Source organism: Mesocricetus auratus, unplaced genomic scaffold, assembly GCF_017639785.1.
Source record: "Mesocricetus auratus isolate SY011 unplaced genomic scaffold, BCM_Maur_2.0 Super-Scaffold_4256, whole genome shotgun sequence".
Classification (NCBI taxonomy): Eukaryota; Metazoa; Chordata; class Mammalia; order Rodentia; family Cricetidae; genus Mesocricetus; species Mesocricetus auratus.
Window position 1 is genome coordinate 19,377,497 of NW_024429182.1, and position 69,710 is coordinate 19,447,206.

Below are 69,710 nucleotides of genomic sequence, written 5' to 3' on the forward strand. Positions count from 1 at the left end.
TCTGTTTTAATTGCTGAATTTTTTTGTGCTCTGTTAAGTTTGCAACCCAGAAGATTTCTTCATTCATCTCAATTTTGATTACATTTTATTGATTATTTTTGAACTGGGAATGTATGTGTGCACATCTCCATGCCAGTGTCAAGGATGTGTATGAAGGTCAGAGGACAACTTGCAGGAGTGAGTTTTCTCCTTTCGTCATGTTGGTTCTGGGAGTCAAACTGGAGCTCTCAAGACTGGCGGCAAGGGTCTTTACCCACTGAGCCGTCTCACCAGCCCGTTCCTACCATCTTAATCTGGGCCCGGGATGAAGCCAAGTCTTTGCCTGAATGGCACCAGGGGCACTCCTCAGTGCCAACCTCCTCTCAGCAGGACCCACAAAGCGATGGTGTGGTGGCTACATCTGTAATCCCAGCCAGCACCCGGGAGGCTGAAGCAAGAGAATCTGGAATTTGAGGCCTGAGTGAACTACAAAAAGAGACCACGACTGGAAACAAACAAAGAGACAGGGCCCTTTTATGTTGTAGTTACCATTTCCTGCACCATTCTGTGAGTCCCCGTTTCTGGTGACGTTTCTCATGGCCCACATGACAGGGGAGTGCCCTGTCTTCTCATCAGAAATACTGAATCACAAATCTGCGGTGATGGGAACGGTTCCACTTTGAGGCGAGCACCCGTACATGCCTGCAAAACTGGAGACAGCTGACGTTCTCCACCCAGCCTTAGTCACATCTGACCCGGAAGCCACAAGTTCCCGATTCCTGCAGTGTGTACCCATCTGAGCTGGTGGCATCAGAATTCCCAGGTCCTTTAACCATGGATATGCTGAGAGTCTGCCTTTCCTAGAGCTTAAGACTGGATGAAAGGAGTCCTTCATCCCAAGGCCTGCCTTCTGGTTCAAGAGCCTGCAGTGCCCTCCTCAGCCACACAGCTGGCTGAGACTCCGAAGCAACACTTTGAGTGGAATGAACATTGCTGATTTCCTTTGTGTGATCTTACTCTCTATCTCTTTTATCTATCTCTCTTCATTTACCCAGGACTTCAAGAAAAGCAGAGAAGCCACCCTTAAAAACAACCTTTTGTTGCTTTAGTGCAGAGGGACGAAGAGGAGCTATTGTCCTGGGATGAGGAAGCAGAGAAACAAGCTCCCTTTTCCTTATAAAAAGGATCCCACAAATCCCAGCTAGAGCTTCCCTCTTGAGAGGACATTTTTTCAAGGTTGTTTTGTTCGTCTTTAGTGCAGGAGTGTTTTTGCTTGGGTGTCTGTGTACCAGGTTTACACCAGGTTTGTGCTTGGTACCCTCAGAGTCACAGAAGGGCACCAGATCCTCTGGAACTGGAGTAGCAGATGGTTGTGAGAGGCCATTGTGAGTGCTGGGACTTGAACCCTGGTCCTCTGCAAAAGCAGCCAGAGCTCTTAACCACTGAGCCATATCTCCAGCCTCCTTCAACTCCTCCCCACCTAAAACTTTTACAGAAGAGAAATTTAACTTAGAACGTCGGCTTTAAAGTGAGAAAAGTCAGGACATCTAGGGATGCTACCTAGACATCCCTCCTGACATTTCTGGACAAGAACACAAACAACCCCTCAATGAAGGGGTTTCTCCAAGGCCTAATGGAGGGAACTGGGCCTGGTGGTACAAGCCCTTTGACCCAGCGCTAAATGGCTGAGTCAGGAGGACGGAAGTTCAAGGTCAGCCTGACTACCGAGTAAAACCCTATCTTGAAACAACAAACAGATGGACAAATAAGAGCTGGGCACATAGTAGTGGGGAGGTAGAGCGCTTGCTTAGCATGCTTGTGGGCCAGATGTCCAGCAGTGCAGAGGGGAAAAAATGGCCTCGTGGATCCCTGCAATCATTTCTGCCCTTTCCAACCCAACTCCCAAGATGCAACTGGTGAGACCTTCTAAAAATGCAAATTTAACACCAGGAGGAAATGAGTGAACACTGACTGAATTACAGGCACTCTGTAAGTGCCACAGAAATCCTACTCATAAGTACAAATCATGCTATCTCCCTCCAAGGGGCAAATGAAAGCTTCAATGCCCGCCTCACCTTCTGCTTCCCACAGTGGCTACCTTACTATTTATTTGTTGGGTTGGTTTGGTTTTTTTCGAGACAAGAGTTTCTCTGTGTAGAATCGGCTGTCCTGGAACTCATGCGGTAGACCAGGTTGACCTCCAACTCACAGACATCTTCCTGCTTCTGTCTCCAGAGTGTGGGGATTAAAGGTGTAGGCTACCACTGCCTGGCTTCCTCGATCTTTATAGCGAATCTCCAGGCCTCACTTCATCTTTCTGAAGAAAAGTTTTATCTTGGCTACAGCAAACTTCCTTCCTTCTACCTTTATTCTTCCCAGATCCGTTCTTTTTTTTTTTAATATTTATATATTATGTACACAGTGTCCTGCCTGCATGTACGCCTGCATGACAGAAGAGGGCACCAGATCTCATTATAGATGGTTGTGAGCCACCATGTATGTCGTTGCTGGGGATTGAACTCAGGACCTCTGGAAGACCACCCAGCGCTCCGAGTTCTAAAAACTTCAGTGCTTTCCTTTCACCTGTTATGTTCCTTCTCGCAAACACGCCTCTGTACTCTGTTCCAACTTCACGTGATCATGATTGTAGTCCCGTTCTAAGTGGTGGTTCGGTGTTAGCCTCCATTGCTAGGCTATTAGCTACTCCAAGGCAAGGGTTGCAGTTCTGTTACTGCCCATCAGGGAAACCGAACTGGGAAGAACTGGGAAGGGTCTCAGTGACAGATATCAAAGAGTAGGGGACTTTAAAGTACTTCCTCCTTTAGGTAACAGACCCACACATGCACAGTCGCTACAAGATTTGAAAATCATTCGGATCTCAGGCCCAGGTGGGCTGGGAGGTGAGGTGAGTTTTAGGAGCAGCAGATTATGAGGATCTTAACAGCAAAAACTCCGTACCACGCGCGCAGAAGTTGGCCCAGAAAAAAAAAAAAGGGTGGGTGACATCTGTCACGTGTACCAAGCAGGGCCAGCAGCCTCCGCCGCACCCGGTGGCAGGAATGTGACCTGGCCCCGCCTGCGTGCGTGCGGGCAAAACCGAGCCAACCCCCGGGACTGACGTCAATCAAGGGGGCGCCTCCGGGCGTGGGGAGGGCAGGGGTTTGCTGGTGGAGGCGGGGAGGGCGGAGGAGGACCTGCCCCTCACCGATACTCTGTGGTTGATTGGATTCAAAGAATCTTCGTTCTCGATTTGGAGGCTGGCACGGGAGAGGGGCGGGACTAGGCACGCCCTTCCCCCTCTGCAGCGGCTGATTGGCCAGCGGAGTCTCCGCGTTCGATTTGGGAAGGTTGGCTCAGCTGCTCGCTGCAAGGCTGTGGCCAAGGATTGGTTGTTGAGGGCCTCAGAGCACTTTCTCCGGGGAACTGTGGCTGCGATCCAGGTGGCTCGGACCGGATCCCGGCTGCGTTCTGCCCGCCTCGGGCAGCCAAGGCAACCAGGTAGGTAGGCCATGGTCCGGGTCAACTCTGCGCGGGAGCGCACGGGAATACGGTCGTAGCTAGGAATCCGCCAGGTCGCACATCCTAGATCTATTTAAGGGCCTCTTGTTCTGCTAGCGGCCACTTCTGATCCCTGGGGCCGACTGTGCTGGGGATGGCGCCCTGTACCCTCTGCCAAGAGACCCTCTCCCAAGCTCTTGGCCTGCCAGTCACCTCCTCTTGGCCCATACGATCACCTTCAGGGCAGGAAGCCCAGAGCTGCGTCTGCCCTTCCGAAAAGCCGGAGAGAGGTTGGAGTGGGCGTCTTAACTGCCGGATCCCTATTTGGGGTCTGTTGGAACTGGCTATCTGTTGACGCTGATCTATCTCCCCATGGAATTCTGCTTTAGCTCCCCTCGCTCTGACTCCAGCGCAGAGGAGTGCTGGCGTGGGAATCCTGTCTGTGGATCGGTGGCGACCTCCCAAACCCCCAGATGCAGAAATGCAGGCTCTCAGAGGTGTCAGAACCTTCTGCCCCCTTGATTCTTTTGAACACCCCAGCCATCTGGAAGAATCAAAGTAACACTGGGTGAGAGCGTAGGCACCCGGATCAGACCACCTAGTTAATAGCCTGAGATCACCTGCCTGCCGTGGGTGTTGAGCAAGTTACTACTTCAGCTGTTTTCTCTGGAAAATGAACTTAACAATAGTGCCCACTAACAAGGGACATTAGGATGCCACCTCACATGAGGACCAAAAAGCCCTCTGAAAGTGCTGTTCTGTGCTTGACACAGCAAGAGGCTTTCTTCCATGAAGTTAGGGGTAGAGTTTGAATATGTCGGTGATGATGACCATGGTTCTATGTAGCTTTCCCCTGGCATCATTTTTCATTCAACCAGTATGCAGAGTAGAGAGTGTCTGTAGGATGCCAGGTACTAGGATGGGCACTCATATTTCATCTCTGTACTCAGTAAGGATTTTTTTCCCTCACCATTTTGGTGAACAAAATGAAGCCAAGGAAAAGAGACTTGTCCAACGTCACTCAGTGATCCAGGAACTCAGGGCTTTGAATTCTTTCAAAGGGAGTTATACCTCGATCTACTAGTTTATTTTCAGGTCATGCCTGAAAATGGATCTGGAATAACGACCTGGTTTTCTTCATCGCTTCTGGGGTATAGATTTGGAAAGCCAGCAGTATGTGGGACACAGGGTCATTTGAACATGGCTTCCCACTTGAGGAACAATAGATTTTGGCTGTCGTCCAGAGGGGCAGAGTAGCAGGCTAGGGCCAGTGTTAACTTGAGCTACACCTCTGGGTGTTTTAGAGAGAGTGTTGCCATCGCCAGGGTTATTCGAAGATAGCAACCTGAATAGGGAGCAGGGACTGCCACCCCGCCTAAGTGTGCTGTCTCCAGCGTTACCTATGCTTCCCAGCAAGGAGGTGGTGGCAGAATGGAGAAATTATGGGATAGCAGTGGAACTAATGTCACATGCTACAGAGAATGTCCCCACTGTAGGTTGGTGCCATCAGTGGGCTCACCAGTGAGGCATGAAGCATGTGTAAGTCTTTGTTGAGAGCTGTACAGTTCTTCCTTTAATGCCTGACTCACAATAAGCTGAACTTTGTCATCCTCAGCATTCAGTATATCCTTTGGGGTTCATTCTTAACCCATGTGTCCAACCGAAGGGTTTTGTAATTAGTCCTTACTCGACTGCACTCAACCCCTTATCTTCTGTGGCGGCTCCAGAACAAAAGCTGCAGCTGTAATCTTTTAATAGCCCTGTGCTTTTGTTTTCCAGTTTTACAAAGTACCATTGTTCAAGTATACACTTGAACTTCCTGGGGTAAGGTTTTGTCTGGGAAACTCAGAGAGGAATGACAGAACACAGTGAATTGAGACAGGAAGTATTTTCTGACAGTGTTCTGACCCAACTTCAAAGTTGGTTTTCCTGCCGGCCAGTGGTGGTGCACACCTTTAATCCCAGCACTCGGGAGGCAGAGGCAGGTGGATCTCTGTAAGAGCAAGTGCCAGATAGAGTCCAAAGCTACAGAGAGAAACCCTGTCTCAATCAATCAACAAATAAATCAATAAAAATATAAAAAGTCAGTTTTCCTAATGTTTACCATCTCACCCTACTTGGAATCCTAGCTTCACTCTGCTGCCTGAATTCCTAGGGGGTGGCTGAGGTTGATCCCTGGACTGCCCGGGTTTCTTGTGTTGTAACTAACTCAGTTCACTGGAGGCTGACCAGTGAAAGCCTGCAGCCCTGTAGAGGGTGCTGGAACTAACATGGGCAGTCAGGCCCAGGCCATTGTCTCCTGCTGACAGCCGCTACCTGCTGATGCCACTGCTAATTCTGAAAGAGGGACATCACCCCTCTCTACCACCCCAGACTAGTCTACCTAGGGCTTAACCACTTGGCAGTGTTTGTAGACTTCTGCCAGATTCTGACACTTCCACTCACCGTAGGAAAACAGGGGTGGGGAGAATGCTAACTCCTAGTTGAGGCTCTGTCTAGAGCCTAATTAGTTAGACATGTCCACTCATGCAGCTCCCAGCCAACAAGGAGCAGGCAAGCACTTGCTACCCATCCTTGTCATGGCATCACTGACTCAACACTAGTGCAGACAGACCCTCTGAGGCCACCAGCCTCAACCTGCTCCCACAATGGCAGGCTGTCAGCCTGGAGGTGATGGGCATTCCTGAGGCCTATCAACTGGCGAATGGGAGAAGCAGGGGCAGAGCCCTGACTCCTCCGAGTTTCATGTCACTCTGTGCACTGGGCTCAGCTGTAGCCCTAGAGTTCTGTAAGGAAACTGGGAATTTTCTTCTGAGAACACCACTGGTTCAAGACTGAGGATAATGCTGTCACCTAATCATGTGACTGGACACAACTCCACCTTGTGGGATAAGGAGGGATGTCCTTCACTCCTCATGGAAATGGGAGGAAGCAGTCTGAGTTTAAACTGTGGGGCCGTATAGTCAAAGGATGGGGTCCAACTGGGCCCTGGCCCTTGCTTCTGCAGTGGGGTAGCAATAACAGTGTCCACCGTCTAGAGGTGTTTGGGGATTAATGCTGTCATGCAGTGCATCACCCAGTACACAGTACACACCCTCACTTGAAGCCTTTTCTTTCTCGTTAACCTGAAAGTGCCAGTTCCTGGGGGTTAATTACCACACAGGTTTTAACTGGGTTCTATAATAGTGCCTGAGAGACAAGTCTTCTTATTCCTATTTTCCAGGTAAAAATACAGCTTTTATGATTTTATCTGGATGTCTTCTGTGAATTTACCTTAGGTATTAAGTCTTGAAAAGAAAGTGGGATTCTTAGGATAGAAAGTAGGGCAGTGTGAGTGTGGTGAGATGGGCCAGGCCCAAGCAAGGGAGAGGGTGACAGTTCTGAAAGGGGTGGAGTGATGACTCAGACCCTTCCAGAGAGCAGAACATCAGGTGTGGGTGAGGGCTCCTGCTGTGAGCAAGTTGAGAGCAAACTGGAAATGCTTGTATTTATTGTCAATTTTTTTAAACATGGCACCATGTAGTCCATACTGTTCTCATACTCAATATATAGCTGAGGATGACTTTGTAGCTTTTCCTTTTTAAGATGTATTTGTGCTGGGCGTTGGTGGCGCACATCTTTAATCCCAACACTGGGGAGGCAGAAGCAGGTGGATCTCTATGAGTTTGAGGCCAGCCTGGTCTACAAAAGCTAGTTCCAGGACAGCCTCCAAAACAATACAGAGAAACCCTGTGTCGAACCCCCCCCCCAAAAAAGATGTATTTGTATGAGTGTTTGACTGCATGTACAACATGTTCCATGTATGTGCTTGGTGTGCAGAGGCCAGAGTTTCTCTGGCTGTGAGCAGCCATGTGGGTACCATGAACTGAACTTGGTCCTCTCCAAGAGCAGCCACCTCTCCAGTCCTGACTTTGAACTTTTGATCCTCCTGCCTCCATCTCCCAAATGCTAGATTACAGACATGCACTACCATACCTAGTTTATGTGGTGCTGGAGCTCAAACCCAGTGTTTCATGCATGCTACAAAAGCACTCTATCAAATGAGATATATTCCTAGCCCCCATTCCACTCTGCCTGTTATAGCAAATGTGTACCTACCTTTCTGTGAATACATTTTAATTTTCCCTTGCCCAATTTGTGGCCAGCTCCTGGCTGACAGCACCTCATCTGTTGATGGCTACAGGAGTGCTTATGTCTCTACCTTCTATCCTCAGAGCAACGGTGATGGGGACCCCAGCCTCTGTGGTGAGCGAGCCACCCCTGTGGCAGGTCTCAACTGAGGCCCGGGGGCGAAAGCAGGCCTCTGCTAACATCTTCCAGGATGCGGAGCTGGTGCAGATCCAGGGCCTGTTCCAGCGCAGTGGGGACCAGCTGGCTGAAGAGCGGGCCCAGATCATCTGGGAATGTGCGGGGGATCACCGTGTGGCTGAGGCCCTAAGAAGACTGCGCAGGAAAAGGCCCCCAAGGCAGAACCACTGTAGTCGGCTGAGGTAGGGGCCTGGGACTGGAGGTCTGAGGGAAAAGATAGAAGGGATGCCAGCCCACTGCTCTGGCTCTGTGACCTTGAACCGGTGACTAGGCCTTACTGTGAGGTACCTACGGCTCATGCTATATTGCTGTGGCACCTAAGACTGTTGTTATGTTGGAGTCACATCTGTGATCCTCATGGAAAAGAAAGCCCAGTTGAAGCAGAACTACCAAATTCTGTAACTCCTGCAAGCCAGCAGAAGAGAGTATTGTTGGAAAGACAAAAAATTCCCAGCAGACTGGGTTACATTCCAAGGCAAGCCTGGTTAAAGCCTGCTGAGGGACTACAGAGAAGAGATCTCAGCAGGTATTATGGAGATCTTATGGGGACAAGCAATAGTTTCTCTGGCCATGTCACTGCCAGCCCAGGAGAAATGGGCCCCAGGGAACCTAGGTAAAACAAACCATCAGTGCAAGTTTCCCCGCTAGGATCATCCCCTCAGTCTGAACAGCAGGGACTGAATAGGTCCTCGGGTCTAAGATGGCAAGCTAGTCTTTATTGCTTGCATTAACTGATGTCATTTATGCCTGATTTATGATGCCATGAATGATAGAAAAAGGTCAGGAGACTTGCTGAGTGTCACATTCCCTGGCCTTAACATACAGAGTTGCAAAGAATTGCTTCACCCGACATACAGTTCTTGGTACTCTTTATTCTAAGCAGCATTTTATAGTGATAAAACTTGTAAGGCTCTCCGTGTTGATGCTGGCTTATAACACTCTTGTTCCCAACAGAGCGCCAGAGCCTGGTTCTACAGTGGTCGACCCACAGGACAGCACCACCGACATGGCTTCCGGCGAGCAGTTTGGGAACTCCCGGAGGACAAGTGCCAGAGTCCACCGAAGCTGGAATAAGCCGGGTCCCACAGGTTACCTCCACCAGATCAGACACTGACCCAGTGAAGGGGTGGGGAGGTCCTCCCCAGATGTTGCAGGGACTTTGCCAAAGGGCTTATGGAGTAGCAAGGAGGGGCATGAGCAGGGCCGTGTCTAAGTGATGACAGCGGTAATGGGACTGTTGTCCTCGATTCAGATCAGAACCAGAACCAGCATTCACTGAACTCTGCACTATGTAGAACTTTTTTTTTTTTTACTTTAGTTTTTTGAAAGCGGGTTTCTCTGTAGCTTTGAAGCCTGTACTAGCACTCACTCTGTAGACCAGGCTGGCCTCGAACTCAGAGATCTGCCTGTCTCTGCCTCCCAAGTGCTGGGATCAAAGACGTGCGCCACCACCGCCTGGCCCGGAACAAGGCCCAGGGATAACAAGGCTGCTCATGCCTCAGACCTAACAGTATACCTGGGCTGCATGGCGTTCCCCTGGGATGAAAGTAATACACACTGAGATGCAGCATCTCGCCACTTCTGTCACTAACTGCCAGCTACTGTCACCATAAAGCAGCCAGCTGTCTCAGACCCTGTGTCATGGCCAGTACAAAGGGAAAACTTGTTTAAGTGGAAAATAAAAACATTTACATCAAGATTTCTGTGAGTCTGTTACAGAAGAGAATCCCAAGATAGAGACTTCCCTATTGTGCCAGATAGGGAAGGACAGGGTATTCCCAAGGAGACCCAGAGCTACAGCTTCCTCTTCCAGGTGTGTATGTTGCAAGGAAACTATCTCTCAGAAGGCAACATGAAGGCCCAAGGGCCCAACCATACTCAGGTGGGGTGGACAGGAACAATCAATCACTCTTACACACCACACTATGGCCTCGTAACCTAGAGGTGAGGGGGGCTCTTCCTACTATTCTAAACTACTACAGGCACACGGGCATTCCCCTTCCCCACCAACCAGTACCCTCAGGGACAGTGGTGCTACCTATATGGCAAGACTGCCCTCTGCTGGTGGAGGAGAAAAGCCAACCTCTCTAAATTAGCTTCAATCTGCCTAGTGCTGCAGCCCTTTAATACAGTTCCTCATGTTGTGCTTCCCCAACCATAAAATTCTTTTCCATTACTACTTCATAACTGTACTTTTGCTGCTGCCATGTCTCTGATTTCTGATGGTCTTAGGTGACCCCTGTGAAAGGGTCATTTGGACACAAAACCCCAGGCATTGCAACCCATGGGTTGAGAACCACTGCTCTACACTTAATCCCAGAATTTGACTCAAGGAAGTGGCCAGGGCAAATACTATAGAGCCCCTACCAGAGAAAAGTTTGTAACAAACATTTATATAAAAAACAAGCTTGTGTCCTATAAATAGACTCAGGTCAGGTTTTAAAATGTCTTGGGAAAACACTGTTTTCTCTGTAACTCCATGAAAATATGTTTCTTTGCCTTAAAATTGCATTTACCTTATCTTCCTTCCCCCAAAGAAAACTGGACCAAGAGATCAGAACTGGATTTGTTATTCATACATTTGCATTGATTTAAATACAATACATACAATTTCTACAGTGCATTAGAAGAACAGGGCAGCAGTGCTCACCAACCAGCTTCCACTTCTAGACATGGGACAGGCTGGCAGGGGACGGCTGTTCTGGAAGTGCCTGACACTCTGGGTTCTTGGCACTCCCAAAGTCTCCACATTCAAGGCAACCTGAGTACAGGCTTCAAGCAGACAGGCAGGGAAGGACGCCTGCACCCTTGCCCATCAGGCCTGGCACTGGCTCCCTCTTACATTGGACCCAATTCCTCCTGATGGCAGAGCTGGTCTGGAGCAGGACGGTGCACAAGAGCCTGGTGGAGCCCCAGGCTCTCTCCAGGCATCTCGGGCTCTCTCCAGCACCCCAGGGGGGTCTCGCCAGCAGGCTGGTGTGAAGAATGTCACGTACCTGGACCCCTGCAGGCTCCTGTGATCAGGAGGCAGGAGTCCTCCCAAACATGGTTCTGAGACCAGAGTCCAAGTGGGCTGGCGGGGATTGTCAGGATGGGGCAAACAACGGTGCCTTCGTCCACAGGGCATGCATATCCAGTGCTCAGAGACTCATGTTGGCTAAGTGGAAGCTGACAGTAAGCTGGCTCCTAGGTTGGACTGGATGGGGAGCAGCCTGCCCCAGCTGATGGGAGAGCTGTGTGCCTCTGCTCTGTCGCCTGGATAGTGAGAGCCAGGCAAGCGGATGAGACATACAGCTGTGGTCCTCATTCCCTTTCTTTGGTTTTTTTTTCAAGCCTTCAAGACAATTTCTTTCCAAGGCTGACTGACCAATTGTAGAATGTGAGAACCCTCAGGGGTCCACAGCACAGGGTGTGAACACTGCTGCCTCGCAGCCACAGGTGGCCCTCTTTTTACTCCCTCCTGAAGCCCAACTCTTCACTTTGGTGTAGACAGGGAGGAGACAGGGCAGCAGGAAGACGCACGCTGAGCTGGGCAGGCACTGGGGGACTGTGTGAAGGCCTCTCTTCAGGAAGCTGAGGAGAAAGCAGCCCAGGACAGGAAGGCAGGAAGCTGTGGGGCACTGCCAGTTAGGAGGCAGAACCAGGTCCTGTTGCTTTCCAGGCATCAGGGTAACAGGAAGAACAAAGACACTGTCCTGGCCGCTCATGAACTGGCTGACCCACAACCCCGAGAGAACCACTGCAGAACCAAAACTGACAGAAACCAAGTAGAAAAGCATGGAGACTAAGGAAGGGCCTGGAAGTGAGGCTGTGCCAGGCTCCCATGGACACTCCTCCTAGCACCCAGCATGCACTTAGGCTACATCAATCACCTCCACATGCTCCTAGCAGAACAGAACTGCCAAGGCTAGCCTCTCCCATTTCAGCTGAGTGCTAGGCAAGCAGCAGCAGGGCAGAGGACAGAAAGATTGTGTGCAGAACCTCTGACACGTACAGAGCTAAAGCCTGCTCACTGCCACAAGAAGCTAGTGCCACAGTGTGGCAGCGGGAGGATCAGTTTGGCAAAAACAGAAAGGAGAGGTGTGGCTTCTGTCTGTGGGCCAGCAATGGGCCTCGGACACAGCTCAGTCCATGGGAGTAAACAACTGCTAGGCATCAGAGCATGTCTAAGCAAACTTAGCTCTAGATAAGGGCTTCTGACTCGAGAGGATCAAATCTGGGTTTTCCTGTAAGCATTTGTTTCTGTTGTTTGTTTCTTTCTGATGCAGAATGTAACAGGGAACTGGGATGGAGAGGCTGTCGGGATGGGACTTTCCCAGCCTGCCACCAGATGCTGGGAAGCAGTTGCTCCTCCTCCTCAGCCAGCTTTCCACCAGCCTCCCCAATACTCTGAAGGGTCCAGGCTACTCTTGTCTCTGACGGTGCTCCTCCCTGTGGGTGGGAAGGCCCTGAGGGAGGGGGCAAGCAGAGAGGAAGGGCCTGAAAGGCTCACAGTGCACCAGCCTCTTCCTCTCCAGGCTTGCTCTCTCCTGTCACCTGCAGGGTCCCTTCTGCCTCCCCTAGGGCTACCACCATGAAAAGAAGGGCTTCCGACTCTGAAAGCTCTGTGTGTAGGATTCACTCGCAGACCGCTGATGGGATCGGGCTGTTTCAACAATCACAGGTGGCATCTGGACAAGGTGCAGGGGACTCTTATTGTCTTTTAGGGCCTGGGTCAAATTTAGGATCTGCATTGAAAGAAACAAAAATGGGTGAGAGAATCCTAATATCCAAGCCTGCCTCTACAAAGAGCACCCCTCTTTCAAATCAAAATAAATACCAATGAGATATCACAGAAGCAGGCTGTTTACCAAAGTAGGAATACAGGGCTGGAGAGGCAGCTCGGTGGCTAAGGGTGTGTGCTGCTCTTGCAGAGGCCCTGAGTTCAGTTCCTAGCACCCGTGTCAGGGGGATCACAGCACCTGAAACTCCAGCTTGTCTCCTGGACTATGAAGGCACCACACTCACAGCGACAAACACAGATACGCACACAGAATTTTAAATGAAAATTTTAAAATTTAGGGGCTAGAGAAATGGCTCATAGTTAAAAAGCACTGGCTGCTCTTCCATAGTACCTGGGTTCAATTCCCAGCAACCACATGGTGGCTCATAACCATCTGTGATCCCAGTTCCAGGGAATCTAACACCTGCTTCCCAGCCTTTATGGACACCAGTCACACAAGCAGGGTGCAGATATACATACAAGCAAAAACACCCATACAATAAAATTAAAATAATCCCTAAAAAAATTAAGAGAATGTAGGTGTATAAATGGGCAATACATAGACAGTGGACACAACCTCACCAACAATATTTTAAAACACTGTATCTGCCTGTAGTTCCAATTTCAGAAGGGAAGGTTGGGAAGGTTGCTTGAGGGCCAGGAATCTGAATCCCAATTGGATATTATGGTGAGACCCTTAAAACAAACAAGCAGCCAGGTATTGGTGGCACACACCTTTAATCCCAGCACTTGGGAGGCAACGGCAGGCAAATCTCAGTGAGTTCGAGGCCAGTCTGGCCTACAAGAGCTAGTTCCAGGACAGCCTCCAAAGCCACAGAGAAACCCTGTCTTGAAAAACCAAAACCAAACAAACAAACAAAAAACCCCAAGCAAACAAAGAAGTAGAAACCCAGTGAAAACAAATACTTTTTTTTAACCCTTTAAGGCCATAAAACAGGAAATATGACCCAGAAGGTGGAGAGTTCAAAGAAACAAGGCTGCATGGCTGTGGGGCTGGAATGTGGGATAATTACAGGGGTACACTGAAAATAAAGCTCCCTTTGACACTGAGGCCCCCTCCCCTTTATAATCTGTGGTGCTGGAGGCCAAACCTGAGCTTCATATGCCCAGGCAGATGCTCTTCAGCTAAGCCTTTCCTACCTCAGCCTCAAAAAGATCGAGTATCAACGTGCCTGGCCTTGTCATTTTGCAGGGTGGGTAAACTGGCTAAGTGTGTATGACTAAGCAAAACCATGATTCTGAGTCAGGAGGCCAGGACACAGTCCTACCCTATGATTATTTATCCACAGTCCATCAGCAGATCCAAAAAGTTTCAAAACAAGTGACATAAAGTCAGATTACTTTTCTAGGTTCCTTGTAAGTTTCTTCTCCAATGTCCTTTGCCAGAACACACTGTAGGTCTGCCCCTGGGTATGCAATCAAACTGCAATTCCTATGTTCAAACCAATGCTTTCTTTGCTTATATTATATCACAGCCTGCTGCTTTTTTTCTGCCAACAGTTTTAAAATGCAAAAGCTGTTCCAAAAGCATTAAGAATATGAGGTAGAAAGATAAAATTTCACCTGCTATTCTCCTCTACCTTTTGCTACCCTAGATGACGACCTTAGCTGGGTGTAATGTGAAGGCTGCTACAGTGTTGGCAAGGGACTGAGATGAGAAAGGTAGTGACAATGAGGGAAAGCTGGTAGGCTGACCAACCCAGTCACCACCCAGGCCCAGAAGCAGGGCTGAGTTAGTTAGCCTCCAGACAGACCAATGACTCGGGGCAATGATCATCTCTCCAGCCCCTGAGCATTCTTTAATTTATACAACACCTACAATTTTGTTTTGTTCTTGAGATAGGATCTAACTACACAGTCCTGGCTGCCCTGGAATTCACTATGTAGAACAGGCTGGTCCCTGACAATGTTCCGTTTCTACAGCTCCCTCTGAAGATGAAGTTGAAAGGAAGTATAATACAACTTGTAACTCAAACAATTAAATTATAACCATACAAGTGTCAGCGTACTTACCATGTGCCAGGCAACATTTTTTCTCATTTCTTACCATGAATTCTCTCATGCACTTGTCCACAACAAGTGGTACAGTTACTACCCTATTCTATAAACAAGAAAATTCAGACTCATATCCAGCATCACAGAACCTGTAACTGGTGGGGTGACCCGGCTCAGAGCCTAGTTCTCAGCCACCTAGGCATGCAACCTTGAGCAGCTCAAGGCCAGAGTATGCTTGGTTTATTTACCAATAATGTACCCAGCAACTAGTATAGGGATAAACATTCAGGGAGTGCGGCAGCAAACACGGATTGGTATCAACACTATGGAAGAGGAAGGGAATTGCAGGCTACCTTTCCTCTCCTGTATTTTAGGGCAGAGTCACAAACACACAGGGCATACATACACTTGATGTCCCAGGCTTACCTGGCCCCTCATGACAGCAATCTGCTTATGGAACTGGCCCCTGTCGAAACCAGGATCTTTCTGTAAGAGAAAGGTAGAGGAAGATGATGGAACTCACATGAATGCTTCCCAGGAACCTAGTTTTTCTCCCCCAATTAAGTAGTTTATTAAGTACATTGCAAGGAAGCAGTGGGCTGGGAAGTAACTAGAGTATTTCCTGCCCCTTAGGATCCTGAACTTTGGATCCTTCTGCCTCCCACTGCTAAGAGCTACACCACACAGGATCTAGATGGTGCTGGAGATGGAATCCAGGGCTTTCTGTATCCTAAGTAAGCACTCTACAAACCGAGTTACATCATCCCAGCGCCAGGGCTGCCATTTCTTTTAATCCTCACAAACCAGCTTCAGCTGGTATATAGTAACCCTGCTCTTCTGGCTAACTCAAGTCAGTTAAGTGTGAGACAGTATCTTTCTTGGCTTGTTCTGGACTAATTAGATGAACCACGGAGAATGCCTTTCTCCTGGGGGCTGACCTTAAAGAGTTCATATAGGTCCTCTTCCAAGTCCTTGACGAAGTTAGGGTCTGAAATCTTTGGAAGGATCAACTCTTTGATCTCCTGGGAGAATGGGACTTTTGCCTGGGGTAACCAGGCCCAGTAAAAAGGATCTGAAAAGAGAAAAAGCTCAAAGCAAAGCTGATGCTAGAAACCTCCCCCATCCTGGGTCTGCCAAGGAGAAAACAATTCTTCCCTGATATACACAGAAAATCAACAAAATCCATTTCCACCAAGTACTGCTGACCCTAAGACTGCATGACTAGTAAGCACAGGACTCAAGAGCCACTCCCAGAGCTGCCTAATCTCAGAGCTTTTTCCCACAAAGAAGCCTATTTAGATGTAACTACTTGCTAGATTTCAGATGATCCTGAAAATGACTGCTGGTGCTACAAAAGGAGCTGGTGACTCCTACTGGCATTTCTTTTCCTTTCCACAGATTCTCAGTTAAAATGGGGTGTGGAGTACACCAAGGAAGACAGGACATTGGCAGCAATTTATCTGCAGAAACCCAAATGAAGTAACTTATGAAAAGATGAGTTTTTTAAGAATGCAAAGTGACTGGGATGATGGTGGCACACGCCTTTAATTCCAGCACTGGGGGAAACAGAAGCAGGTGGATCTGTGAGTTTGAGGCCAGCCTGGTCTACAAAACGACTTCCAGGACAGGCAGGGTTGTTACACAGGGAAACCCTGTTTTGACAGGGGGAAAAAAGGATGCAAAGAGGAAATAAGAAAACTCACCTTTATACTGATTTATTATTTACTTTGCAGAAACTGGGATGGAACCCAGGGGCCTTATACATGCCACACAGGCAGCCCATATGCTTCTACTGTCTCATTAACCATTACTCCAGTAGAAATAATAAATGGTAAAAATTATAATAGTTTCTAATATGGAACAGTTGCCATATGCTGGGGCCACTGTGTAAAAGGCCAGAGGCTACAGTATTTTATCAATTCTTAGACCAAACCTGCTGTAGCAATGGCTCAGAGCACAGCCCACTGCTCTTAACTTACATGCCCTCCAGGAGTCAGGGTGCTTCAGTGGGAAAGCTAGCCCATTGTCTATGGCAGCCACCTTGATGACAGGCTCCTTCACCACCACCCAATCTGTCTCCTACAGAAAAAAAGAGAGACTTTCTCAGGCCCTTTAAAATAGCAGCAAGAAGGGGGAAAAGGAATGGTTTACACCTTCAACCCTAGTACTCAGGAGGCAGAGGCAGGAGGACCTCTGTGAGTTCAAAGCTACCCTGATCAACACAGTGAGTTCCAGGACAGCCAGGGCTACACAGAGAAACCCTGCCTCAAAAACTCCAATAAAACAGTAACAAGACACCTCATCTCAGCCCTCCTTCAGCTTACTCAAGTCTAACCTCTACTGGTCTCATCCTGTTTTCTGGACTTAGTGCATTAGTGCATCTGCCTCATTTATAATCTGCTCAAGGTTCTCAGGAGTGTCCACTCCTAGAGACAAGGTTCTTACTGTACTGCTCAGGCTGGTCTCCACCTCCTGAGTGCTGGAATTACAGGTGTGTATCATGCACACTGCGAGAGGCCCTTGATCATCATGTGACATGTACATTTGCGTGCCTTGACAGGAACTGAGTAGAAAGACAGAGCAGCCTTGGAGGCTACACCAGGGACACTATGTCTACTTAGTTCCACAATTTCTTTAGGCTCCACTAGGGTCACCACAGGAACAGGAATTGCAACTCCAAGATCCCTGCATCAGAATTTCCTGGTGTTGAGGCTGAAGAGACCACTCAGAGGTTAAGAGCATTGTCCTGCTTTTCCAGGACATAGGTTTGACTCCCAGGACCGGGTAGTGGCATACAGCCATCTGCAAATCATATGCACTCTTCTGGCTTCTGAAGGCACCAGGCACACGTGTGGTGTACAGACATGTGTAGGCAAAGCACTCATACACATGAAATGAATCTCAAAAGAAAAAAACTTAAAGGAAAAGGCTTTGAAGCAGCTTTTTCTAAACTTGTGGAATCTGAGTCCTCAGGAGCCACTGGGTAGACAGCATTAGGCAGATTCATTTAATGCAATACTTTCCAACCTTTACTACGCCACGGTGCAGCATGCAGCTCACAGGAAAGAGTATGCAGTGTGCTTCAAAGTTACTCCTTTTCTTGATGCTATTCCAATGACTGTTACCCAGCAGGGTGGTCCTTAAAACACATTGAAAAAAACTACACCAAGTATTAACTTTAAACTCCTGTGTTTCTCTGACTCTTTTGAATTTTTGTGACCTAAATCTTTATTCTGTGTTTCTACTGTTTAAGGGTTACTCCTCCCCCCCATGGAGATATAGATCAACCTCTTACCCGACAGCTAGAATTATCCATTGGGCAATCATATTTAATCAGCCAATTGTCGTTACCTCGGTCTGCAAACGGAAACATAAAGTTAATAGAAATAACCTGTCTGATTTTAGAAATGATGGCTTAAGCACTTAGGCCCACCCCTCAAACTGAGACCAACTACAGGGCAGATAAAACATTTTAAGATCCCTGGAAAATTATAAAAATTTGGAGTCAGCCAGGCGTTGGTGGTGCACGCCTTTGATCCCAGCACTCGGGAGGCAGAGACAGGCAGATCTCTGTGAGTTCGACGCCAGCCTGGTCTACAGAGCGAGTTCCAGGACAGCCTCCAAAACAATACAGAGGAAACCCTGTTTCAAAAAAACCAAAAAATTAATTAATTAATTAATTTAAAAAAATAAAAATTTTGGGAGTCAAAATCCCAGTACTCAGGAGGCTGCAGCAAGAGAATCTTAAATTTAAGGCCAGCCTAGCTTATTTACTACAAGACTGTCTGGAGGAATGGAAAAAAGAAGGGAAAAAATCTAAGAGCTGGGTCCAGGAGAGAAAGAGCACCCACAGAAAGAAGCCAGCCCTTATAGCTTCTGTAGCCTACTGACTGATTTGGGAGGAGGGGACCAGAAGGCTGGGAAGTGGCCTTACTTATAGTCTTGTGGCTCTAGACAGCAAAAACTTGCCGCCCATCTTGGGAACAAACCAAGCTGCTCCTCAATACCTGAGGCTAAGGTGACCCTGGGCTGCTGGTGACTTAGGCACTGGCAGGCATAACTGTCATACCCCAGACCAGAATTTTTCTAGGAGTTTTACAGTTTCTGACTATCTGATTAACCAAGCACAGAGACAAAAAACAACACAATAAAGAAGTGTCAATAGAGAGCTGCAAAGCAAGGGGGACATCTGACATAGTAAAATATTTATCATCTTCAGGAAGATAAAACACACAGACAGGAGGTACATGCCTACAATGCCAGCACACAGGTGTAGGCAGGAAGATCAGGAGTTCAAGGTCAGCCTGGGCTAAGTAAGACTCTGCCTCAAAAACACCTGGGGAAAAAGTAAGATTAAAAGCAAGACTAAAATATCAGCAGAAAACGATAGAAAATAATATATATTAAAAAAAAAAAAGAATCAAGAGCCAGGCGTTGGTGGCGCAGGCCTTTAATCCCAGCACTCGGGAGGCAGAGACAGGCGGATCTCTGTGAGTTCGAGGCCAGCCTGGTCTACCGAGTGAGTTCCCGGACAGCCTCCAAAACAATACAGAGAAACCCTGTCTCGAAAAACCAAAAAAAAGAGAACCAAGAAGAATTTGAGAACTGAAAAAATCACAACCATGGGAATTAGAACTCAAGCTATACAGGTTGGTAGAGCACATCTTTAGTCCCAACACTTGGGAAACAGGGATCTCTTCAAGTCCCAGTCTTGTCTACATGGCAAGTTCCAGGACAGTTGGAGCTACAAAGTGAGACACTGTCTCAAAAGAACAGCAAAAGAGGAGAGAAAGAGGGTCAGTCAGAAGGCTGATGTAGAAAGATCATGAGTTAACACCAAACCAGTCTGGGTTATGCTATGGAAAGGCCACCCACAGATACACACACCCAAAGCAAACAAAAAGATTTGTCAAAATGAAAATGAGTCTGGTAAGCCTTTTTTTTTTGGGGGGGTTCCAGATAGGAGGGTGTCTCTATGTAGTCCTGGCTGGCCTGAAACTCACTCTGTAAACCAGGCTGGCCTCGAACTCAAAGAGATCTACCTGCCTCTGCCTTCTGAGTGTTGAGATTATTAAAGGTTTGTGCTGTGGCTACCTCCTGGCGTAAGCCATTAATTTTTTTTTTTTTTTTTTTTTGGTTTTTCGAGACAGGGTTTCTCTGTGGCTTTGGAGGCTGTCCTGGAACTCACTTTGTAGACCAGGCTGGCCTCGAACTCACAGAGATCCACCTGCCTCTGCCTCCCAAGTGCTGGGATTAAAGGCGTGCGCCACCAACGCCCAGCAATTTTTTTTTAAAGATGTATGTATTTAGTACATATATTGTTCTGCCTGCATGTATCCCTGCAGGGCAGAAGAGGACACCAGATCTCATTACAGATGGCTGTGAGCCATCATGAGGTTGTTGGGAATTGACCAAAGACCTCTGGAAGACCATGAAGCCATTTCTCCAACGCTGGTAAGCCATATTCTTAAAGATGAACACACATTATGAATAAAATATCCCTGTAGGTGGGCAAAGTATTCTTGTAGTGGGTATAGTGTCACAAGCCTATAATCCTGACATTAGTGAGGCCTGAGGCAGGAAGAGCGAACATACATGGCCAGTACAGGTAGAAGATATCTCAAAAAAAAAAAAAAAAAAAAAGAGTAGGGAGAAGAAAGGAATGGGGAAGTAAAAGAGGCAAAGAAGAGGAGGAGAATGGGGGGGATGAGGAAACAATAATACTGGATAATTCTGCAACTTGAGGAAAAGTTAATGATTTTTACAAAACCTCACATTTACCTCTTATTTTTTCCTCCCTTTAGCAATTAAGAAACTACTTTCTGTGTTGTCTAAGACTAAACAAATAAGTAAATTTATTATATTTTTTCTGGATTTATTGTATTGTAAATAGTTGTGATGAGAGCCTGGTCTGTATCAGGAAAGGAATTATAAATTAAACAGAAAGGCAGCTAAAATGAGCCTGGAGTCTGAATGAAAATGCAGGTATTCATATGAACTCATAAATTCTCATAGCTATAAATATACCCTCTTCCAGTAAAAGGAACATAGAAGAAATGACAGATTCCAGCTTGAGACTAAAGATGAACCCAGAACATCTTGTGCTAGAAATTAAGGAAGTGTTCATAACAGATACAGAAGAGCACATGAGCGCTGACCAAATCAGGGACAATTTAAGCATCAAAATAAATAAGAATAGAAAATGAATAAATGAATGAAAATTCTGTTGCTGGGTGCTGCACACTATTAGTCTCAGCCCTCAGGTAGAGAGGTGGGCCTCGGTGAGTATTCTCATTTTGCAGTTAAGTATTTACAGGTATAAATCTATCATGAAATACTCTGCTGGTATGTTCTGTACATTTTGGTAAGGTTTGTTTCAGTGTCTCTTAAGCTTTTCTTAGTGACCATTGTGATTTCTTCTTTCATCCTTTGGTTATGCAATTTTGTAAATTTTCTATTTTCCTTTTTTTGGGGGGGCAAGGTCACACCTTGTAGTCCAGGCTGTTCTGGAATTTGCTGTGTAGCTCAGGCTAGTCCAGAACTCATTGCACTATTTCTTCATTCCTGGAATACAGGCATGAGCTGCTGTGCCCAGTTTTCCAGTTTTCTATTTGCTACTGCTTGGTTATTAACTTTATTTCATAGCTTTCTTTTATTTATAGCTTTGCTTCCTGTTGTTTCTGTTACCCATGGTTAACTGCTCTGAAAATATTAAACAAAAAGGTCCAGAAATAAATAATGCATAAGTTTTATATAACTAAAACAAAAACTCCCTTCTGAGTAGAGTCAAGTTTCTTGTTGTCTCGCCCAGGATGTGGATCACCCCTTTGTCCAGCGTATCTGCACTGCAGAGTGACCCATCTGTCAGTCAGTTTTAGTGATCTCAGCTATTCCCTTAGCTGTGGCCATAAGAAGCCCTTTGCTGAATAGTAGGTCCTAAATACAACACTAACAACTGGGACACACCAAAGAAAAGCTGTAAAGTATTTTCTTTAAGTGAAAAGGTAAGGAAAATAGAAAACTTACAAAATTACATAACCAAAGAATGAAAAAAAAAATCACAATGGTAACTAAGAAAAGCTTAAGAGACAATGAAAGAAATATATACCTTACCAAACTGTACAGAACATAACAGTAGGATATTTAGTGATAGATTTATAGTGATAAATGCTTACCCTGCAAAGTGAGAAAGCTTACAAATAACAGTTCCACCTAATCTCTTGCAGAGTAGAAAGAAGAACAAACTGAACTGAGAGCTACAACACTGGGCCAGAAGTACACTGAACAGACAATCAACAAACAACAGAAAAGCAGTGACACCAAAAGCTGGTCTTTAGGAGCACCAGTGGTGGCACATGCCTTTAGTCATGCCACTCAGGAGGCAGATGCAGAGGATCTTGGTGAGACTGAGACCAGCCTGGTCCACATAGATAGTTCCACGACAGCCAGAGTCACATGGTGAAACCCTATCTCAAAAACCCAAAACATACAAGCAAACCTTCAGCTAGATGGAATAAGGGGGGGGGGGCCTCAAAAATGAAAGTACAAATATTACCAATAATTCTAAAAAAAAAAGAATTTAACACTAAAAACAACTTTATGACTCAATGACCCAGATGATACAGAAAAAGTTCTAGACACACAAAACCTGTTATGATTAAACCACCAAAAAAAAAAAAATCAGAAAATCTCCTAAGGAGATAGATTAGTAATCAAAAACTCCCTGCTACATGTAGATTTGGTCAGGTCTGACGAATTCAAGTTCACCGGCATATTAAAAAATATATAAGAATATTCCAGGTGTCATAGCCCACTTAATCAGTTAGATCTCTGAGTTCATGGCCAAGACTGGTTTACACAGAGTCCCAGTACAACCAGTGATAAATAGAGAAACCCTTTTCAAAAAACAGAAAGTCATAAAAAGACAATACTGCCTTATTCAATCTCTAAGAATGTCTAGGAATCAGGAATGAATGCACTTTTCACAGTGCTTTGGAAAAGCCAAGTAAATCCTAATCCCAGGCCTCACTACATCTCGTAACTTGCAGATACTATATCTAAACAAAATTTAGCCCAGAAAATTGGTCTTCCAGGCCCTCTAAACATGTCTGCCCATTTGAACAGAGGAATGCCATCCTCACAAGGTACTGAGTCTGGCTCCTACAGACCTGCAGGCCCACCTCAACCCTCAGAAGCCTGGCACAAGGCATGGAGCATGCCTGGCTGCTCACCAGTGTTGCGAATGATGTAGTCCAGCACCACCAAACGCTCAAACTGCAACAGTAGTTGTCGGTTAGTGTTCTCAGGGAGAGGCTCTGCTTCAAAACGCCGCAGCCAATAGTCTGCATCTTTGTAGCCTTCAACAAAGAGCTGGAATGACCCGACCTACAACCCGATGGAAGGAACAAAATCATATCTGTAGAGGCCACGTTAAAGACCACAGGAGTAAGGAGGAGACCCACAACAACTCTGTGGAGTTCAGTCAAAGAAGAGGAACGTTCTACAAGTATCACGCCTTCATTTCCTTGTAAGGATAGGAGAAACAGAGTGGAAGAGGGTCAGCTACCCAAGCTGAAGAAGCCTAACCAAATGGTCTAGACACTAAAGGAATAAAGTGAGAACTCTGAGGTCACATTCCCTGGAGAGCTATTTCCCACCTTGAGATCTCTGACAGAAGTGAGAAAGAAGGAGGTCTTTCACATGCCCAATTCAAGTCTGTCGGTACCTGCTTCCCCCTCTTGAGTGATTATGCCACCATAGACCATCAACTTTGTTAAGTCAGATAGGGACAATCTATACCTTTGGTGGTAGTCCAATTCGGTTAAACCGCTGGCCAACTTTTGGCACTTTCTCTAGTGCAAGCCGCTTGCCCCTGGACTTTACTCGGTCAATGGCACTGTAGTTGAACGTTTCACTGGCCAGGTATACTACCTACAGGGGAAAGAGAAAAGATTTAGGTTAGGATAAGTTTAAGAAAGAAGACCACTGTTGCAGAAAACAGCTGGATGATCAGTAATAATGTTCCTCTTTCAGGGAAGAGAAAGCATTTCTCAGTCTTATGGTCCAGGGTAGTCAATACGGCTAATCTGGGGTAATAGAAAGTTGATAAAATTATATATATATATATATTACTTCTGAGTCTGGCCTCTAGAATCTCCCACAATTTTTCTTCAGTTCATATTTCCTTATCTGTGAAGCTGTAAATGAAGGGCTCTGAGGTGGCAAAGCCACACAATATTAACTATCTCATAACCTTTGTGATACGAATGACTTGGGCATGGAAATACATGTTTGCGATCACAGCATTTAAGAGGCAAAGCCAGGAAGTACCACACAAGGTTGAAGCCAGCCCAGTCTACTCAGTCAGTTCCTAGCCAGAATGAGCTATAGAGTGAGGCCTGATCTCAAAGGGGGAAGGGGAGGAAAGGAAATAAAAGAGGGAAAGGGAAGGGAGGGAGAAAAAGAGGAGAGAAGAAAAAAGAGCAACAAAGAAAAGAAAAGGGCTAGTGAGATGGTCCAGTGGGTAAGGGTTCTTCCACCAAACCTAACAACCTGAGTCTGGTTCCAGAACCAGTAACTGTGGAAAAAGAGCATCAACTCCCAGAAGCTGTCCTCTGACTCCCACACGTGAGCCTTGGCATTATGTGCTCCCTGCTATGCAAAATAAATAAATGTAGAAAGAAAAGGGGGGGGGTTTCTTAACACTATTTTCCACCAGGTGTTGCACTCAGGAGGCAAAGGCAGGTAGATATTTGTGAGTTTGAGGCCAGCCTCGTCTACAAAGAGAGTTCCAGGACAGCCAAGACTGTTACACAGAGAAACCCCATCTCAAAAAGAAAAAAAAAGCAATTTTCCCAGTTTCCACTTAGAAACCCTGGCTTGTTCCCACAGTAAAGCCTCTCTTCCCTGCCATCAGGTTCATTTGCAGCTCTTTTTCCCAGCACAGCACTCTTCCCTGTATGACGAATGAAACTTTCACTAGCTCACAGGAACAAGGGACAAAACAGCCAGTGACTGAGAACTACAACTTTACTATTTGAAGCACCTTTACAACCTTCACAACATGGGCCCTGTTTCCAAAGTGACAGATGCTCTGATCAGCTGGATAGAATCCTTTCACAAGAATAGATCTGGAAGAGGGTTCTAACTTCTCTGGGTTTGTGGACTGTAGGCTGGGTATCCTTTGCTTTATGTCTGGTATCCACTTACGAGTGAGTACATGCTATATTTGTCTTTTTTTGGGCCTGTGTTACCTCACTCAGAATGGCTTTCTAGTTCTGTCCATTATTTGGAAAGAACTGCTGTCAGAATTCCTTAGTTGCCTGTAGATCTTTGTTCAGGCTTCAGGCCTTATGAGCTTCCCCCTTCCATGTTAGCATGTCTGTTGTGGAGGTCTTGTTCAGCTCATGTTTAGGCCATTTTGGTGAGACTTTAAGGATGTAGCTTCTGACATTCCTAGAAGACATCTTACAGTAAGCTCCCTATTCCTCTGGCTCTTTCAGTCTTTCCATCCACTTGCCCGTAAGAGTTGCCACATATTAGTTGGGACTATAGTCCACATCTCTGCATTTTGATCAGTTACAGTTTTCCATAACGGTCTCTGTCTGTGGCAGATAACTTTGCTTGGTGAAGGGTCTTATGGTGTTTTTATAAGCTGTTTAATCATTAGGTATCCTTCCAGCTCCCTCATTAGAGAACATGAATGAGTTATGAGCCTTTCCTGCATCAGTGTCAACAACACAAAAACACTTGTCTTTCATGAGAAGCCCATAAATGTATATGAGGTACCTGTGGAATTCCTAAGATTGTATATAAAATGTATGTGTCCTTCTGTGAATAGCTTTCAGATGATCAAATTGTAAGCCTATCCCTACCACCCACTCCCAAAAGGTTGAGTATCCCAGATTTAAACAAGCCCTCCCTGAATCCTCTATTCCACTAAGAGAGATCAGGGCCCAGCAAACCTTTAGCAAAGCACTAAAGTTCCCAGAAATGGGTCACTGACCTTTGTACGGGGTACAATGTTGAGTTCCAGTTTTTGATCCACCAAGCTAGCCCCTGCTTCTGAGAGATAGCCCTGGTTGAGGACAAGGCAGTCACGGCCAAAGCAGCATGGACAACACAACTTCTGTAACCACTTGGTCCATTTAGGATTAAGCTGCCCGTATGGCTCTTCATTCTTGGGTTTGAAGACAGCAACGATCTTCTACATAGACAAAGAAAGAGAGGGTAGGGAAGGTGATTTGGAAGTCTTGGAGTAGCTGAGTAGTAGATCACATATTGACTCAGTGGAGACAGGCTGCTAGAAAGAGCTATGTCCAAGATAGCTCCTTATTCTTCTTGTTTCACTCCTTTGCTTTTCCCATCTCTCTTCTCTGATGTAACTCTGTGCTTCAAAGGAAATGGGTTTGCATGTTTCTAGGAGCAAAACCCAAAAGCCAACTTGGTAATACTTTTTTTTTTCTGAGATAGGGTTTCTCTCTGTGTAGCTCTGGCTGTCCTGGAACTCACAGAGATTCAACTGCCTCTGCTTCCTGAGTGCTGGGATTAAAAGCATGTACCATCACCACCTGGCTTGATTGATTCATCAATGGCCCCAAATTAATCATTTCCCCAAAACCGAAACATTAATTTACAACTAATCAATTGCTTATATTTTATTGTAAGAATTCCTGTTTCATTTATCCCCATTAACACTTTATTTTAGAGTGCCAGAAACTTAGTACATTCAAACTCCAACTTCCAGGGTGTATGTATGTGTATACAGTATCATTTCTATCAATTGCATACAGACTCAGGGCTGGAGAGATGGCTCAGCAGTTAAGAGCAAGTAGCAAGCTGAGCATCCCTGCAAATGCCTATGACCTAAGCTCCAAAAGGGTGCAGACAGTAGGATGCTGCGCTTGCTGGCTTCCAGTCTAGCAGAGAAAATGAAAGGACATGAAGTATTATGGAACCACCGTTAGCAGTGACACACTTCCTCTATCAGACTTATTATCCCATCTCTTGCATGTTAACAAAACTTTGAAAAAAAAAGAAGTTTAAGAAACACAATCTAACCAGGCATTGGTGGCGCACGCCTTTAATCCCAGCACTCGGGAGGCAGAGGCAGGCAGATCTCTGTGAGTTCAAGGCCAGTCTGGTCTACCAAGCGAGTTCCAGGACAGGCTCCAAAAACAATACAGAGAAACCCTGTCTCTTAATCTGTTTTGCTGGTCTTGTTTGTTTGTGGAGATAGGACAGGGTCTTATTGTGTAGCCTGGCTGGCTTGTAACTCATTATGAAGACCCTCTGACCTCAAACTCAGAGATCCACCTCTTGAGTGCTGAGATTAAAGGTGTGCTTCACCACACCTAGACTCTGAGTGTTTTCTTTCCCAGAACCTTAGGCCCTCTGGACTTATTTATCTCATTCCTTCCAGAATCCAAACAGGTAATTCAAAGGAAGAAAAGCAGATATGCTAACCAAGTGATTCATCTTATGACTCTTCTTCTTCCCTTAAATCACAGCCAACTCGGGATTGTTTGGGTCATAAGGCATAACTCAGGTCATAACTTCTTGAGTTAGGGTAGGTCACAGCAGACAACACAGACCCATCTGCCTCCATTAACTGAGTACCAGAGAACTTACTCATCCCATTTCTAACAAGTTAAATCTTGAAGCCAGCCTTGGTCTTCCTTCAACAAGATGATTGGACAGACTTAGTAGACTTCCTAGGGGAAGCCATACCCTCTCCAAGGAGCAGATGGAAGGTGGAGGGAGTAGTGGGGGGAGAGCAAAAAGAGAGGAGGGAGGGGGAATTGGGATTGGAATGTAAAATATAAATTAATAAAAAAAATGTTAAGGGGCTGGAGAGATGGCTCAGTGGTTAAGAGCACTGGCTGCTCTTCCAGAGGACCTGGGTTCAATTCCTAGCAACCATATGGCAGCTCACAGCTGTCTGTAACTCCAGTTCCATCAGATCTGGCATCCTCACACAGACATACATGCAGGCAAAACATCAATGTGCATAAAATAAAAATAAATAGTTTTAAAAAGAATCAGTGTAGCCGGGTGTTGGTGGTGCACACCTTTAATCCCAGCATTTGGGAGGCAGAGGCAGGTGGATCTCTGTGAGTTTGAGGCCAGCCTGGTCTACAGAGTGAGTTCCAGGACAGCCTCCAAAACAATACAGAGAAACCCTGTCTCGAAAAACAAAACAAAAAAAAGAATCAGTGTGATTCATTTTTTAAAAATGTTTTAAAAAATCTTGAAGGCTGGAGACATGGCTCAGAGGTTAAGAGCACCAGCTGCTCTTCCAGAGGTCCTGAGTTCAATTCCCAGCAACCACATGGTGGTTTACAACCATCTATAATGAGAGCTGGTCCCTTCTTCTTGTGTGCAGACACGCATGGAGGCAGGATGTCGTATTCATAATAAATAAATAAATCTTTAAAAAGAAATCTTGAAGCCAGATCCTTCAAACATTCCTTGCAAGGAGTTGAAAAGGCAAGATAAACCCAGAACTCTCTTTTTCCTTCCAGAATGAAACAATTTACTCTTAAAGTCAAACTTATTTGTTGGTAAAAGTAAAATATGAACTGTAAGTCTTTGTAATTACTCTTCATTTAAAGACAGTCTCACTATGTAGCCCTGGCTGGCCTGTAACTTGTTTTATAGACCAGACTAGTTGAACTCACAGAAATCTTCCTGCCTCTCTCTTCCTCTCTAGTGCTAGTATTAAAGGTGTGTGCTACCATGCCCTGCCACAGAATTACTTTCTCAACCAAAGTGGCTAGCACAGAGGCTAGCATGCTCATCTGGAACCCAGTCTCTGAAAACCAAAGCAGCCACAGACTCTCAGCTAAAAGCAGGGTTGGGAAGAATGGTGAAACAAACTCCTCAACAGTGCAGCTTGCAGCATCCAGCTTCCAGTGAGGGGGGTGAAGATTCCAGATACCAGTGAGGGCTGAGAAGTACCAGGAATAAATTAAATCCTTCCACTTAAAGAAAGCAGAACTTGAAGACCAAATTGCAAACAAGTGTCATTTATGTACTGACCTGCCAGGCTCCTCAATTTCCTCTTCAAAGGAAAAAAAAATTAAGGTTATCTCAGTCACACAAGGGCTTCATTGGAGAATACTGTCTGGATTAAATAATTGAGGGAATGAAAGGGGAGGGAGAATAGAGAACTAAAAGGACATTCAGAGAGAGGGAGACTAGGACTAAGAATAGACCTCAGTGTAATTCAGTTCTGCTTAAATTTGATCAGAACCTAGTCTGTGTGAGCACGTTGCAGGTTTCCTCAACAGACACAAAACAGCCTCTGCCCTAATTTCCAGAGCCTTATTGGCTGCATACAGTGAGCTATGCTACTGACTAATCAGCTGTGCGTTGGTGTCGCACACCTTTAATCCCAGCACTTGGGAGGCAGAGGCAGGCGGATCTCTGTGAGTTTGAGTCCAGCCTGGTCTACAGAGTGAGTTCCAGGACAGCCTCCAAAACAATACAAAGAAACCCTGTCTGGAAAAAGCAAAACAAACAAACAACAACAACAAAAAAAAAATACTCTTCTCTTCCACAGAGGACAAACTCTAAAACCCCTCAAATTTAAATACCAGTATTCAGCTAAGAAAAGGGCTGACTTATCTCCCCATCTTCTCTCCTAGACAGTCAATTCCTGTTACACCCAGAATGTATCAGTTCTGTACTGATTTTAAAAGTATCTTTCTTTAACACCCACTTACTAATCTCCCTGTTTAATGAAGAATAATGTACAGATACCTTACATATCAGTAGTCTATGAATAAAAACAGAACCAAGAGACTTCTCACTAGCTGGTGTCAGAACCCACAATTACTGGAACCTAAGTTTCAGATAGCTAAGCAGCAATGACCAGAATAAGGGTGTAGTACCAGCTACCAATCAGAAAGACTAAATAAAGATCGCTAGAGCCCAGGGTACAAGGCCAGCCTGGGAAACAATGCTGACACACAGACCCCCACACCCAATAAACAAAACCATCCAGGTGTGATGGTGCAGGCCTGTATTCCAGCAGGAAGATCAAGGCCAGCCTGGGCTACATACTAAGAGTCTGTCTCAAAAAGAAAAGTAAAAAACAAAGGGAAGGAATTCTTTTTCCTAACAACTTAAAGCTTTAGTTCAAGTAAATCATGTATGCATAGTAACATTCACAGAAGTGAGCCGGGCGTTGGTGGCGCAGGCCTTTAATCCCAGCACTCGGGAGGCAGAGGCAGGCGGATCTCTGTGAGTTCGAGACCAGCCTGGACTACTAAGGGAGTTCCAGGACAGCCTCCAAAACAACACAGAGAAACCCTGTCTCGAAAAACCAAAAAAAAAAAAAAAAGAAAACATTCACAGAAGTGACCCTTAGTTAAAAGTTTTGTTTTTGGTTTTTCTTTTAAATGTAGGGGCTAGGGCTGGAGAGATGGCTCAGCCATTAAAGGCTAGGCTCACAACCAAAAAAAAAAAAAAAAAAAAATTTAGGGGTTAGTCAGAGTGCTCAGCAGGTTAAAAAGTACTTGCCATCAAGTGTGATGACCCAGAATCCATGTGGTTGGAGGAGAGAACTGGCTAGTGCCAGGACAGCCTCCAAAGCTGTCTCAAAAGCAAATGTTATCTTTAGAGGCACATGCACATATACAATAAATAAACAGTTTTTTTTATTTTTTGAGACAGGATTTTAAAAGTAACATTTGTTAGGCATGATGGTGCACACCTTTAATCCCAGCACTCAGGAAACAGAGGTGGTCAATCATCACTGTGAGCTCCAGGCTAGCCAGGTCTATACAATAAGCCCCTGCCTAAAAAAATTTTTTTAAATAAAAACAAGCCAAAGTAGTAGTGAAGGCCTTTAATCCAAGCACTCACAAGGCAGAGGCAGATGGATCTCTGAGTTAAAGGCCAGCCTGGGTCTACAAAATTCCAGGTCTGGTAGTGTTACATAGTAAGAACCAGTCACAAGAGCCGGGCGTTGGTGGCGCATGCCCTTAATCCCAGCACTCGGGAGGCAGAAGCAGGTGGATCTCTGTAAGTTCGAGACCAGCCTGGACTCCCAAGGGAGTTCCAGGACAGCCTCCAAAGCTACAGAGAAACCCTGTCTCGAAAAAAACCAAAAAAGAAAAAAAAAAAAAAAAAGAACCAGTCACAAAACAAACAAACAAAATCAAACCAATAAGATGGTTTTGTATGTATGTGTATGTGTTTGTATATATTTTAAGGTTGAAAATACTGATACGATATAAAGTTCCTAGAAAATGTGGGTGGACAGTCCTACAGACACTGCAATTGGTAATTCTATGCAAAGACAAAAGAGCATTAGTTAACTGCTATTCCCAGTGGCTATGAGAATATCCTCCCAAAATTACACTACTTACGCCTTACACAACATCATGTATCGAAGAAGCCTACTATAAAGGTCAATAGGTATATAACTGTAAAAAAGGACAAAATGAAGTCAGTCATGATACAACAAGAAGAACATGCTTGCAATCCCAGAAACTCAGGAGAATCAAAGAGTACAAAGTCATTCCTGGTTAAATAGCTAGATTGAGGTCGGCCTGGGCTACCTGAGACCCTGTTTTAAAAGAGAAACAAAAATAAAAGGGCAAAATGGGAAAACAAACAAACAAACAAAAAACCTCTTAACTATGTACCTGCTAAGTACCAGGAACTACCTGGGTCTTTCATGTGTGATATCTCACTTAATACCCACCCCCTCTGGTGGCAGGGTCTTACTTTACTATGTAGCCCTGGCTGGCCTCCAAGGCACTATGTAAATCAGGCTGACCTCAAATTCACAGAGCTCCACCTGCCTCTGACTTCCGAGGGCTTGGGTTATAGGCCTGCACCACCATGCCTGGCTCATTAATCTTCTTAAACTAGATAGACCACGTGTTCTGCAATTCCTGGGAGTATGAGAATCATAACAGAGTGAACGCTGAGAAAAGACATCTGTAGTTGAGTGAACATGAGATCGAAAGCACCAAGACTGTAAGTGAGCAGAGGTAATGTGAGCAGGCATCACCATGACGGCTTCTAATCTAGCATTTTCCATTTTACTGTGCCAGGTCCTTTCTTGGTCATCTTTTGGCAGAAACTACCATAAACCAGGAAGTGGAATGAAGGCTGTCACAGTCCAGAGTCTTTCAGGATGAACTGGAGTACCAGCTGCCCTTCTAGAGAGTGCCAGCACCATGAGCACCCACATCAGGTGGCTCCCAACTGCCTACAGCCCTGGTTCCAGGGGATGGAACACTCACTTCTGACCCCCTTAGGCTCCCCCATACAAGTGGCACACAAACCTGCAGACACACTCATAAATAAATAAAAATCAAGATAGGCTGGGCCTGGTACTGTACACCTTTAATTCTAGCCATAACAAGGCCACTTCAACATAGTGAGCTCCAACGCAGCCAGGGCTACATAGTGAGATCTTGTCTCAAAAACAAACAACAAAAAATTAATTTTAAAATGTTAAAAAAGAAATCTTTCAGACTGTCCCAAAAGTAGTTATTACACATACTACTGGTTCCTCCTGTTTCCCCTTCTGCCTGATATAAGATGTCTAATTTATCTTGTAAGCGAGATAAAAACCACAACTCCCAGACAACTACTACAACTATGTTCTGAATAATAGTATGTAGGCAGAAAAATCTGGTGCAACTTCTAGGAAGTGCCCAAAAGGGTGGAGACACATTCTTTCCTTCCCTTCTTCCAGTGGCTGACAAACAAGCTTGAGTAGCCACGTGCTAAGAACAGCTAAATCTGAGATTGAAATGAAAAGCCATGCAGGTTCTGGGACTCCTGTAGACTTCCATTACATTTGAGATAAATGAACCTTTTTTTTTTCATTATTATTTTAAAACATCAGTCACACACAGGCAACTCCAATACTAACCAACAGCACAGCTAAAAGGAGAAACTGTGAATTCAGATGCCTGGCTTCCAGGAGCAGGAACTGGGGAGCCAAGATGCCTGCCTTACTAGGGGAGGGACCTCAGGATCACCTGCAGATTTGAAATAGTACCAACTTCTAAGGTGTTTATGGGGGATAAGTGTTAATATTCATAAAGCACTTAAAAACAGTACTGGCATAAGGTAAGCATCATTTAAGCATTAATTAAATAAAATAAATACAACTGGTACAGATTCTAAGGTGACAATACCTACTATAATGTATCTGTGGGCCAGTCTAGTCCCTCCCACAAGCATTTAGAAAGTGGTCCTCTGTCCTAAACCACATTTTCAGTGGGAGCTGAGCAATCATATTAATAATTTTTGGGAGACATCTGTGTGTAGATTTTACCTCTAACAGAGAACAACAGAAAATTAGAACTGGGATCCTGAACACCACCAAAAACAAGACAACAGTAACAAAATCCCCTTGTGTTTTACTGAGGTGACAGATCCCACCTATCAGAGCACCACACCCCTTCCCAACTAATCCAATATACTTGTGTTTATGGTTTTTCAAGGTAGGGTTTCTCTGTGTAGCTCTGGATGTCCTAGAGCTTGCTCTAAAGACTAGGCTGGCTTCAAACTCAGATTCGCCTGCTTCTGCCTCCCAAATGCTGGGATTAAAGGCTCGTGCCATCACCACCTGGCCCTGACTTAGTTCTAAATGAGAGAAAAAACAAAACTCTTTCTACAGCTATGGTAAGATCCAGCCAACATGCTAACCATTACCCACCTGCCTCGCAAAACACAACCACTACCTTAAAACTCATTCTGGTCCCCTCCCCCCAAAAAGATAAAAAATCTTGCTGAGTTGTTTTGTTATGCTGGGAGCTGCATCAGGGACCTGCATATTCTCAAAGCTTTCTCCAATCCAGTTTATACAAACAAAGTTGACAGTTTGCTCTCTGGTTTTGGTAGTCTTAGGGACAACTCTGGATGAATGGATTATTCAATGAACTCTACCAAGAGCTACAAGTAAGAGCCCATCCCAGCCATTTTAAGACACACAACAGCATCTAAAGAGCACACTTGGAGGCTGGAGAGATGGCTCAGAAGCTGAGAGCACTGGCTGCTCTTCCAGAGCACCCAGGGTTCAATTCTCAGCACCCACACAACAGCTCACAACCACCTGCAACTCCAGTTGGGGGATTCCAACACCCCCTTCTGGACTATCCCAGCATCAGGCATAAACATGGTGCACAGACACATAAATGCAGACAAAGTATCAATATGCATAATAAAATTTTTAAAATTAAAGGAAAAAAATTTTAAGTTCATACCAAAAAAAAATGCAAAGGACCAGCTTCACAGTAGTGACACATGCTTTTAATCCCAGCACTTGAGAGACAGAGGCAGGTGGAACTCTAAGATCAAGGCCAGCCTGGTCTACAGAGTGAGTTCCAGGACAGGTAGGGCTACACACTGAAAAACTATCTTGGAAAAAAAATGCAAGGGAATTTTGAGGCGATTTTAACACCCATTATTTAAATACACATAATAATAGGTCACCTCTCAGCTGCCCTGGTCACCTCATACCTCATGTTATCCTATTTCCATACCCCCAGTACACAAGCAGGGAACAAAATTAAGGTCAGTAAAAACTGCTGATACGCTTGAAGGAGAAATTAAAGGGCAGAAGACAATCTCCTGTGTTTAAAGCCCCATGTTCTAAACCGAGGAACCATAAGCAATGGTGTGAACCTTTTCCCAGAAGTGAGCAATAACCAGGGCAGACGGCACTGATGAGTCCACCTACGCTGTCACCAATGACTGTTAAAGAAACTCGGGATCCCGGCACAGACAACCCCACAACACAGAGGCTAGAATTAAATCCTCAGAGCCCGTGATGGATCAGCTAACCCACAGAAGAGGGACGCAATGCTTTGGGCAAAAGTAAGGTAATAAAAGGTGAAAGAGGATAGGCCTGAAGCCCCGAATCTGGAGGCAATGACCGGATACTTGTGCCAGTAGTTTGAATCTGAGGGGCCGACTGGAAAGCAGAATCGGTCAGCACCTCTCTGCCCGGTATCTGGTCAATTTCCTCTTTTCACTTTCCGCTCACGCTTCCCTCATCAAAAAGGTTCTGATTGATTTCTTCATCCCGCGAGGTTTCCCCATCTCTAGTCCCCAGAAGCATCACCAATACCGCCGGGGCGGGGGAAGGGGAGAGCGCTGGCGTTGAAGTTTCTCTTCTGCACCCTTTCGATTCCCCTTCTCCCTGGTCCCGGGACGCCGTCCCCGCCACGCCCGCGCCCCCGCGCTCACCCCCTGAGAGTCCTTGACGAAGTAGCTACCGCTGGAGCCCTGGTAGATGCGCTCGGGATAGATGCAGCACTCGATGGCCACCTCGGCCTGACGCACCACCACCTCGAACTCGGGGTCCTCCGGGAAGTCGTTCCGCTCGCGGTGGGTCTGAACAGCGTGCGCCGCCGCGACCGCCTGGGCGGCCAGGGCCTGGGCCTGCGCCACCACCGTATGGTTCTGGCCCTGCGCCGCCGCGCCCCGGGCCCGGTCCAGCAGAGGCTGCCGCTCCCGGTCGTGGCCGGGCGAGGACGGCGGAGACGGGCACGGGCCGGAGCCGGCCGCCGCCACGCGGACCGCGCCCCCCGGTACCTGCGGAAAGTGAGCTCCCGAGCCCGACGGGAAAGTGTACTCTGGGGGTTGGGCCCGCTCGGGGGACACTAGCGGGCTCGTCTCGTCCATCCCTCAGGCAGCCGGCTCGGGGACCCGGCGCGCTCCACTCCAGCGAGCTCGCAGCCGCGACCAATCCGCGGCACTCCCCACCTCCCGCCTGACCAATCAGAGCGCGGGGCCTCCGTAGCTCCGCCCCTAGCCTGCCCTGTTTACTTGGCGACGCGTAGGTACGGCCCCTCGCGCTCGAACAGTAGCCAATCAGAACCTGCCCCTACGCAATCACGGCCTCCACAGCTTTCGCGTCACCTTCTGTAAAGACTGCGCATGTTCCACAAGACAAACCCGGGTCAGGCACGCCCTCTGTCCTTAGCCCCGCCCCAGCTTCCAATTGGCAGACAGGTGTTCGGAAGCTTTCCTAATAGCTTTGTTAGTCACTTGTTTTTTGTTTGTTTTTGTTTTTTCGAGACAGGGTTTCTCTGTGGCTTTGGAAGCTGTCCTGGAACTAGCTCTTGTAGACCAGGCTGGTCTCGAACTCACAGAGATCCACTTGCCTCTGCCTCCCGAATGTTGGGATTAAAGGCGTGCACTACCACCGCCCGGCTATTAAGCTACTTGTTGAGTGCCAACCATGAACTGGCTGTGAAACTGCAAAATCATTTTTGTGTCGCTAAGCACCTGCTATGTTCAAAGAATTGAGAAGACAACAATGAAGTAATGATGTCCTGTTCACCCAATGCTATCTCAATAGTTTAAAAATCCCAACCCTCTAGCAATTTACATAGTGTCTGAGCCAATGATTCAATGCTTTATCTGATCATTAAGGGAAGTTTTGGTCCCTTGATGATAAAAAGCCCATGACTTTATTCACATCAAGTCTAGACACAGTTAGTGCTCGTTTTCATTAGTGAAAAGAAGAAAAGTGTGCCTCTGTCCTCACTCTGGATGAACACGGTCTGAAGAGTGAGCAAAAACTGCACACGAACCTGTGCTAACAGCCACCTCCTAAAGGAAGTAACTGAGTCACTGACGGGAGAAGAAAGACAGAAAAGGCACATCGTGCACATAAGACGTTGCCGAAGAGAAAGAGGAAGAGCTTATTTAGGACAGCCTGCTTGACTGAGGGAAGCAGCAGAGGGCATATGAAGGGTACCAAGAGCCGGGCGTTGGTGGCGCACGCCTTTAATCCCAGCACTCCGGAGGCAGAGGCAGGTGGTTCTCTGTGAGTTCAAGACCAGCCTGGTCTATAGAGTGAGTTCCAGGACAGCCTCCAAAGCCACAGAGAAACCCCGTCTCAAAAAAACCAAAGAATAAATAAATAAATAAATGGTACCAGGAGCCTTGGAGAAAAGAGCTTGCTTGATAGGAGGGCAGGGGTGTGATGTGAAGCACGTCCACTCCAAACCCAGACACAGTGGAGAATGGGTGCTGCGGGGGTGGATCGACAGTTAAGAGCACTTGCTGATCTCGGGATGGAATTCAGTTCCCAGCACTCACATCAGATGGATCACAACCACCTATAACACCTATAACTCCAGTTCCAGGGGATTTGACACCCTCTTCTGGCCTCTTCAGGTATCTTCACACACACGCGTGCGCGTGTACACACACACACACACACACACATTGTGTTCTCATATAAATCCTGAAAAGTCATTATTATTGTCATTATTATCATTTTCTAACCTGTGGATGAAGAAATCCTTTTATTTTTTAATTTTTTTGTTGTTGGCTTTTCGAGACAGGATTTCTCTGTAGTTTTTGTAGACTGTCATGGAACTCTCTTTGAAGACCAGGCTGACCTCGAACTCACAAAGATCTGCCTGCCTCTGCCTTTTGAGTGCTGGGATTAAAATTGTGTGCCACCACCATGCAACTAAGAAATTCTTTTAAATTGTGTTCTCATATAAGTCCCGAAAAGCCATTATTATTTTCATCATTATCATTTTCTAACCTGTACATGAAGAAATCCCCAACCAAAAAACAATTTGAAGCAGTTTGCTTTGTCTCGTAATAGTAAGTCCCATGAGAGAAACAGCAATGATCGTGGCTTTCCAAGCCTGGTAGAACTTGACATCATGCTGCACGCACACGGTCCAGTAAACAAACATGGACACACGGATATTTCGGAACAATATTTGGGAAGATTTGCTCCAATAATGGCAATATATTTCAAATACAAAGGATGTGGTTCATAACGAGTCCCTGTGAATGCAAAAATGTAGCGCCTTGCTAATTAGAAAGCTGAGCTTTTAAAGCTGGATTTAGATTCTCTCTTCATACTTAGCGGTGGAACTGTTTATGAACATAAAAATCAGAACCTCTTGAGTTAGTGGCCACTTTGGACACACCTTCGGCCTTATATGGGCTTAAAGTTTCTGCCTGGAAGTCTCTGGAGAGATGAAACCTGGATCCTCCTTTTCTGTTTGGCTGCTCGAGGTGAGACAGCAGGCTCAGCCCCACCCCTCTTTCAGATATTTGGCCCAGCCTCCCAAAACACCCGGCCCCTCACAAAGATGGCACGGAAGAAGAGTGGACCAATGGGGAGTGGCGTTGCTCGCGGTTGCCTAGGTAACAGCCAATGAACAGCGGGAATTGTGCCCAGTGCGACCATCAGGGATGGCGGCGTCCAGTGGGACTGAGGCGGGTGGAGGTGGCGGAGGGGAAGGTGTAAGTGGGGAGTCGAGAAGAGCCAAGATCCTGGCCGCTGGAGCCCTGCGACGCGTCGGGGCGTGACGGTCGTCCCCAAGAGGCCAAGCTCAGGTTGGCCCGTGGCGCGGGTGGGAGGTGGATGCTGGAGTGTGGTCCACAAAGTGGAGACTGAGGCGTCAAGCAGGTGACCGGGGCTGGGGAGTGCGCCTGTGTCCGGGCTGTACTGCCCTGAAGGTGGCTGCGGGTGGGGTTCCAAACCTGGGTTTGGAGTTTCGATTCCGAGATCGCAGCCCTGGAGAACACAGGGCACTGGTTATGGAGAGGGGTGTGCCGTGCTGTGTCTGGTGGGAATGCCAGACCATTGAGAGCTGAAGAGCCTGTGGGGTGGGAGCCGACCCCAAAAAGTATGGAGCCAGACTGAAATGAAAAAATAAATAAATAAATGCAGCGGAGGACTGGGTTGCCTGGAGAAGGTCTAGGGCTTTGTTTGATCTGGGGCGCGTCTGTGCCACAGGTAGGAAAACGACCCACGTACTGAGGCTTGGGGAATGGGTTGTTTCAGTTACTTGGCTGGTGTCATCTCTATCCAGCATCCACGAACTGCATAGGTACCAGAGTAACTTCGCTCTACTAGAGCCCGGCCCAGGCATCCTCCTTTCCTTTGACATAGAATAGTGTTCTGACAGCGTGACTCCCGAGAGTCCATCACTCTCGCGTCCCCATCATCTTTTACAAACCTTTTTGGGCCGGGCAGTGGTGGCCCGGGCCTTTAATCCCAGCAATCAGGAGGCAGAGGCGGGAGGATCTATGTAAGTTCATCTAAGTATCCCACATTCTTCCTAAATAAGGCCTGTTTGCAGTAACATTGCTTACTTTCCAAATTGAAGGGAGATTATAATTATAAATTTAAAAACCTAATTATTTCATTTTCCATTAAAACAGTATTCCCGGTTTCCTAATCTTTGTTCATCACAGCCTTCTTTTTCTCCTTTTAGGGCTCTAAAACGCCATGGTTGCTTTCTTTATAATAACTAAAAGAACTGTGTGAGACTGCCTGCTTGAGAAACACGGCTTTGGCCTTTGGAGATGTGTGGGTAGTTAAGATGGCTGCTCCCAAATAAATTGTCTCTAACTGGGAAATAAATATTCTCAGGTTGGGGAAGGGATTACTGGTCTTTGTTTTAAAACGTCTTAATTAAAGCTGGGCATGGTGGAGCATTCCAGCACTCACGAGGCAGAGGCAGGTTAATCTCTTAAGTTAAGGCCAGCCTGGTCTACAAGAGTGAGTTCCAGGTCAGTCATGACTACATAGAGAGACCCTCTTTCAAAAACCAAACAAAAATTCTTCTTCTTCTTTTTTTTTTTTTTTGGTTTTTGGAGACAGAGTTTTTCTGTGGCTTTGGAGGCTGTCCTAGAACTCACTTTGTAGACCAGGCTGGCCTCGAACTCACAGAGATCCACCTGCCTCTGCCTCCCGAGTGCTGGGATCAAAGGCGTGCGCCACCAACGCCCGGCTTCAACTCGTAAGTTAATTCAAACACTGTCCCAAGTAGTGACTATAACAACTATTTGAACACATGTAGCAGTTTCTAGCCAAATGTATTCAGCTATAACCTGAGACCCCAAAATTCTACATATGTTCCTTTTAATTAGCACTTTTGATTTGCTTCTTGAGACTGGACATGGTTTTGACAAGCAACTTCTGAACTTACTGTATCTCTCTAGATCAAAAAGGAATGGAATTGGTAATATATACTCTTGAAAAACAGCACAGAATGGTTGCAGGGGCCACTGGCAAATGGTGTGCGGTTTGCTATCACTAAATAACAAATTAACCCAACACTTGGCAACTTAAAACTACCCCCATGATATTGTAGACCAGGAATCTGGGCCTGACATCATGGAGAGGGCTTCTCTTTGTCCCACAGTTCTCAGATGAGATGTGGGTTGTGTCTGGGAGCCGGAATCATTTGGCATCTTCTTCACTGATGCCTGGTGCCTGGCTGAACCAAGATGATTAAAAAATGAGAATGCCCACTGGAGCAACAACACATGACCTGTAACTGACTTGGCTTCCTTGTTACTTGGGAGCCTCCAGCTAGTATTTTTTAAGTAACATTTTTATTTTGCACTGTGTGTGTGTGTGTGTGTGTGTGTGTGTGTGTGTGTGTGTGTGTGTGTGTGTGCTATGTTATGCTTGTGGAAGTCAGAGGACAACTTGCTGGAGTCAGTTCCCTTCTCTCACCATGTAGTTCAGGGATCAAACTCAGGTTGTCAGTCTTGGGGGCAGACACCTTTACCTACTGAGCCATCTCACTGCTCACTGTCTCCAGTCAGGTGTTCTTAGAAGGTGGCTCAGGGTTCAAGATATGGGTCTAGCAATAAGCAGGATGAACATTTATGATGAGCATCACTTCCATGGTGCTGTATTTAAAGCAGTCCAAGCCTGACCAAACTTAGGGAGACATTGCAAATGACTTTAGAAAATGAAAATGCAGGCCGGGCGTTGGTGGCGCACGCCTTTAATCCCAGCACGCGGGAGGCAGAGGCAGGCGGATCTCTGTGAGTTCAAGGCCAGCCTGGTCTACAAGAGCAAGTTCCAGGACAGCCTTCAAAGCCACAGAGAAACCCTGTCTTGAAAAAAAAAAAGAAAATGAAAATGCAGTCTGTAACTCCAGTTCCAGAGGTATAAAGCCCTCTTTTGGCTCCATGGTCTCTTACTTACACGTAGTATACATACACTCCTGCAGGTTCACACACATGTGCGTAAAGTTAAAGCACTTTTTAAATAAAAAGCTTTATTACCAAATTTGGTAATAAAAATAAGTTTTCAGGGACTAGAGAAATGGCTCAGCAGTTAAGAGCACTGGGTTTTCTTCCAGAGGTCCTGAGTTCAATTCCCACCAACCACTTGGTGGCTCATAATCACCTATAAGGGGATCCAAGGCCCTCTTCAGGCATGCAGGCGAAGAGGAATTTGTTAACCACTAAACATTTAAAGAAAATGCTCTTATCTTTTTTTTTTTTTTTTTTTTTTTTTTTGGTTTTTCGAGACAGGGTTTCTCTGTGGCTTTGGAGGCTGTCCTGGAACTCACTCTGTAGACCAGGCTGGCCTCGAACTCACAGAGATCTGCCTGCCTCTGCCTCCCGAGTGCTGGGATTGAAAATGCTCTTATCTTAAGATCTCCTAAATCTAGTGACAGATTTCATCATGACAGTACAATTATAAAATTTAGTCAAAGGTAAGTTCTTCAGCCAAGTGTGGTAGTACATGTCATAAACCCAGTATTCAGGAGGCAGAGGCAGGAGGATCTCTCTGAATGCAAGGCCAGCCTAGTCTACATAGCAAGCTTCAGGCTACCCGGGACTTCATTGAGAGACCCTGTCTCAGAACACCAAATACACACACATTGTGTGTGTGTGTGTGTGTGTGTGTGTGTTTGTGTGTGTGTGTGTGTCTCATACACACACACACAGAGAGAGCTCTTCAGATTCTTATGGGTGTGTTTTGAAGAGTTATGCTGCAATTTAGGGTTTTTATTTATTATTTGTTTGTTTGTTTTTGTGACAAGGTCTCATATGTAGCCCTAGCTGGCCTGTGCCTCCAGAATGCTGGGATCAAAGACATGTGACACCAAGCCAGCATGTTTACAAGTTGTACCATCCTTTGACTTTGACTGTCATTAACTCATTTAGTTCTAGAAAGAGCTACTGATGACTGATAGCTGTCAGAATACCTTAGCTTTACCAAAGAGTTTTCTCTCTTGAAATTCTTATGGAACACTTCTTATCTTCCTCTCATTAATGTTGTATTTGCTGAGACGCTGCACTGACCTCTATCCAAGCCTGCTCTGATACTGAACTGATGATAAGAGTTTCAGTTCCTCTGTGACCTGAAAGGAGAGGGAACTGGTCACTGGCACCAGGCCCACAGCATTTAAGGGTCCTCTTCAGCTCTGTGCACTAGGTCTAGTCCCTGTATCCCGAAGAAAAGGTGCACTTGTCCTGTTGGCATCAGACTCTGGATTAATAGGTTTAAGTTTGTGCCTATGAATCTGCATTTTATCATTTGAGAAAACATTGTATCACTTAAATACAGAAAAGATGAAGGGGTGAATAAAAAGATCTAGAAAACTGAAAAATATTTCTATTTATTGATTGTTCGTCTTCATTTATGCTTAATGATATGTTGAGCACCTGTCTCTCTTACCACCCACGAGTGCTATTGGTGTGGCTTCTTTTTCTATGATACATTTATCATAGCATGTCTTCTGTTCTCATTATACTGCATGCCTGCCATCATCCACTCACATGAATATGTATGTCAGTTTTTACTGGGTGATAGCACACTCTTCTAAAACACTGTGACTTGAAACAACTATTATTTATTTTCCCAATGAAGCTGTGAGTCATTACCACGCAGCTAGGTTCAGAGGGCAGCTCCCTGGGGCTTGCTGAGTTCACATTTCTGTGGCCAGATGGGGCAATTGCTCCACATGATCTGTCCTCATCTAGAACATTGGTCTGAACTCGTGCACTGGAAGCAGAACAGGTCTATGTGCAACCCCCGGGCAAGTCTGTTGCTTCTCAAACCTCTTCATTTACACATCTGTATTATCTTTGTTTGTTTGGTTGGTTGGGTTTTTTGGTTTTTCGAGGCAGGGTTTCTCTGTATTGTTTTGGAGGCTGTCCTGGAACTCACTCAGTAGATCAGGCTGGGATTAAAGGCGTGAGCCACTAAGGCCCGGCTCTGTATCATCATCTTTGTAACACTCCACTAACCAGGTAATGCGCACAGCTAACCCAGACTCACACAAGTCTGTCTCTTGATCAGAAGCTGTCCCTTCCTTGCAGGCTTCTCTGATTGGATTCTGCTACTCCAACCCTCCTGTTGTCACATTCATTTTCCTTCATCACAGATTTCATCCTATTACAATCCTTGTTTCACAAGCCCATCCGCACCCTACTGCCAGACTCTTTCCCTAACTTAGCTGCTATAGTTTTCAGACAGCACCATGAACTGGTCTGACCTAAAACCAGAGGCTCACCATGAAGGAAGGATGGCCAGCATCATCAGGGAAGACTGTGTGCTTGTCCCTGCTCAACCACCAACAACATTTTTGTTGAATATTTTTTGGATTTTTTTATGTGTATAAATATTTGCCTGTGGGTATGTACATGCACCGTGTGCTTGCTTGGTAACTGCAGAAGTCAGAGGGAGGTTTCAGACCCCCCTGGAACTGATGTTTGGATGGCTGTGAAACACCATGTGAGATTGGGAATGAAAGCTGGGTCTTCTACAAGAGCAACAAGTGGCCTTAACCACTGAGCCATCTCTCCAGCACCACCAAAAAACTTTTTAACTACTCTGAGCTTATGTTTCTTCACCTGTTATTATTTTTTTTGTTTTTTTTTTTGTTTTTTGTTTTTTTCGAGACAGGGTTTCTCTGTATCGTTTTGGAGGCTGTCCTGGAACTCACTCTGTAGACCAGGCTGGCCTCGAACTCACAGAGATCCGCCTGCCTCTGCCTCCCAAGTGCTTGGATTAAAGGCATGCACCACTAATGCCCGGCTGTGATCTTAAGTGTTTAAGGAACTTCACAGATGTAGTACAAACTCCTTTATAATAACAGGTGAAGAAGCTGGGCGTTGGTGGCGCATGCCTTTAATCCCAGCACTTGGGAGGCAGAGGCAGGCGGATCTCTGTGACTTCGAGACCAGCCTGGTCTACAAAAGCTAGTTCCAAGACAGCCTCCAAAGCCACAGAGAAACCCTGTCTTGGGGGAAAAAAAAGGCCTCAAGATTGCAGTGTATCAATCACTCCCTAAATAAGCCGTCTTCTCTAGTCACACCAGCTTCTTGTTTTCTGCCTATTTGTTGTTCTTTTACTTTCTTACTGTGCGGCTTTGGTTTTCCTGTTTATTATTCCGAGACAGTTTCTTGTAGCTGAGGATGACTTTGAACACATGACCCACCTGCCTCTGCTTCCCAAGCGCTGGGGTCACAGGTGTTGCACCGTGGTTGTGTTAAGGGCTGCTCACCCCTGTACTTGCCATTATCTGCCGTATGAGTTTGTGTGGAATTACATTGTCTCTGCAGTTTGGGGTTTCACCTGCTGAGCTTATAACTTCATTGAGGGGAGAGAGACTCTGTTTTATACATCTAAGCCCATAGTAGACATTGAGTAAATGCTTGTAGATTTCGCTTCCATTTCCATCCCAGATGTGGTGGGTGGGTGGCAAGGTGGGTGTTTTCTTAAGTGCACCTGAGGCAGTATACACTTGAGAGCGCAGCCTTGAGTCCTCCAGCCATGATGTGACACTGGTTTCTGTTTCTTAGAGTTGCCATCCTTTCCTTCCGGAAGCTACCACCATGACCCTGACGAAAGGCTCCTTTACCTACTCCAGTGGGGAAGAATACCGTGGCGAGTGGAAGGAGGGTGAGAAGGGCCCCTGGGGCGGTTCACCTCGTGGATCTTCCTTCCTCAGTGCGGGACTCAGCTCCACAGAGTACCTTAATGAAGGAATGCAAAATGAGTTTGACGAAATGAGTTCAGTCTGCCCACTTCTGGATTTATAGTGCTTTCACGCGGTCTGTTGTCTTAAATGTTAATGTACCCAGAAGAGCAAATGAATTCTTCTGGGTGCAAATTAGAGAGTTTAGGATTCACTGCAGTGACTTCATTGCAATGAGTCTTCAGAAGGAGGATCTGGAAATTATCGAAGACACTCAAGAACAAGTGACGTTCCTTGCCTTGAGTTTCCTGACTTTTTTTTTTACTCCAGGAAGTAATCTATTCTTAGGAATAGCAAAAATTCTTTGGAGCTGTGAAATATGCTAGAAACTATACCAGAAGCAGTTTAATGGTTCAGTTTGGAAACTCAGCTTGAGCACTTCAGAGTTGGCTCAGTCCTAGCCAACCAAGAGACTGCCCAAGAAGACCAGGCTTTCCACACTCACAGAGGTGAAGGGCAGCTCACACGGTGGCCAGGCCTGTGCCTCAAGGAGAGCAGGGTTTTCCACACACTGTAGCCAGGCCTGTGGTCAACGAGACCAGGCTTTCCACACTCACAGATGCTAAGGGCAGTTTTGTTTTTGTTTTTGTGGATAAAGCTGTGTAGAGTGTGGACTGCTAAGCCAGTGAGAAGAAGCTGCCCCATTCCAACCTGGTCCCCTGTCCTTCTCTTTGCTCAGGACGGAGACATGGTTTTGGTCAACTGATGTTTGCTGATGGTGGCACCTACTTGGGTCACTTTGAGAATGGGCTCTTCAATGGCTTTGGGGTACTGACCTTCTCAGATGGCTCAAGGTAAGTGTTAGGCCATTTCTTTCTCAGTTTTTGAACTAGTGAGATTCTGTCAGTTCAGCCCTGAGCTTGCTGGATCCTAAAAAAAACAGACAGGGGGTTCTTTGGCTACTTTGATTTTTTTATTTAATTTTTATCTATCTGTCTATTTATTTGTAAACGGTGTGTCATAGCATTTGTGAAGGTCAGAGTCAGTTTTCCCTTTCCACCCAGGACTTAATACAAGTCATCAGGCATGGGTTTCTTTTGCCTACTAAGTCATCTTGCCAGCCCTTATTATTTTAAAATAGACATAAGAGCCACGTATGGTGACCTGCGTCTGTAATCTCAGCACTGGGGAGGCAAAGGCAAGAGTATCTTGGGTTTGAGGCCAACCTGGACTACACAGCAACACTCTGTCTCTAAGCAAACAAACAAACAAACAAAAAATCACATCAAATAGTTGTGAAATTGGAAATGACAAAGAGGTGAGTGAGCTTCTACTTTACCTCTGTTCACTTAGATTCCTTTCCTGTAACTAAGCCCTCATATATATGCCTTCTGACCCCTCTCTCTGCTGGGGAATGGTGTAAATGGCACTGTGGGGACACCAGACCTTGAACAGAGACCCACTTCCCCATCAGCCTGGGAACAGGCAGCTGTAAGACAATGTTTACTAAAAACAATACAATGCCCGGGGCCATAAGTTCCAGAAAAGGACTGGCCCACTGGAACCGCCCTGACCTCGACCTTTTCCAAAGACTGACCACCTCTTCTGACACACCCAAGTCAGTTTTCTGGTGTCAAAGCAGAACCAATCAGGGGGAAGGAGAGAGCAGAAGCTTTTCTGGAGGGAGGCCTTTCTTGGGAAGTTTTCTTGAGCCTTTTTGGGGCCTGCTTAAAGTTTTCTTTACACCGTTGAACGAGTCTCTGTGTTGTCAATCCCCGACACCCTCCGTACATTCTCGGACACAGGCTGCGCAGCGGGCGCGGCATGGCACAGACTCTGGGATGGGCGGAATAAGCTTTGCTCTGTGCTTTGACTCACACACTGGTAATTGTGTGCCTCAGTTACCCTGGACAGCTAGCTAATCTAACCACTAAAGGCTAACTAACATCCTGGTGTCTCTGCAGGTATGAGGGGGAGTTTTCCCAGGGCAAGTTTAATGGCGTCGGAGTTTTCATTCGCTATGACAACATGACCTTTGAGGGGGAATTTAAAAATGGCAGAGTCAATGGTTTCGGTAAGCTTCAGCTCGGTAGATGCTTTAGTGTAACATGGGCGGAGCACTCCTACTTTTCCTGAATTCTCTGTGACTCTCCAGCAATCTGTGGTGACCATGTCCGTCACTTTCCTCTTCTTCAGCCTCTACACATGAAGCTGACCTGAAACGTTAATGCCTTCTCATTCTCTCTGCCCTCCTCCAAGGCTTGCTGACTTTCCCCGATGGTTCTCATGGAATACCCCGAAATGAAGGTCTGTTTGAGAACAACAAGCTGTTGCGTCGTGAGAAGTGCTCTGCTGTGGTCCAGCGGGCTCAGAGTGCCTCCAAGTCAGCCAGGAACCTCACTGCCTGATGGAGCTCTGGGCACAGCTGGAAGCATCTTCGTACATGTGAGGTGAAGAAATGACCTGGATATGCAATGAGAATGACTGTGACGCCACAGCCCGTGAGATGCTATCATCTGCCAATCAGGAGTGCCGTCGCAGAAAAGCATGGAGGATTTTGGCCCCAAGACCCTGCAGCAGATCTGTCCTTCCCTGACCCTCATGTGCTCAAGAACAGAGGCCGCCCTTCTTCCTTGCTGTTACTCTGGTTCTAGAACCTTGGTACCCAGTGCTGTGGCCTTCTCTCTCTCTCTCTCTCTCTCTCTGCTGTCAAACCATATAGAATCTCTTCAATCCACCTACCCTTATGGCAAATGACCCTGGCATCAACTTAGGGCTAGTCCTGTGTGCTGCCATGGAGAAATCAGGAAAAAGACAGGCATGACTAAGACCACAGCAGCTCTGTAAAACCCAGGCCAGAGCTTTTCTGTGTGTTACCCCCTCAGTCTCTGCATTTGGAGGCCTGGCTGCAGGCTTGTCTCTGTCTTCTTATGTCCCCTCAGTGTAAGAGTGTGGCCTTCTTCCCTCTCAACTTTACAGTAAACTGTCTTCCTTACCTGAGCTACAGCAGACAGCCCAGTCCCCATCTGTGCCTCCCTCTCCCTTAGATGTCATACATAGAATGGCCAAATAAGAAACTAGTGTAAGAGTAACTATGACCTATACTCATTCAATCCAGGGCAAGGGGCAGAGCTACCCAGGCCTCCTATGGGATGACCTGAATCCCAGGGAAGGCTTGCACTGAGAGTTCCTTCCCAGCACACCAATGGATCAGACTCTCAGCCCCTTGGGTGTTGGAAGACTTGACTCCACCCTCGTGTGAACTGACTGGCATTGGCTCCTCCATTTCACTTGTGACTCGTCAAGCAAGAATCTTGGCCCTCGGGCCTGGGACAGATCTTCCTGCCAAAATAATCCCCAGGTCTCCAGTTAGCCCAGCTCCCAGCCTCAGATCTCCCTCAACAGCAGACTGTGGTGGAAATCATAGCTGTGTGCCTCTATGTTTTGCCTGAACTGTACTGTAGAAACAAGTGTTTATAGGAATAAACCAATCACCACAACTGCCTACACTTAATGTTCATGACTTTCTGGACTTGGGAACTCGTGAATATCAACCTGATGCTATTTGGATAGCTCCAAGCTATCCATGAGAGATGCTTGGAGCTAACACTGACACTTTGCTGCATGCCTGATTCTCAGAACCCCTGTGGTGAGCTGGAGAGAACAGCCAATGAGTCAAGTGTTTGCTGTGCAAGCATGAGACCTGAATTTGATCCTCAGCACCCATGTGAGAAGCTGGGCATGGTTGTGTATGCTTCTACTCCCAAGTCTAGGGATTCAAAACAAAAGAGAGTATCTCTGGAAGTGACTGTCCAGCCAGCCTAGCCTAGCCTAATTAGCAGGCACCAAAATGGACAGCTTTTGAGGAACACAGGAAGTTGACCTATGGCTACACACACACACACACACACACACACACACACACACACACACTGTGGAGTAGAAGGCATGAGGTTTTTAAAACCAGCAGGCTCAGGTTGTCCAGGCTAGTAAATGACAGGGCGGGATGGGATTTCTGTGGCCTACTCTTTCTGATCCCAGCTCCCTTCTACTTGATTGAGCATCAGTGTATATAAGCCCCAAGACCAGTTATTGCCAGACCTACTGGAAGACCTCAAACAAGTCACCTGCTGCCCGTTTCCCTTTTTCTGCACCCAGTAGTAGAACACTCCCATCATGCTATCTTGTGTATTTACAGTTCTTATCTCAGTCTCTCCCATAGGTCTGGGAGAAATGTTTATTACAGCTGAGACTCATGGAAATCAGGGGGCTACCCTAAGGTCTCACAGACACCAGGGTCGGGGCTGTCAAAGCTCAGAGTCTGAACTCTCAGACAGCTTTCTAGGCTGCTTCTCTCAGGTCTAGGTTTTTCCCATCAGCCGTAAACCTAGTCTGTAAGCCCCACCTCTCTAGAAGGTGACTATAAAAGAAGCCCAAGAGCCAACTTGGGAAACCGTGAGGAGCTGCCTTTGAGTGCCCAGCACCCACATAAAGATCAGACGTAGTGGTGCATGCCGGTAACCCTAGCACTACGGATAAAAACAAGCAGATCCCAGATATTTGCTGCCAGCCAGTATGACCAAATGAAAAACTCCAGATTCAGTGTCAGACCCGTGTCTGAAAAATTACAGTGGAGAGTGATAGAGGACTCCCTGACATCACTGGTCACCACACTGCCTGCATGAGTAATTACACATGTGTACACAATAAAAATAATCATTAAGCTTTCCTAGGCTACCCCTCTAATAGTGGGCTGTTTGCTTGGAATTACTAAGGCTTCTCTCAGTGGTGAGAAAATGCCTATCCTACAGGCATCAGGCCAGGAAATCTACTGCATAGACATTCAAGTTTTACTTGTTATATTTTATTATAGTAACAAAGTGATCCATTTTGATAATAAAAGTAGAATGTCTTCAGACTAGAGAAAAGCATGATCCCATCTCAGTCCAAGTCTTCAAGATTCATACCTGGGCTGGTCAGAAGTCCTCTAGAGTATAGACCAAATGTCCATCCACCAGGTGTCACTATTTACTAATGTGACAAGGGACTGGGCTGTCTCGGTCACTAAATGGTGAGAATCAAAGCTACAGACAAGACTATGTATGACGTGTGAGTTAAGAGAGGGCATTGTGGCTAGAATGCAGCTTGGAACACGTTCTGATCAGGTTTTCCATGCAGCTGCTTCCTCTGGAAGGAGTCAGAATGTAAATGGTTAGGGCTATTCCCGACTGCAGCTGTATCATGCACATTTAAGATTTCTAGCTTCAACTCAGAAGTAATGGTCCCTTTAGTAACCAACTTCCTTGGTTTCTAGATACACTCCCTAGCCTTTCACTAGGTTCCCTGATTCACACACCTTAGGGCAGAAGAAATGGTACCCTCAGAAGAGACAAGAGATTGTCCCTGGTAGAGAGTCTCTAGGGACTCTGTGCAGAATGCTTATGTGAGAAGCCACAAGCTGTGAAAAGAGGAGCTGAAAGTTGCCTTGAGCTTATGGGAAAGGAGCCCTTTGGTGGTTGATTAACAATGGTCGCCATGCTGGGCGGTGGTGGTGCACGCCTTTAATCCCAGTACTTGGGAAGCAGAGGCAGGCGGATCTCTGTGAGTTTGAGGTGAGCATGGACTACAGAGTGAGTTCCAGGACAGCCAGGACTGTTTTACAGAGAAACCCTGTCCCAAGAAACAAACAAACAAAAACAATGGCCCCCATAGACTCATGTATTTAAATACATAGGGAATGGCACTATTTGAAAGGATTAGGAAGAGTGGCCTTATTGGAAGAAATGTGTCACTAGAGGTGGACTTTAGGGTTTTACAAAAACCCAAGCCAGGCCCAGTGGGTTTGTCTTCCTAGCCTGTGGATTAAGATATAGAACTCTCAGCTACTTCTCCAACACCATGTAACTGAATAACTGAAACCACAAGCCCCCAATTAAATGCTTTTCTTTATAAGAGTTGGTCATAGGGTCTTTTCACAGCAATAGAACACTAAGAGAAGTTGTACTGGAGAGCAGAGTATTGCTGTGACAGACTGACCATGCTGCTTGTTGGCAGAATTTGGACTTTGGATAGGAAAGCAGTTGGACGATTGAAGTAGGGCTTACTGGGCCATCCTAATAGAAGCATGGAAGGAGGTTCTGGGAGTGCAGTAGGCTATGATGGCCCAGCTCAAGAGGGTTCAGAGGGGAAGATTTTTTTTTTTCCGAGACAGGGTTTCTCTGTATTGTTTTGGAGCCTGTCCTGGAACTCACTTTGTAGACCAGGCTGGCCTCAAACTCACAGAGATCTGCCTGCCTCTGCCCCTCCCCTCCCCTCCCGCCCCAGTGCTAGGATTAAAGCTGTGTGCCACTACTCCTGGCTGAGAAGAATATTATTAAGTGGCCCAGAGCCTGTTCTTGTGATAAAGCAGATTTCAAGACAGCCTAGTATTGACTGTGCCATGTGGTTATTAGTGGCCAGTCTTATGCAGATCTAAGAAAGGGGCAAGCTGAGCAAGGGAAAACATAAAATGTACATTTTGAGGAGAAACAAAGCACCAGGAAGTGTAATGAAGCTAAGTCAGGGCTCAAGGAAAAAAAAAGTTTAAAGAAAGCCCTGATGCTGATTGGAATAAAGAGAATGGTGACCTCAGGGCAAGCCTCTACCCTCCTAAGCTTTCAACTTGTGAGACATAAGAGACATAATTAAGGAAAAGCTTTTTATTTTTGGTTTTTTTTTGTTTTTGTTTTTCAAGACAGGGTTTCTCTATGGCTTTGGAGGCTGTCCTGGAACTAGCTCTTGTAGACCAGGCTGGCCTTGAACTCACAGAGATCCGCCTGCCTCTGCCTCCCGAGTGCTGGGATTAAAGTCGTGCGCCACCAACACCCGGCTAAGGAAAAGCTTACACAGTGAAGAAAACCATCAAAAACAGAAAGTGCTTTCAATAAAAATGGTCCCCATAGGTTCATACAATTAAATGCTTAGGGAATGGCACTGTTTGAAAGAATTAGGAGGTGTGGCCTTATTGGAGGAAGTGTGCCACTGGAGGTGGGCTCTTTGGGGTTTTCAAAAACTCAAGCCAGGCCCAATGGCTTTCTCTTCCTCCTGCGTGTGATCCAGATATAGAACTCTCAGTTCCTTCTCCAGCACCATGTCTGCCGCACGCCACCGTGCTTCCCACATTGAGGATAATGGACTAAATCTCTGAAGCTGTAAGCCAGGCCCAATTAAGTGCTTTCCTTTACAAGAGTCACTAGGGTCATGGTATCTCTTCACAGCAATAGAACAGTGATTAAGACAAGCTCCAATTCCTAATGCCCTGCTCCTCATCGGGCTGTGGGAACAGGAAGTACCAAAAGGCTCGGGCGAGGTGTTTCCTCCTTGTCAGAGCCAGCCATTGTTGCTGAAATCCAAGCGCAGGGCCTCCTCCTCGGTGGGGCTCAGCTCCTGTAAGGGGGCACGACAGGGGCCTCCATAGTAGCCAAACCAGTCCATGGTTTTCTTCATCCCCGGGATTCCAAAGCGCCGGGTCACCTGAGAAGAAGCACTTGTTAGAACAGACAGCGTGTGGAGCCCCCATACCTCAGACACATCTACCTGAACCTTGGCATCTGTTGCTTCATAAAGTTGGGGTTCCCACTCTCTGGAAAAGAACTCTAATCTGTGGTGCAGATTGCAGTGAGAATCCAGATTTGGAGGAATGTCCCTTTTGGGGGTTTAGGAAGCAAACTACTTTAAGGATTTAGGCAGTATGCTGGCCTGCCCCTGTCACATGGCAGAATGCACTCAGGCAGTACTCTGGCCAGCCACTATGCAAAGGATCCCTTTAAAAGACAGACCCCGCCCACTCATGCTCTCCTTTCCCGCTGTACCCCTGGGGCAGGCAGGCCTTTTCCTGTCTTCCTCTTCTGTCCTCTCTCTGTCTCTGTGTCTCTTTACCTCTGTTCTCTTTCCTTCCTCCTCCCTCCCCTTCCTAATAAAACCTGGCACTTAAGCTCTGTCTGCCCGGCATGTCTGTCTCCCGACTGGGTTGACCTCGCCAGTCATGCTCCAACAAGCAGCCGGGCACCCAGCACTTGTGCTGGGATAGAAGGCTGTCCTAGAAGAAGTCGGCAAGGCCCAGGCACCACAGTCCCGCCTCTACTGGGTCCCTGCAGCACAGCAGACCTGGTTAGGTTAGCAAGGAAGGAGACGGTTCCATGACAGCCTTGGGCATAGTCCAGGTCCTCAGTCCCCAACATCAGGGTCCCCCACACACCCACAGCTCCTTCCTAGACCTATTTAAATGCTTTCACAGAAGATAATACAGCATTAGCCAAAGGAGGTTTGATGTATAACTGTACTATTTATTGCCTGAGCAACTTCTCTTCCCCAGAAAAATTATCTCTAAAAGCTTGCATATTACAGCACCTACAGCTATTGCCACAGGTTAAAATCATACAAGGAATTTTACAGAATAAATAAAGCATCCAGTTTCTCTCCTTTTGTTATAGCAACTGAATGGAAATATTGGAATGAATCTTCGGTGACCTAAAAACTAAGAAAGAACTATTATGTAATAAAGCTTCATTTTGGTGGAAGGGAAACTTCAGAGGTTTGGTTTCGTTAAGGGTAAAAGCAATGAAGTGTTCAGTGGAGACAGGCTGGGTGGATGTTGGATAAACTGGCTTACAACTATTCACCACTAGAGGACAGCCGTCATCAGCAAACCGATGTTTTCCCACCCATGATGTCTTAACAGCCTGGCTTTTAAAAGCTGGAAGCTTTGTAGTTGGTCAAAACCTCCAGAAGAAGATGGAACCGTGCAGGACCTGGAGAAAACCTTGTTGCTATCATGGGTGCTGAAGATAGCCAATGTACTTCCTCCTGGGTCCTGGAGAAAGGGCTAGCTGTTTGGGTGACAAAGACCTTAGAAAGTCCTAAATATAGCTTGGGGCAGGAGGCTGGCTGGAGGGGGCAGGCAGCAGCAGAAGAACATGCCTTGGACAAGAACAGGGCAATAAAGTGACATCAGGCTGCTGTTGGAGTGTCTGAGCCTACAGCTCAGGCAGCAGCAACAAGGTGTTCCAGGCATTCCTGAGTGTGTGCCCAGGGCTGGCATAGGAGGACACAGCCTGAAGGGAGGGGCTTCCCATCTTCCCATGGGGGCAGCCAACACCACTTCCTCTGTAAAGTGAGATGATATCAACACCTACCCATAGAAGTGACTCAAGCATCAGATGACAAACACCATTAGAATCACAGCAGTCCCCAAGCCTGCTGGAGACACCACTCCCCCCCCCCCTCCGTCCTGGCAGGATGCAGACATGGGGGCCCTTTTCTCCTGGAGGTGGATGAGAGTGAGAAAACCAGGCTTCCACCCCAGGGGAATGGCCAGAGTGTTGAGGGCAGTCCCAGCCTCCCTTATCTAGAAGGCTTCTTTTCTGCAAGTTCTTAGAACTATTGAGAGTCACTGGTGGGGGTGGGGAGCTCCACATCCAGGAAGAAGACCCCTTTCCTTCTCAGCTGTCCTTCTGAAACTGAGGAAAGGACCCAAGCTAGGCAGGAAACCTAGAACACCCCCGCCCCCGCCCTTGCTACAGAGTGCCTGCCACGATGGAGTTGGTGAACAGGTAGTTTGCATACTTGCCTCTGATGCAAAACTTAAAAGCAAAAGCACAGTCAAGGTAAGGAGGATCTAGTGGCACAGGCCTATCATACCAGTTACTTGGGGGCAGAGGCAGGGGGATCATAACTTCATGGCCTGACTGGGTTATAGAGAAACTTCAATGGCAGCCTGGGCAATGTTTTGTTTGTTGGCTTGACTTTGTTTCTAGAAATAGATTTAGGGGAAAAAGTCTTAATAAGTTTGTTCCCATTAAAGCCAGGAAAGTAAAAATGATTATAAATTGAGTATATATAAAATATTCAAACCTAAGGTAAGTAATGTTCTCAGTTTTATATACCCACTTTGATATATATATATATATATATATATATATATATTATAATATTCAGGGTGGAAAGGGTCACAACTTGGGAAACTATTTAAAACGTTCATGTTTGAGAAGACAGAGACATTGTGCTCGTTCTTTCCAACAACCATGGACGAACACTCTGGACGTTACAGAAAACCGGCAGTACAATCTGTTCTGTGCGGTATAAGGGTCTTTAATCCCAGCACTCGGGAGGTAGAGGCCATAGCAAGTTCCAGGCCAGTCAGAGCTGCACAGTGAGACCCTGTCTCACTGAAAACTCTGAAGATAGATTGAAGAGGAAAGATGGACCTGGGACCTCTAACACCAAGAATCAACGCAATGGTGAGTTCCCTAGTTCAGATTTGGGACGGGTGATAGCAACCATACAGTATCAGGGGCACAATCAATAAAATCCGCAACAGGAGCTGGGGAGATGGCTCAGTAGGCAAAACACTGGCCAGGCAAGCCTAATGACTTGAGTTTGATCCCTGGAACCCATATAAATGTAGGAGAACCAACTCCGCAAAGTTGTCTTCTGACTTTCCAATGCACAGTAGGACATGCATGTGCAACCCCCAATAATAATAGGAAGTTTCTTTTCTTTCTTTTTCTTTTTTTTTGGGGGGGGGTTTCAGACAGGGTTTCTCTGTGGCTTTGGAGGTTGTCCTGGAACTAGCTCTTGTAGACCAGGCTGGTCTTGAACTCACAGAGATCCTCCTGCCTCTGCCTCCCAAGTGCTGGGATTAAAGACGTGCGCCATCAATGCCCGGCAATAATAGAAATTTTAAAATAAAAGTTCCAACAAAGAGAGCTGGAGAGATGGCTCAGCAGTTAAGAGTACTGGCTGCTCTGCTAAAGGTTCTGAGTTCAGTTCCAGTAACCACATGGTGGCTCACAACTTTCTATAATTGTAGTCCAATGATCCCATTGAATCACCATGGCCACACATGTGGGGAATTCCACAAAATGTCTGAAGAAGAATTAATATCAATTCCATATCATCTCTACCAGGAAACAGAAGAGCAAAGAAAATCCCCTAGCTCATTTGATGAATCTTCTACATCTCCAGTGCTGGGAATTAAGGGCATCCTTTCCCACTGTGGAAAGAAGGATGGGTGGGAGAGAGGAAGGGAGGAAGGAAGGAGGGAGAAGAGAAGAGAGAGAAAATAAGGAGAAAAAATAGATCACCATTTCTAATGAATATAAAAATTTTAGCAAAATATCACTAAATGAAATTTCAGCAATATAACAAAACAAATACATACTATGACTAAATGAGGGTTTTCCAGGAATGCACATCTGTGTCAACTTTTGAAAAGTGATTAGCCTGGCATCTGCCCTTGGAGATGTAGAAGCAAACAGATCTTTACGAGTTTGAGGCCATCTTGGTCTGCATAGTAAGTTCCAGGATCGATAGAGCTCTGTAGAGACACTCATCTCAAAAAACAAAACAAAACAAAAAAGTGACTTGGGGCTGAAGAGATGGCTCAGCAGTCAAGGGGACCCAAGTTCAGTTCCTGGCAGCTACATAGGTAGCTCACAACTATCTACAACTTCAGTTGGTTTTCATGGCCACCAGGCATGCACATGGTGTACATACATGTAGGCAGAACACCTACACACATAAAATAAAAAATAAATAGGTTTTTAAAAATTGACTATATAGTTCATGTTAGCAAGCTAAAGAATAGTCACATGATCATATAAATCAAAGTGAAAAAACATTTGACTCATTGATGATTTGTAAAAATTCATAGAAAACCGGGGATTGAGAGTAATATTCTCGATTAATAAAAAGCATCTGGCCGGGCGGTGGTGGCACACGCCTTTAGTCCCAGCACTTGGGAGGAAGAGGCAGGCGGATCTCTGTGAGTTCGAGGCCGGGCTGGACCGATAGCCTCCAAAACAATACAGAGAAACCCTGTCTCGTAAAAAAAAAAAACAAAAAATAAAATAAAATAAAAAGCATCTGCAACAACTTAGATAAGGCATTATACTTGTGTGAAAGACTGAGTGTTTTCTCTTTAAGATCAGGAGCCAGGAATTTTATTCACCCTAGTACAGGAAGTCCTAGTCAGTGCAGAAATGCAAGAAAAGCAAATGAAATACGTAGACATCAAAATGGACATGATAAACTCCCCTTGTGTGTAGATGATATGATTATCTATGTAGAGAATTCCAAGGCATCTACAAACAAGAAACCCCTCCTGGAACTACTAAGTGAGTTCAGCAAAGCTGTATGATACAAGATAAATATTTTAAAAATCAGCTGTAGGGCTGGGAATGCAGCTAAGTGATATACCAACTTGCCTAGCATGCTTGAGGTCCTGGGATTCATCACACACACATATGAACAGAGACAGAGAGAGAGAAACAGACAGAGAGAGAGAGAGAGAGAGAGAGAGAGAGAGAGAGAGTTATGTTTCTAAATACTAGTATACTAGCAATGAATATACAGATAGTGAAATTAAAATACCATTTTCACTTGCCCAAAAAAAACATGAAGTAGCTGAATGTGGTAGTGCATGCCTTTAATCCCAGCACTCAGGAGACAGAGGCAGGTGAATCTCTGAGTTTGAGGACAGCCTGGTCTACAGAGCAAGTTCCAGGCTCCAAAGCTACACATAGAAACCCTGTCTCAAGAAACAAAAATGTTGAACAATGACACAGGGAAAATGTTGTCATCCCAGAGTGGTCTATAGGTTAACAATTCCTAATAAGATTTTTTTGTAGTTGTCGACAAAATTATTCTAAATTAATATAGAAAGACAAAAGAATCAATTACCTCAAGTGATTTTAAAGAAGATTTAAAAAAAACAAATAGAGGAAGCAGCCTATTACAAGACTTACTTGGACCCTTATGCGGCAGCTAACAGTCTAGACTGTGGCACAGTAGAGGTATAGACACACGGATCAATGGAGAGAATAGAGAACCCAGAAATAGCCTCTCACAAACCTGCCCCGCTGACTTCTGACAAAGGCAGAAAGGCAGCTCAGCAGAGGAAAGAAAGCTTTCTCTACAGATGGTTTTGGAGGCAGTGGATATACATAGGCAAAAAAAAGAAGCCTTGACCAAAGTTAACTCAAAATGGGTCACAAACTTTTTACAATGCAACTATAAAACTTTTAGGAAGCAAAGTAGGAGAATATATTTAGCCACTAGTTCTGAACAAAGACTTCCTAGGCTTGACATTAATCATATGAGTCAAGAAAGAAAATATTGATAAATTTGACATCAATAAAATTTTAATTTTTTAGCCTCCAAAGCAACACAGAGAAACCCTGTCTTGAAAAAGCAAAAAAAGTTAATTTTTTCCAAAATTTAAAATTTGATTGACCAAAAGCATGTAAATAAAATGAAAAAGACAAGCTATAAACTAGGGGAAATATTTACAAGTACACATTCAACAAAGGACTAGTGTGTAGTTCTTCCAAATTTAACAATTAAGAAAGACATTCACTTAGAAAATGGGCAAGATGCCAGGTGTGATGGCTCATGCCTTGATCTCAGCACTTGAAAGGCAGAGACAGGCAGATCTCTGTGAGTTTGAGTCCTGACTGGTCTACAAAGTGAGTTCCAGGACACCCAAGGCTATAGGAAGAAAGGAAGAAAGAAAGAAAAAAAAAGAAAGAAAGGAGAAGAAAAGAAGAGAAAAGGGATGCCAGGACTGATATGAATAGCACATGGCTTTGTGTGAGGCTTGCGCACAATTTCCAGCACCAGAAAGAAAATGAGCACAGGACATAAACATATTTGAGTGACAAGGGTGTGACAAGCAAATGCATGAAAAGATGTTCGATGTCCTCAGCCACCAGAAACATGTGTTACTTCCCAATTATCAAAAGAGCTGATATAAGACAGCCTAACATGTATGCTGGTTAAGGATACAGACAGAGAAGGTGATCAATGAGGATTCATATTAATGCAAATGCAAAGTCAGGACAGTCCCAGCTACTTAGGAGGCTGAGACAGGAGGATCGCAATAAGCAACAAGTTCAAACCCAGCCTTGGCAACACAGTGAAATTCTTTCAAAATTGATAGGGGTGTCATTCTGTATACTGTGAATATGTTTCCCTTATTGGTTGATGAATAAAGCTGTTTCAGTCAATGGACAGGCAGGATGTAGCCAGGCAGGAAATATAGGCAGGGCTACCAGACTAGGAGAATTCTAGGAAGAGGATTGAAGACTGAGTCACCCAAGAGATGCCATGTAACTACCAGGGAGGTATGACGACAGGGCATTCTCTGCCAAAACCAGATGGAGATACATGGTTCAATAGAAATGGATAATAGTTAAAGAGAGAGCTAGCCAGTAAGAAGCCCTAGCTACCGGCCAGTTTATAATTAATAAAAGCCTCTGTGTGTTTATTTGGGACTAAAAGGCTACACGAGACCAGTAGGAACAGAAACTTCCATCCACACAAAATAAATAAAATAAGGATATGTATTTTTCAGCTTTCTTCAGATTTCAAAATAGCTTTGATCTTGACCATTCCTGCTGAGTTCCCCTTGACCTGCCCCCAAAAGAACTGGACCATAAAGTCTGAGCTGCAGAGCACATGACTCTGAGGACTCTCCTGGAAAATCTCCAGTTCTCTGGCTGTTGGTATCTGTACCCCGAGTTCTCCTCTGCTGTAGTCACTCTGACTGTCAGTGTCTGTACCCCGAGTTCTCCCCTGCTGTAGTCACTCTGTCAGCATCTGTACCCTGTGAAGCTGTTGTAAAGCAGTGGCGTATTGTCTCTAGGCTTTGAGCCTCTAGGTATAGTCCCAAAGTCACTGATGTTGCCATCACTCAGGACACTTGTTTCAGTGCATGTTCAAAGGGTTGGACATTTAACTGGCCCACATGGGAATTCCAATGAACCATGAAGCTTGAGAACTGACGGGGCTCACCCTTTCTGCAATTGGAGTTTCCTGGGGAGGCAGTAGAGGCTCCCACACTGGGATATTCTCTAAATGGACATTCTGTAAAGGAAGGATTGAGCAGGGACCCCATGCCAGCCCAGGTTGGGAGCTCACCGCGGTGTTGGGCTCGATGAGGCGGTGCTGCAGTGTCCTGGCAGCCTCCCACTGCCCTGTGAGGCAGAGTCTCTCCAGCTGGCACACTTGAGCCCCTAAGACATTGGCTAGACCGCATATACCCCCAACAGCTCCTGCCCAAAAGAGACACAGAACATCCGTCAGGGCCACTTACTATAGAGAATCCCAAAGCCTGGGCCCCATACCTTTTCATTTTGGGAACAAGGATGTAGGTTTCTTTTTTTTCTCTTTTTCCTTTTTTTTTTTTTTTTTTGGTTTTACGAGACAGGATTTCTCTGTATTGTTTTGGAGGCTGTCGGTCCAGCCTGGCCTTGAACTCACAGAGATCCGCCTGTCTCTGCCTCCCGAGTGCTGGGATTAAAGGCGTGTGCCACCACCGCCCGGCGGGATGTAGATTTCTATACTCTTTGGGTCATGTCACAGGCATGCCCTGTGTGTCCAGAGTATGTACTTCCAGAGGCAGACTCTGCCTGTCTGTTGGAAATAAGAAGTCTGCATGCCAGTTGCTGCTCCGAGCCAGCGGTGGGACAGGGAGCACAGCCTACAAGACAGCCCCTTCACCTACTTCCCATCTACATGTTTCCCCCAACAGGGTCTTGGGGCTGGGAAAATAGGAACTGAAGTTCTAAAATCTTCTTCCTCTATTAACCAGGTCACCACTGGTAGGGTGTGGGAAAGCAGCCTGGATGTGGGGTCAGGAGCTTGAGCATTTCTTCCCCTTGGCTTCATGGCACGACACTCAGTCTTTGCGTGAGATTCTAAGATGAGTCAGGACTGCCCCTAAGTATAGCGGCTCAAGACTGGAAGAAAGATACCTACTATGGGGCCAGTGAGATGGCTCAGTGGGTAAAAGATATTTACAGTTAAGCCTGATGACCAAAGTTCAATCCCCAGGACTTAAATGGTAGAAGAGAACAACTTCCCAAAGTTGTCCTTTAACGTCCAAATATGTGTCATTACATATTGCACCCACATACACATATGCATACAAAATAAAATATAATTTTAAAATTTAACAAGAACAAATTTATTTTAAAACAAAAGATACTCATAGCCAGGCATGGTGATACATGCCTTTAATCCCAGAAGCACTCAGGGAGTAGGAACAGGTGGATCTCTGTGAGTTCAAAGGCCCTCCTGGACTACATAGCAAGTTCTAGAATAACCAGGGCTACATAGAAAGACATTGTCTCAAAAAAATTACATATTATGTGTTGGGCACTGTGGCTGATGGGGCTGGCCCTCTAATCTTCAGATCACTTCATTTCTTAGGGTAAATGCAGGCCCAGTGAGGGCTAATGTCTTCACTTGGATAACTGGGTGTATAAGTAGCATGGTTGAAACCACAGCTCAATTGCCCTCACCTCCAGACCCTGTGCCTTCTCCATCTGTACATCGGGAAAGAGCTACAAATGCCCCTCCCCCACCTTGAGCTTTAGAGACTGTGGGATGATGGTAAAGGGAGAGGGACCAAAGCTGAAGTCTGAAGAGCCCGGAGGTAATGGAAACCACTATTGTCTCCCACAGTGCCGAAAAATCTACTCAGTCTCAGCTTGCTTCTGCTCCTCTGTCCCTCCCACCAGGACTCAATCCCACCTGCACCCAAAGACCCTCTGTCAAAACAAATGAAAGCAGTTGGCCTGCGTGGCGTTGCTAGGATGCTGGACTGCAAGAGAATCTGGCAAGACAGCTAGAGATCCCATCCCAACCCCCCCAGGTCTGACCGTTCATTCTGTCCCATGGTCAGAGGCAGAGGAAAGTGGACTCCTGGCCTAGAGCAGGGACCTGAGACCTCTGTTCCCAGGAAATGATTTACAGGGTGATATTAGAGGAGCTAATTTTGTCATCTAAGCATGGAATGTGGGTCTTTAGCAACTGCAGGCATCTCTACAGGCCAGCACTGTCCTCTTATGCCCTCCCCCCACTCAACAGGGCCAGGCCCAAGCACCCAGAGTTGAGACAGCTGCTCCCTGCAGACCCAGGCCTGCCCCCACTCCCCTCCCACCCTGTCTCTCCCAGTAGTCCCAACATCTGGGTGCATCTTGGTTGGTTAGGACCATTTGAGAGCAGCAGGACACTTACCCACAGCATAGCTGGCCAGAAGGAAGCCAACTGACCCAGCCAACACCTGGAAATCCTGCCTGCTAGTCTTGTGAACCATTAGCCCGATCTTTGTCACCTAGGGCAGTAAATGCAGGGTGAGAGCTGGGCCCCAGAGCTCAGCAACCAGCCTGGACCGCTGGGCACGTGCTGTCAAGATATAGCCCAATATCCAGAGAGATGCCCTAAAGTTCAGACAATGCCTCAGGGAGCCCACCCAACAAGCATGGGACAGATAGAGGTCCCAGAGCTACTCTGGGTTAGAAACTACCATGCTGGAAGCAGAGAAAGAGGAGGGGATCCCAGTCTGGGGGCTGTTGCCACTCACATCACCACCGCTGTCCTTTATGCCAATGATATTCGGGTGCTGAGACAATGTAACCACTGCGTCCATGGGCAGGTCTAGCCCGGTGTTGGCTGGGACACTGTACAACACCACAGGGATTGGAGAAAGATCGGCCACCTGTGGGGCACAAAGGAGGAGATGATGAGTGGCTGGGTCTGAAGGACCGGAGGCTGGACGTGTCACTGCAGGGCTGTGCGACAGGTCTGCCTCCTGAAGCATGGGGAGCAATGATGGGAAGCTTCTGAGTGCTGTCTGTACATCAGGAACAACTCCAAGCTATGTACGCTGCAGACCTTGTATAGCCCTGGAGAAGGCCTTACTCTTCCTGTTTTATTTCATTTCTTTAGATAGATTTTATTATTTTTTAGTCATGTGTGCGTGTGTGTGGGTATATGTACATGAGTGATGGTGCTCTCAGAGGCCAGAGGTTTCGGATCCCCTAAAACTGGAGTTAGATATGGTTGCAAGCCACCCAACATGGGTGCTGGGAACTGAACTTGGGCCATCTGTAAGAGCATTATGAGCTCTTAACCATGGAGCTATATCTCTCCAGCTCCTAGTCTTCATGTTTTAAAGGACACTGATATAGAGAGGTCTGGTAAGTGGTCTAATGTCACACAGTTGGTACATGATGGCCTTATACCTAGGTCCTAGAGTGACTATATTAACATGATATAGGCTCTCTACTCCACTCCTAGCTTTTCCTTAGGCATGGACTCCATCTCTGACAACCTCCTCTTGATCCCAGGCCTGTAATCCATGGCCACTCCTCCCACCTACCTTGGTGTAGTGGTGAATGAGGGCCGCGCTGCTCATGCGGCCACGATAATAACAAGGAGTCACCACCATGGCGGCATCAGCACCAACCTGAGCCATGCTGACGGTCATCTCTACTGTGGCTTGAGTGGCTGCAGTGAGGGAGAGGAGAGAAGGCAAGCAAAGAGGGCCTCACTGGGTCCCAGCAGAGGCAAAGCAATGGGCAGAACCCAACCCCAGGGCCCAGGAGCCTGGATCCCCCACAACCCCGCAAGCCCAGGTCCCAAGGCATTGTGTTCTCACACTCGCAGCCAGAGCCGGCTATCAGGAGCTTGTCCTTGGGTATGGCCTGTCGCGCGCGGCTCACCACCTCCAGGCGCTCGATGCTGGTCAGGAATGGAAACTCTCCAGTAGAGCCCTGGACCACGAAGCCTACAACAGAGCCCCATCACTGCAATCTACCCATCCCACCCTCTCAGGAATATCAGGATGCCGGTATTACACTGTCTCCAGGATTACCTTCCACCCACCCTTCCCATCCCTGTCCTGACATAAACAGAGGGTTCTCAACAGATGCACAGCACTGTGCCCACCATTTTCCTTTGTGTGAAATGCTTTTAAGTATTCCAGAAAGAATAGTCTATAACTTGCACCCATGGTGCCAGCATCCACGACAACCCTCCCTATTACCTTCCTCTTGGGCTTTCTGTCCCAACTCAAGTGTTTATTGTTCTTTTGTGTCTTTATACACTTTTAATATAGACAAGGACCCATGGATAAGATCATTTACACTTCAGATAAATGGAACCAGCTTATGTAATCTGACACTTAGACTTTTTTGCTGCTGCAAATGATGCTGGAACAAACATTTTCTGGAAAGATCTTTGGCTATGTCTATGAATTCCTTTTACATTCCCATAGTTAGGTGTGACAGTCGTGTCTGTGTGTAGCTTCCTGGGTGCCATGCTTCCCACTGGTCAACACCCCCCCCCCACAGCAGGAAGGTTAACTGCTAGTGTTCAGCCATGTCAATTCTGTGTATCCTCAGGGCTAACGTTTGCCAGTTTTCTGTGTCAAAGTTGGTATTGTCTTTTTTTTCTTCTTGTGTCACCCTGTTGGTTTGGTTTTATTTGAGACAGGGTCTCACTATGTAGCACTGGCTGGCTCGGAACTCATGATCCATCTGCCTCTGGTGTTAAAGGCATGTGCTTCCGGCTCACCCTCCTGCTTTATCAAACATTTGTTTGAGCGGTTTCTAACCCTAATCAGTTAATGATGCCAACATTTTTATTTCTCTGAAAGCCGAGCAGCAGCAACACTCTTGTCAGAACCTCCCTCCTGTGTTTTCCCATTTATTTTCTTTTCCTTTTCTTTTTCTTCTCCATGCCCGTGTTGGTTAACCTCAATTGTCAATTTGATGAGCTCTGGAATCATTCCAGGAGCCAAGCTCTGGGTGTGCCCGTAGGGGTTGTTTGATTAGGTTATCTGAAGAGGGATGACTAGTCCACTGTGGGCGGTGCCATTCCCTGGGTTGGGATTCTGGACTGTGATGTCCACCTCTCCAGGATGGACTGTAACCTCAAATATTGAGTCAAAATAAGCCCTTTCCCCCTTAAATTGCTTTTGTCAGTGTTAAGTCTCAAATCCTGGGACAAACAGCCACCAGGTACTCCCAGCATCCCTCAGTCTCTACCTGTTATGGGGTATGTCAACCTCCTCACCCCCAACCCCTCCCCTCCCCAGGCCAGGGCTGGTCTGCCTCTGCCCCCAGGCTCTACCCTATAGAATCCAGCCATTCTGGCTACCTGCCCCTTTTGTGTTTGTTTGTTTGTTTCTTCGAGAAAGGGTTTCTCTGTTTTGTTTTTGGAGGCTGTCCTGGAACTAGCTCTTGTAGACCAGGCTGGCTTCGAACTCACAGAGATCCTCCTGCCTCTGCCTCCCCAGTGCTGGGCTTAAAGGTGTGCGCCACCACCGCCTGGATTACTTGCCCCTTTCACATTTTGCCTTAGCTGCTGCATCTGCTTCCTTTCCTCTCCCCTCTCTCCTCACATGGCTCAGGGTCATGTCCACTCTGAACTCTCCCAGATGTCCCTGCCTCTGGCTTTGTTCTCGATTTTATCTACAATAAATGTTACCCTCTGCCCTACCTAGGAGCAGTCATGGCCTTTTCTTTATATTTCTGTTTTTCACTCAGGTAGGGTATTTTATCAGTGTTAGGAAAGTTAACAAAGACAATGTCCTTCCATTAAAACAAACAAACAAACAAAGGAAAAAATGAAAACAAAACCCCACATCTGTGCTGGGTGGTGGTGGTGCATGCCTTTAATCCCAATGGGAGGCAGAGGCAGGTGGATTTCTGTGAGTTTGAGGCTAGCCTGATCTATAGAGCCAGGTTCCAAAGCTATAGAGAAACCCTGTCTCTAAAAACCAAACCAAACCAAAAAAACCTCATCTGTAATCCTAGCACTTGAGTGGTGGAATCAAGTGTTCAAGGCCAGCCTGGGGGATATGAGAGACCCTGTCTCAAACAAACAATAAAAATCATAAGTAGTTAGCCAGGCAGTGGTGGTACATTCCTTTAATTCGGTACTTGGTAGGTAGAGGCAGATGGATCTCTGAGTTCGAGGCCAGCCTGGTCTACAGAGTGAGTTCCAGGACAGCCAGGGCTACACAGGGAAACCTTGTTTCGAAAAATGAGAGAGAGAGAGAGAGAGACAGAGAGAGAGAGAGACAGAGAGACAGAGAGACAGAGAGAGAGAGAGAGAGAGAGAATTACAAGTAGTGTACAATTACAGCACCCAATACGCTAGGATTATAAATAAATAGGAATGTGGGGGAAGAAAGAGACAACAAAGCTGGGAGAGTATTCGCATACAAAATCCATGCCACACAACTGTGTGTAACAAGCCCTAAATTTAATGAGCGTGTTCCCAGTAGTCACTGCTAAAAGAGCAATGTGGTCCCTAATGACACGCAGAAACTGGAAGATAAGAGCAAAGCAACTGTCCTGGAGAAACACAGAGTTTCCTGGCACTGACACCAAGAGAAAGGATTCCTGTGAGTCACCCTTCACGGGACACAGTGTGATGTCCACTCAACTTCATACACACACCTTTTCCATGTCGTTCACCAACGCATTAGGACAGTGACTTTTCCTTTTCCTTTGTGATACTACAAGGAACATGTTGAAACAAATAGGGTTTGGCTTCAGTTTGATTATGTCCTGAGTCCAATTCCTCAGGACTGGGAAGGTACAGCCTCTTGTTCTGGTACAGGAGGTTTCACTACTTCCTGGGAGTGTCTGGCCCCTTTGAAGAAGCCGCTTGCCCGGCGAGGACTCCCATTTAGCCAACATGGACCAACCCTCCACTGTTTCAAGACCAAGATCGTGCCACTTCTATTTAGTTGCCAAGGTTATCTGCTACCTCAAGTTGTGACAGGTTTATACTGTGGTTCCCTAGCCCAGCTATAGTCACTCCCAAGTCACTCTTAATCTCATACTCAGACAAGCTCCTGGACTCCATAGGTGGATCTCAAAACAGGGCAGTAGGGTCTAATGCCCCGGGAGGCAGCAGCAGGCCCTACAGTCCAGTCTCCTGTGGCAGAGCCTCTCACTCTCACTCCTACTCCCTCATTCCCTGCCACTCCCCCCGTCCCTCCACTGCCTCCCACCCTCCCACCCACAATCAGACCTGACTTATACCTGACTCCCAAGCATGCAGGCTGGGGAGTCGTCACTTCTTTAAGTCTCCATTTCCTTTTCTGTGAAATGACAACTCATTCCAGCCCTATCTGACAGAGTCGTTCCAAAAGCTCAGCTAGGAAAATGCTCCACAAAGCCCTGACATCTGGGAGCTGGTGCTGCAGAAAAGTCCCCTCCTTCACTCTAGCTACTGTCCAATCAAAGGCCCGAGACATTTGCATCGACCACATAAAAGGTCCCCAGGCACTAAGGGCCAGGGAAGCAGCCACAGAGCAGTAAATGGTTGGGACACAGGCTCTTGCCAAAAATCCTGGACCAGCTCTCAGGCTGGTCCTCTTACCAACTGAGTGAGGTCTTGAGAAAATGACTTAGCCACCAGGCATGGAGGCACACACGTGTGACCCTAGCACTCAGGAAGCCAAGGCGAGAGGATCATGAATACAAGGCCAGTCTGGGGCTATATAGGGAGATCCTATCTCAAAGTAATAATTTATAAGGAAAAAGTGGAGGAGGTGGAGAGATGGCTCAGTGGTTATGTATACACACACACACACACACACACATACACACGACAGACACATATACACAGATGTGTATAAATTATTTTTTAAAAGAGAGAAATATAAGAAATGGCTTAACCAAATCTTAGCTTCTTTAACTAAAAAATGGAGATACTGGTATTTATTTTCTCAAACAGTGGAGTTAAAATGGGATACTCTTTGTAAAGTACCTATACTGGAGTCTAGTGCTGTGTGGGTGCTAGGTGCAATCCTTCTGGAGTTGGAAAAAAGTTCACCTTAAAGCAGGAGTATGAGCCGGGCGTTGGTGGCGCACGCCTTTAATCCCAGCACTCGGGAGGCAGAGGCAGGCGGATCTCTGTGAGTTCGAGGCCAGCCTGGGTCTACAAGAGCTAGTTCCAGGACAGCCTCCAAAGCCACAGAGAAACCCTGTCTCGAAAAACAAAAAAAAAAAAAAAAAAAAAAAAAAAAGCAGGAGTATGGCTGGGAGAACTACTCAACTACTGCCCCCACCTGCACCAAAGTCCCTCTCACTGTGGAAGTTGCTCAGGTGGGCGAGGCCTGAGTAGGGTACTGAATGGGCATGGGCTGCATGTGGCCAAAAGGAAGCACAGTGTCTCACAGAAGGGGTATCCTAGGTCATGGCCCCCTGGAGCCTCATCATTGCTCCCTCCTCTCAAGTGTCACCCTGGGGTTCCTCTGTGGGGCTCTGAGCACTGAGCCTTTCTCCTCTGAGCTTCCCTTCCCTGTTCCTTTTTTTTTTTTTTAACCATGTTCCCTTTGTGTGCTCACATGCAAAAATGTGCTTGGAGCCCTTCAGTCCCCCCAAGGGATCAGGCAAGCCCTCTCACCTTGGCCTCTTCCTCAAGATGAGAACTGAGAGCAGATGGACTCCTTCCTTCACTCTAAGTTCCACAGCCATTTCTTCTGGCTTTCTCCTTGGCCTTCACCCATCTATTAATGTTCACCCCTGTCCAGACTGGGGGTGTGTCTTGGACACCACTTGCTTGGTTGTGCAAGGCCCTAGACGCACTGTCAAGCACCACAAAAGCAAATTCACCAGGGTTCTCCTCCATCCACAACCCCTGCCTTCTCCTGCCTCTGCACAGTAGCTCACGGAGGTCTTTGAAGCCAGTCAAGATCTCTCAAAATCCAAGCGCAGGTGTCTCAAATCCCTGTCCCTCTGGGTCCTGCAGCGCACAGCATCCTGCTGTCCTACTGTGTGTTCATTCAGCCAGGGACGGTAGCCCTGCTCATGATGACCAACATAGACTCACTGAGCTGGTATTGCCAATCTGCGGTATAAAGCAACCATCCTGCATCAGCAGGCCTGAGGCAGAACTTTTTTTTTTTTAACATGCTCTAATTTGTAATTTATAATTTCTCCCTCTGGGAAGAAATACCTGACAAAATGCTTAAGCAATTTCCCAATGAACTTTAATGGAATTAGGTCTGGATCTGGGAGAGCAGCCACCTCCCAGATGGCTCAGGCCAGACCCTGGTGGCTATTCAGCTGCTTTTTTCTTTTTTTTCTTTTTGGTTTTTCGAGACAGGGTTTCTCTATGGCTTTGGAGGCTGTCCTGGAACTAGCTCTTGTAGACCCAGGCTGGCCTCGAACTCACAGAGATCCGCCTGCCTCTGCCTCCCGAGTGCTGGGATTAAAGGCGTGCGCCACCAACGCCCGGCTCAGCTGCTTTTTTCATCAGTCTTAACGGTCACCTGATGTTTTTTTTTCCCCTAATAAAAATGTCCACACCAAAATCTGTATTTAAGTGGTCTGTCTATGGGCCGTTTTGCTTACAACAGGACTGTAATAAAGCTTTGACATGCGCTCATGGTTTGTTTGCAAGCCTTGAATTTTGAAGATGGCAATGGGATATGAGGAATGCCGATAACATCTTCCTTATAAGCACAAGAAACAGAACTGGGGATTAACATGGGTGCTCGAGGAACATAATTTTGTCAACTTGAAATATTTCCAATTTTTTTTTGACACAAGGTCTCTTGTTGCCCAGGCTGGCCTTAAACTAAGTGGCTGAGGATGACCTTGAACTCCCAACCCTCTTGCCTCTCTATCTCTGACATGCTGAGAGTACATTTGTGCACCACTGTGCCTAGCTGAAACTTTTAAAAATATATTCCAAAATTGTGAGCTAATTTGAAGCTTTATGTAAGTCTTTGAGTTCATGATTTCAGACATCCCAGGTATATATGTCCCTTTGTCTTTTCTGGGCTGAGGAACAAACCCATGGCCTTGAACATAGCAGCCAGGGCTCCATCATTGAGCCATCTCAAGTTCTGCGCTTGTATATTTCATCTTTTCAGATGCCAAATCTCACCACTCTCTTGCCTTTTGTGCAAGTTTTTAGCCTCCAATACTTTCCCCTGTGATTGACCCTATTTTTTTCAATTAAATTGTCGATTTTGACCTGGTGGTAGTAGTGCACGCCTTTAGTCCCAGCACTCGGGAGGCAGAGACAGGTGGATCTCTGAGTTTGAGGCTACCCTGGTCTACAAAATGAGTTCCAGCGCAGGTTCCAAAGAAACTACACTGAGAAACTCTGTCTTGAAAAAAACAAAACAAAATTGTGCTTTTTGTCTGTGAGTGGTTATGTATGTGCAGATGTGTGCGTGTGTGCGTGCGTGCGTGCGTGCGTGCGTGTGTGTGTGTGTGTGTGTGTGTGTGTGTGTCAGGGTAGAAATTTATGTGGAGGCCAGAGGACAATCTCAATTGTTTTTGTTTATCCTGTTTTTTAAGACAGTTTTTCCCCTAGCCTGGAGCACATTGAGTTAGGTTGGCTGGCCAGAAGCCCCAGATCCTGCCTCTTCATTACAATGTGTTATTGTTTTGTTTTTTAAAACAAGACAGGGTTTTTCTGTGTAGCCCTGGCTGTCCTGGAGCTTGCTCTGTAAACCAGGCTGGCATCGAACTCACAGAGATTCGCCTGCCTCTGCTTCCCATGTGCTGGGATTAAAGGCGTGTACCACTACTGCCTGGTACAAAATTTAATGAAATATTATATTGTACATTCCTCCAGTGGAACCCCTC

General features: G+C 46.3%; 4 protein-coding genes across 5 annotated transcripts in view; 2 read left to right on the forward strand and 2 right to left on the reverse strand.

Annotated features, from left to right (window-relative positions):
- Nucleotides 1-3,228: 3,228 nt before the first annotated feature.
- Nucleotides 3,229-9,482, forward strand: Avpi1 (arginine vasopressin induced 1). The gene is made up of 3 exons (XM_005063590.4): nt 3,229-3,477; nt 7,692-7,967; nt 8,740-9,482. Exons 2-3 carry the CDS (start codon nt 7,702-7,704, stop codon nt 8,897-8,899), a joined length of 426 nt encoding a protein of 141 aa, XP_005063647.1. The 5' UTR covers nt 3,229-3,477; nt 7,692-7,701; the 3' UTR covers nt 8,900-9,482.
- An 857-nt stretch (nt 9,483-10,339) lies between these two features.
- On the reverse strand, nt 10,340-35,272 carry Pi4k2a (phosphatidylinositol 4-kinase type 2 alpha). The gene is made up of 9 exons (XM_005063591.4): nt 34,787-35,272; nt 25,569-25,769; nt 23,363-23,494; nt 22,795-22,948; nt 17,859-17,920; nt 16,543-16,642; nt 15,502-15,635; nt 14,990-15,049; nt 10,340-12,512 (listed from the first exon to the last, which is right to left on the reverse strand). The coding sequence occupies exons 1-9, from the start codon at nt 35,222-35,224 to the stop codon at nt 12,351-12,353; spliced, it is 1,443 nt and encodes a 480-aa protein (XP_005063648.1). The 5' UTR covers nt 35,225-35,272; the 3' UTR covers nt 10,340-12,350.
- Nucleotides 35,273-37,764: 2,492 nt separating this feature from the next.
- Morn4 (MORN repeat containing 4) lies at nt 37,765-47,768 on the forward strand. Of its 2 annotated transcripts, none has more exons than XM_005063592.4 (5): nt 37,765-37,988; nt 44,144-44,243; nt 44,999-45,113; nt 46,224-46,333; nt 46,519-47,768. In XM_005063592.4, the coding sequence occupies exons 2-5, from the start codon at nt 44,177-44,179 to the stop codon at nt 46,665-46,667; spliced, it is 441 nt and encodes a 146-aa protein (XP_005063649.2). In that variant the 5' UTR covers nt 37,765-37,988; nt 44,144-44,176; the 3' UTR covers nt 46,668-47,768. The 2 variants fall into 2 exon arrangements, with proteins under 2 accessions (XP_005063649.2, XP_012973104.2); XM_013117650.3 differs by having other exon boundaries at nt 37,765-37,915.
- Nucleotides 47,769-51,079: 3,311 nt separating this feature from the next.
- The window catches only part of Hoga1 (4-hydroxy-2-oxoglutarate aldolase 1), a 27,142-nt gene continuing 8,511 nt past the window's right edge, over nt 51,080-69,710 (reverse strand). The window contains exons 2-7 of the mRNA XM_005063594.4: nt 62,744-62,872; nt 62,465-62,592; nt 61,667-61,801; nt 61,321-61,417; nt 59,218-59,351; nt 51,080-51,771 (exon numbers count right to left, since the gene is read on the reverse strand). Coding sequence (XP_005063651.1) covers nt 51,622-51,771; nt 59,218-59,351; nt 61,321-61,417; nt 61,667-61,801; nt 62,465-62,592; nt 62,744-62,872 — 773 coding nt within the window. The 3' untranslated portion in view covers nt 51,080-51,621. The remainder of the gene's footprint in view (nt 51,772-59,217; nt 59,352-61,320; nt 61,418-61,666; nt 61,802-62,464; nt 62,593-62,743; nt 62,873-69,710) is intronic.

Bases quoted from the DNA above. Each gene is read 5' to 3' on its own strand.
- Avpi1 (XM_005063590.4), top strand. From the start codon at position 7,702: ATGGGGACCCCAGCCTCTGTGGTGAGCGAGCCACCCCTGTGGCAGGTC. The intron at 7,968-8,739 runs GTAGGGGCCTGG...TGTTCCCAACAG, and splicing joins AACCACTGTAGTCGGCTGAG to AGCGCCAGAGCCTGGTTCTA.
- Pi4k2a (XM_005063591.4), bottom strand. From the start codon at position 35,224: ATGGACGAGACGAGCCCGCTAGTGTCCCCCGAGCGGGCCCAACCCCCA. The intron at 25,770-34,786 runs GTGAGCGCGGGG...TTGTCTATGTAG, and splicing joins TCGTCAAGGACTCTCAGGGG to AAGATCGTTGCTGTCTTCAA. The intron at 23,495-25,568 runs GTCAGTGACCCA...TTTCCCCTGTAG, and splicing joins ACATTGTACCCCGTACAAAG to GTAGTATACCTGGCCAGTGA.
- Morn4 (XM_005063592.4), top strand. From the start codon at position 44,177: ATGACCCTGACGAAAGGCTCCTTTACCTACTCCAGTGGGGAAGAATAC. The intron at 44,244-44,998 runs GTGAGAAGGGCC...CTCTTTGCTCAG, and splicing joins CCGTGGCGAGTGGAAGGAGG to GACGGAGACATGGTTTTGGT. The intron at 45,114-46,223 runs GTAAGTGTTAGG...GTGTCTCTGCAG, and splicing joins ACCTTCTCAGATGGCTCAAG to GTATGAGGGGGAGTTTTCCC.